This window comes from Neofelis nebulosa, chromosome 17 (assembly GCF_028018385.1).
Source record: "Neofelis nebulosa isolate mNeoNeb1 chromosome 17, mNeoNeb1.pri, whole genome shotgun sequence".
Classification (NCBI taxonomy): Eukaryota; Metazoa; Chordata; class Mammalia; order Carnivora; family Felidae; genus Neofelis; species Neofelis nebulosa.
The window spans coordinates 23,347,671-23,418,322 of NC_080798.1; the positions used below are offsets into that span (position 1 = coordinate 23,347,671).

At 50.6% G+C, this 70,652-nt stretch overlaps 1 protein-coding gene and 1 long non-coding RNA gene across 3 annotated transcripts; both read right to left on the minus strand.

Annotated features, from left to right (window-relative positions):
- Positions 1-27,192: 27,192 nt before the first annotated feature.
- VSTM2B (V-set and transmembrane domain containing 2B) lies at positions 27,193-53,718 on the minus strand. 2 transcript variants are annotated; one of them, XM_058707170.1, is made up of 5 exons: positions 53,096-53,718; positions 52,357-52,541; positions 51,416-51,445; positions 49,585-50,065; positions 27,193-27,901 (listed from the first exon to the last, which is right to left on the minus strand). In XM_058707170.1, the coding sequence occupies exons 1-5, from the start codon at positions 53,175-53,177 to the stop codon at positions 27,813-27,815; spliced, it is 867 nt and encodes a 288-aa protein (XP_058563153.1). In that variant the 5' UTR covers positions 53,178-53,718; the 3' UTR covers positions 27,193-27,812. The 2 variants fall into 2 exon arrangements, with proteins under 2 accessions (XP_058563153.1, XP_058563154.1); XM_058707171.1 differs by lacking the exon at positions 51,416-51,445 and having other exon boundaries at positions 53,096-53,458.
- Positions 53,719-67,277: 13,559 nt separating this feature from the next.
- LOC131499651 (uncharacterized) lies at positions 67,278-67,936 on the minus strand. Its single transcript, XR_009255995.1, has 2 exons — positions 67,734-67,936; positions 67,278-67,367 (listed from the first exon to the last, which is right to left on the minus strand). It is a non-coding gene; the product is annotated as an uncharacterized LOC131499651 (long non-coding RNA).
- Positions 67,937-70,652: the final 2,716 nt, after the last annotated feature.

Consider the following 70,652-nt stretch of genomic DNA (forward strand, 5'->3'; position numbering starts at 1 on the left):
GTGGAGGTGGTCTGATGGGCCAATGACAGGGCATACTTCAGATTTTTGACAAAGGTTGAGTCAGCTGTGAAATCTGTTTTCCTATATAATGAGGCTCCTTGATGCCTGAAGATGAACTGGCTTTAATATTAATTCAGCCATTTGGGCTATGTCAGGTTATATTGACATTTATTATTTATTGGTTTACATTGGAGGTGTGTGGGGGGGGAAGGTTTTAGGCTGTTAGACATAAAAGCTGTCTTCGGCCCTCAGCTGGATATCCCAGGGTGTCACAAGATGGCAGCCTAACACAAGGATTGAATCCATGTCTGGCAGCCTCCTCCCACGTCTTGGAGTTATTTTTCCTCGCAGCCTGTCAAAAACCTGGTTTACCATCTACTTCAAAGAATTGCAGCCCTGGGTACTAAAAACCACGACCATCCAGGAGATGGGGTTATTTCTCTCTAAACAATGTAACTTGATCAACACTTTCCCTGCCAGAACGGATGGTTACCGAGTTAAGTGGTTTCAACAAGATAGAGGTTAAAAGGAGAGAGAAATGATGAGACCCTGGGGAAGGAGGCGTGATCGTGGCTGACATTCAGAAATTGATGGCGCATCAATGAGGTGGAGGGAGAGGAGGCGAGGAGCAGAGCTGCCGGCTGGATTGTGGCTAGATTGCCGCCGGTTCCGGATGGGGCTGCTTGGAGGAAGGTGAGGGAATTTCCACTGCGGTGGGGTTTGTTTTTGGAGGTGCCCTTTTTCCCTTTTGCTATGAAATGATTTTCTGTCCAGTGACTTTGTTATTACCAGGGAGAGACACTCATAGTCACAGAGTAAATAATACAACATTGGGCAGTGATGGATAGACATGAGCTATGAATTTCATGTAACAAGTGTCCTTTTCTGTGTTTATGGAGGTAGAAATCAAGACAAAGGGAGCTGAGGCTACTTAGCAAAATTGCTACCAATTAAGCTTTATTTATTTTTTGACATTGGACTCTCTCTGGTGACATTTATTTGTGACATCTGGGTGAGGAAGCTCTTGATGGTAGTTTTCCCTCCTCCTTATCAAGGGACAGCAAGTGCTTGTGGAGAGAGGAGGGAGGCGGAGAGGGCAGTGGAACCAGGCACTACTCCTTATTACAGGCTGCATGTGGGAATCGCTCGCACCCACTGCGCGGGGGGCACTTGTGTAGAGAGCATCTGTGAAGGGATGCCCGAGTGACTGAGTGTCTGCAATTGACTGAAAAGCACAGAGAGGGGCTGCCTCAGCAGCAGAAGAGGTGGCTTCCTGAACAGTGCGAGTCCAGGGGCACCATAAAATAACCCTGTCCTCCACCCCCAAAGGTATAGTAACAGGCATGCTCCTGCTCAGGGAACCACGGTGCTTGCAATTCCAATGGAGAATCATTCTTTCATGGGGAGTGTTGCTGTCTCCGGAGTTTTATTTTGAAATACAAATACTAATTGAGGGTGATAAATAAACTCTGCCATGTGAAAAGTAAGCCCCTCACCAGGCCCGCTGAGCCACAACTGAGTCAAGACAGGGGTGGGGGATGGGGACAAGGGGAGGTGATAAAAAGCGACTTGGCTCATTCAACCCTTTTGCCTCTGCAATGAAAACCGGGACGTAGAATTTCATTTGACAGGGACAGAGTCCTGAGAGCTTGACTTATCTTGGTTGGGTGTAACTGGGGAGAAGTGAAATGTTTTCCTTCTTTATTATTTTCTAGCCTTCCTTCCACTGAAGATGTTGATAAAACTGTATGCAAAGACCACTAGAGGGGCAGGTGTGGGGAGCACTCCTGTGTCTGCCTCTTGTGTAAAGTGGGCCACTTTGCTTCACCCAGCTATGGCAGGCAGTAAATTCTGCTTGCCCTGAGGCTGATGGCTTTACCAGGCAATTGCCCCTCCCTCCTGGAGCTACATACACATGCTTTCCTTGAAAGCACAGAGCACAGATTTCTCATTGTGCTTGAAAGGTTATCTGTTATTAATGCAGAATCCCAAACAGAGAACTAGTCCTGAGGTATATGTGTGCTGCATTGGAGGCATATATATTCATTCGGATGCCAAGGTGGACCTTCCTTTATTTTTCTTTCATTAGGTAACTGATCACTAGCATCGATCAGAAAAAAATTATGCCTTGTTGACCATATTCTCATATAAAGATCAATGAAGTTAATTTTCAGTACATCAATTTCCACACCAGGCACTAATTGGAAGGGATAAAGCTGTGTGATGTGTCACTGGGTGTGACCCAGGACAGCCACACCCTCAAAGGGGGTCCAGGAAATTTGATTTTACCAACCTATAATAAAATGGGGAAATTGCACCTGGCAGATGGAGGTTTCAAGCTGTTCCAATCTTATAACATGAATACTATTTGATGCTCCCTGGGCATCCTTTCTGAGAAGGAAAAATGACAGAGCTGGTAGCAGTCCCTGTTCCTTGTACTGCAGATCTGAACCTCTTCCTCCTTCCCCTCCAGCATACATCCCCCCCCCCAAGCCCATATCTTGTCACCCTTGTGGGAAAACTTTCTTTTGAGAGATGACAATTAACAATTGTGTCAAATGTATAGAAAGCCAGAAATCATCTACCAGCAAAGGCTTCTAGGGTCAGAGTATAACATATTGCCTTTTTGTAAATTGCCTTTTTAAAATGACATGGTTTTTTTGGTGTGTTTTGGTCTTCTGAAGGTGGGCCTGATTAATTGTCACCTTCATGGGAAATGTGGATGGTGTGAGAGAAGGTGCAGAGGTTTTGGACAGCTGGTCAGGAAGTGGGTCAGAGAAGCATTGGCTCCAGGGTTCTGGGAATCTGGAGTGTCAGAGCCCCTGCTGCAGATGCCTGCATTGGCCTGTGATGGAGGAGGCAATGCAGAGGAGGAGCTGCCACAGAGGAAGGCCCAGTTGAGTCACAGACTCTAGTCTAGTCTGGATTCTTATGCACTAAGCAGGAGAGGTTCCTTACCTACAGCATCTCCTTACCTGTGGCTTCTTTACAGCACTTGCCTGATGTTGATTTGTAATGGCAGAGTGTCTTATGACTCCTGGGCATGGGGCACCTGAACGTTTCCTTTTTCCAACTGCCCATTTGACTTTCAAACAATTCAGGTGGTTTTCAGCACAAATTATTGTTAAAATAACCAAGTGCCATTTTTAGTGGGACCAAAAGGTCAAGAAATTAGGTTTAAATGAAATACAAGGAGAGGTGCCTGGGTGGCTCAGTGAGTTAAGCATCCAAGTTCAGCTCAGGTCATGATCTCACAGTTCGTGAGTTCAAGCCCTGCATTGGGCTCTGTGCTCACAGCTCAGAGCCTGGAGCCTGCTTTGGAATCTGTCTTCCAAATCTCTCTGCCCCTCTCCCCTTCTCTCTCTCTCAAAAATAAATAAATATTTTTAAAAATCTTTAATGAAATGCAAAGAGAATATAGTCAGATGAGTTGACTGATTTGACCATCAGAGTACATTGGGTTGTTGAGAGGAGTAAGGAGGGTATCTGCTTCCGTAAGATTTTAAAAATGGAATAACCAGCCACCTACTCTATCTAGATAATGTTGCTATTCCTCACCCAGTGTCAAGAGGATGAACTAGTTGGTGTTCAAGGTTCTCTTGGCTTGAGGACTTGAGGAGTCCATGAGTGTTGTATGATAAATTAGTAGGTGCATATATGTCTTGGGAGCTTTGGGGGGGCAGGGCCCCAGAGATCCTGCTATGGGCTAAATTATGTGCCCTCCCCCTGCCCCGATTCATATGTTGAAGCTATAATCCTCAATGTAATAATATATAGAAATGGCACTATAGTCATCAGGTTTGGGTGAGATCATAAGTGTGAAGCTCTCGTGATGGGATTAGCACCTTATAAGAAGAGACACAAGAGAGCTTGCTCCCTTTCTTTTCACCATGTGATGACACAGTGAAAAGGCAGACATGGTCAAGTCAGGAAGAAGGTCCTCAACAGAATCCACAATTCTGGCCCCCTGATCTTGGACTTCCAGCCTCCAGACTGTGAGAGGATGAATTTTGTTTGTATAAGCTGCCAAGTCTGTGGTAATTTATTATGGCAGCTAGAGCAGACTAAAACACTGACCAAGGAGGTTCAGACTGCTGTGTCTGGAGAGAGGCCTGATGATATGCATTAGTAGGCTCTTTGTTACAGGTGGTGGGAAGTTTGTCTGCCCCCTCTGGGCAGTGGTCCTGAAGACTTCAGTGGACTGGCAGTCATAGGCTCTTCTCTAATTTTGGTGGGATGCTCCCAGTTTCTTCCCCCTTCTACTCTGTAGACTCTTACTTAACTCCTGCTAAGAAAAAAAAAAAGATCAGAGGAGTTTAACTTTTTCCTTAAGAGATTTCTGTGTAACTTGAAAAAAACCCCCACAAAACAACCCAATAAATGACCCTTTATCAAAACACCCTCCTATGCTCCCAGGAACATTCTTCTATGTCTAAAGACATACGTCATTTTACTGTGCAAAAACAAGCAGGACAAAACCTGGAATTCAAGAGCCTCCCGTCAGGAGCTGTACCCCATTTGTCAGTTCACAAGTTGGCCTGCCAGTGTCATAGATGCTGGGTCAGATGCCAAGGGCTCCATTCTCACAAGCAGTCATGGTAGCCCATAATCAGCATTTTCCTGTGCTGGTTCAACTCAGTGGGTTGTGTTACAGGAGGCGAATCTTTAGGGTCTCTGAATTTTTGCATTGGGAAGTCAGCATTCCTGCCCTTCACTACAGAGGGAGAGCAAATCTATCTCTGTCTTTCAAGGCTATTCACTATATAAACATCCTTGAAAAGTAGTTCAGAACAAAGGCCACTGGTGTCTCTCTTCACAAGGTATGCAGAAATGTGAGACATCCATGAGGAACTGTCCCCCAACATCTCCATGACCCATGTCTGTCCTCACCCCTGTCTCACAATGCATGTCCAGTCATGACAAACTGCTTATCTCCTTGCCTCATGGGATGCTTGTTTGCAATGCTTTCTTCCTCCCCAGATGCTTCTTGCTCGTCCTTTAAGGCATGAATGCACTGTCCCTAGGCTCAGTTAGAAGGCCCACCCTGGCAAGCTTTGCATTCCAGACCATTAATTCCTTGACAAAGAGTATAGAGTGTGGCATGCTCTTCCAGAGTGAAGAGCCCTTCCTTGGTTTCCTAAGACCATCTACAGTCATTGCCACTCTAATGGATCCTGAGAAAATTCAGATGTGAGTGTGGCTCATCCTTGCATGTGAATCTTTCCTACCCTAGTTATCTGCAAGTCCCCTGAAGACAGAGCTCTTTGTTGGACACCTTGGCAGAGTAGCAGGCAGGTTTTTGGTACATGTTAAGTCCTCACTGATAAGTGGGCTCAGCAGGTGCAGTACTGGCCAAACACATGTGCTGCTGATCTGTGCTGCAGTGAGGTCCTTTTTGGGATACTGAGGTTGCCTGCTGGACACAATTCTCTGAAATTGTATTGACCTGCACACACTTTTGCAAGTAGCTATAGTCTTTGCAAGAAGCAGCCCTAAATCATACCAGATTTGTTGAGATCTGGGTTCAGATGTTTTCTGTTAATTAAAAGCTGCACTTTCTCATTTTGAACTATGGTAGAGAATTTCTTGGGGAAGGAAACATCTCTGTGTTCATGAGATTTCTCCCCTACAGAAGACAGAATCAAGTTAATCTTGATTTGCAAGTTAATGCAAATATTTATTGAGCGTTTACAGTTTGTGGGGAAATTAGGAACATAGGAAGAGGGTGTTCATGACAATCTGGTCCATACTTTCTGGAAGTTTCTATCCAGCAGGATGAGATCAAGGCATTGAATGAGAGCAAGTCTTGCAAATTTTAGACAAATAACCAGGAGACAAGGCTTATTTGCCTACATCTAGAAGTAGATCAATATTATTTATTTTATTGTATAACACATGACCCCAAAACTGATTGTCTTAAAAGAATATTTATTACTTCAGTGTCTGTGGGTCAGGAATTTGGGAGTGGGTTCACTGAGTTATGTCTTGGGGTTCCTCATCTTGCAGCCCGGATACCAGCCACAGATTCAGTCATCTGAAGGCCTGACTTGGGCTGGAGGGTCTGCTCCCAAGAATGGCTCATCCACATGGATGTGGGCAGGGGACCTTGGGTGTCTTTCCATTGGGTTGTTTGACTATCTTCACAAAATGGCAGCTGGCTTCCCCAGAGTCAATGACAAAGCAAGTGAGAAGCTGCAGTATCTTTTATGATCTACCCTCCAAAGACATCACCATGTCTGCAATATGCAATTAGTTGCACAGGACATTCCCCCTCAATGTGGGAGAGACAATACCAGGAGACAGGGGACCATTTTGGAGTCTGGCTACCAGGGTTGTCTCCTGCTAGCAAAGGGACCCAGGCGTAGACAGCAAAGTGCCCAAATGTCTCTGTGTCTGTTCTTACTCCTGAACAAACTGATAGCCTCTGTGGGGACTACTTTTGGAACCTCTGCCTCAGGCCCCAGGCAGCAGTGGTAGCTCTGAGTCTGCCCTGGGGATGTTGCTAGTGACTGCTTGTGATCATGGATGCCTTTGTTTCAGAGAATTTTCCTGGCAGGGCAGTGGGGAAGGAGCAGGTGGCTGTGCACCGTCTCTGCCCTCTGAACTGGCCCCCATGCGATTGCTCTTTTTTCTCCACTTTGCACCTTCAGTACAGAAGCTTTCTCAGTCCTTCATCCAAGGGATGGTGGTTTACCTATCTCAAAAAGAAGCTTTCGCACTGCTGACCTAGATTGGTCTCAGCAAGAGTAAGATGCATTTTCTCCCAGGACCCAGGCAGTCAGCCCCCAAATGAGGTTTATTTAATAAAGGAATTAGTTCCAGTTGAGTTCTTGAGATGAAATTATGGGTTCATTTGAAGCAAAATTGAAGGGGCAGCAAACTCAAAGGTCGAGGAGAAGCTAATGAACACTGTTTTCTAAGCATATTGTGACACACCATCTGAAAGATGCAGTTTCCAGAATGACATTTTCATTTTCCAGGCTTGTGGCTTACTGTCTTTCTCCTTCTCATACATACTTTATGTAGGACTAAATTCTATCACAAATGCACACATAGGCCATGGCTCTTTGTGTCCTGTTTCCATTCCTGGAGCAGGGCCCCCAGAGCTGATGTCTTGGAATGAACCCCTTCAGATTTCCTGTAGGGAACACTAGCTGTTTGTGTCTACTGGCACGAGTCCCACCCCCCGCCCTCCCATTCCCGAATAATTTGACTTCTTCATTTTTAACCCATGTGCATTCAGTGAAGGTGAGGCCATCCTGGGCTCAAACAGTCAGCACATTGAGTTCCCTTGGCCCTGGAGATTGGTTCCAAATGAGCATATGATCCAGGCCAGGTGAGTCAGAACCAATACTCAACTCTGGAACTTTTGTAGAGCTGGTGACAAAATGGTGCTGCCATTAGCTAACAACCATATGTAGCTACCCATATGTCAGGAAAACTGGGAGTGTTCTGGAATGTGTCAGGAAACCTGGGAGTGTTCTGGAATGAGCTGCATCCAAATCCAGCTCCATAAATTCTGTTTTGGCTTCAACCAGTTTGGATTACCATGTTCTGTCAATATGATATACTTCTGCTTTGTGGAAATCAGGTAGTTGTACCTCTCCTATGTGGAATTTAATACTTCAGTACAGATACTATGGAGAGTGGATTTCCTTAGTGTCTTGTATATGTCACACAATTTGGGTGACCCGAAAGAGTCCTAAACTGCGTTTGTGAGCACTATGTACAGATGCCCACTACCTCATTGCATTTATGAGACTTTCTGCCATCACTCTGGGAGATAAGTCTCAGAGTTGCAGGCTTGGGCTGGTAGAAACAAATCTGAGGCTTGCTTTCCAGCTGTCATAGGTTGGCATGTGACCTGCCCATGTGTTGTCAATCTTTGGAGAGCAGTACATGGATTGCAGACTTTCTTTCTAATCTGCAGTCTTCATGCTTTGGCACCCATTCTTCCCTCCTTGTGGGGCTAAACTCTTCCCACTCCTTTTTAAAAATTTTTTTTTAATTTTTATTTATTTTTGAGAGAGAGACAGAGACAGAGAGTGAGCAAAGAAGGGGCAGAGAGAGAGAGAGTGAGCCACAGAATCTGAAGCAGGCTCCAGGCCCTGAGCTGTCAGCACAGAGCCTGATGTGGAGCTTGAACTTATGAACCATGAAATCATGACCTGAGCTGAAGTTGGATGCTTAACTGACTGAGCCACCCAGGCGCCCCTACATCCTTCCCTCTGCTCATCTCCTAGGATCTTGCTCCATCAATTATTCTCCTTCCACATCTCAGCCTTTACCTGTCAACTGCCTTTTCTTCCTTAGACTATGCGCAGATTGAAGACTTGGACACTGAGCAGAAAGTGTCCCCTCCACACTCAACACCTTGGTCTTGCCTTTCCTAGCTACTAATCTCCTTCCCTTCTCAGCCAAGCTTCTTGAAAGTATGGCCTGTACCACTTCCGCCCATCTCATTCACTTACTCCCAATTCAATTTTCTCTGGTAAAGGGGACCAGTTTTCTATATTGGCAAAACCAGTGAAACAAGCACATGCAAAGCCACTGCACAGGATGTACTCATAGCAGGGGTGGCATTGTGCCTGCATATGCCCTTCTGACATTGATGCCCAGGGCCTCTGGGACAAGGACACTTAGAGTCCTGCAGTTTCTTGAAACTCTACAAGCCCTGGGTTTTACAACTTAATTCTCTGATGAGCTTTCTTCCATTTATGTCTTTCTTCTACTCCTCTATCATGGTCTCTTTTGTATGTACCCCACCCCATGGGTTTTATATTTAGGATACTGTCCTTACTCCATTACAAGTTTCCTCCAGTTGCACTTATGGTTTTAGTTACTAGCTCTATGTATTGTGCCTAAATATTTACCTCTGGTCCTAACCTCTCCCATGAGTCGAGTGAGTTTCCAGGGAGAGGGAAGTCCATACAGAACCCAGTGGTTTCCTTAAGATAAGGACTCTGCATGGAGGATCCAGGGAGGCCAAAGTAGCTAAAATTTGCAGGCAGATATCAGGGCAGAGGGTGAAGAGAAAAGGATAGGAAGGGAGGGAGGGAGAGGGAAATGGAGAGGAGAGGAGAAGAGAGGAGAAGAGAGGAGAGGAGAGGAGAGGAGAGGAGAGGAGAGGAGAGAGGACTTTGGAGTTCTTCAGGTTCCACTCAAGTCTTCAGCTGAGTACCAATCAGTGCATGCCTGTAAGGAAACCATTTGGGGCAATTGAAAGGGACCACGGGAAAGACGTAGGTAGAACAATCCCTGGAACTCACACACGGCTGGGATAAATCTTGTTCTCAATAGCAAAAGTGGAAAAATTTTGTAATACCCAGGGCCCCAGGAAATATACTCTGTACTCCACAGTTTACATGAAATGGACAAATTTCTTGAAAGACACAAATTACTAAAGCTTACTCAAGAAAAAAGTAGATAATCCAAATAGCCCAATATCTATTAAAGAAATTAATACCTTCCTGGGGCACCTGGGTGGCTCAGTCTGTTAAGTGTCTGACTTCAGCTCAAATCTTGATCTCCTGGTTCATGGGTTCAAGGCCCGTGTTGGGCTCTGTGCTGACAGCTCTGAACCTGGAGCCTGCTTTGGATTCTGTGTTTCTTTCTCTCATTGCCTCTTCCCTGCTCATGTTCTGTCTCTCTCTCTCTCTTTCTCAAAAATAAAAATAAATAAAAATAAATACCTTCACAAAGGGGCACCAGGTTGGTTCATCAATAGAGCATGTGACTCTGATCTTGGGGTCATGAGTTCAAGCCCCACAATGGGTGGGGAGCATACTAAAACAAAAACAACAACAAAAAACAAACCAGCAAAAAACTTTCCTTAAAGTAAACTCCGCTGGTGGCTTTAGTGTAGAATTTCACCACTCATTTAGAGAAGAAATAATACCAATTCAATCCAAACCCTTCTAGAAAATTGAAGATGAGGGAACACTTCCTAATTCATTCTATGAGGCCAGCATTATCTTCAATTTCAAAACCAGAAAAAGACATTACAAGAAAAGAGGACTGAAAATTAAGATTTCTCATGAACATAGATGTGAATATTCTTAACAAAATTTTAGCAGATTGGTTTCAACCAAACATAAAGAATAAATCACAACCAAGTAGAGTTTATCCTAGGAATGCAAGAGTAGTTTAACATTTGAAAATAAATCAGTGTAGTTCATTTTTAACAGACTAAAATGTAATATCATATGATCATCTCAATGGACATAGAAAATGATTTGACAAAATCCAACATTCAAGCATGGTAAAAATTGTTAAAAAATCATAAACCTGGTAAAAATACATGGTGAACAGGAATAGAACACAATTTTGTCAACCTGATAAAGGGTTTCTGTGGAAAATCTGCTAATGGTGCAAGACAAAGTACTTTTCCATAAGATCAATAACAAGACAGGTATGTCCATTCCTAGCTTTTCCATTCACTTGTATGCTGGAGATGGTAGTTAGTGCAATAAGGCATGAAAAGAAAAACAAAGCAAAACAGCATACAATTAGTAAAGGAAGAAGCTAAACCATGTTGTTTTAAAGTGTTTTTTTTGAGGTTTATTTATTTTTGAAGGAGAGAGAGGCAGAGCATGAGTGGGGTAAGTGCAGAGAGAGAGGGAGACACAGAATCTGAAGCAGGCTCCAGGCTCTGAGCTGTCAGCACAGAGCCCAATGCGGGGCCCTAACCCACAGACCGTGAGATCATGACCCAAGCTGAAGTCAGATGCCCAACCTACTGAGCCACCCAGGCGCCCCAGAAGCTAAACCATATTAACGTGCTGATAGCATCTACCTATGTAGAAAATTATAAGGAATTTACAAAAAACAGCTACAGAAATTATAAGTGAGTTTAGTAAGGTTGCAATAAAAAGATCAATATGAATAAGCACATTGCATTTCTTCATACTAGCAATAATGAGAAATTTAAATTTAAAATAATGCAATTTATGATAGCATTAAGAGTTTGAAATATATACAGATAAATTTGGCAAAATATGTGCAAGTCCTGTAGATTGGAATCGATAAGTCACTGCTGAGAGAAATTAGAGACTCACATAAATGAGGAGACATATACCATTTTCATGGATCACAAGACTCAATATTGTTAAGATGTCAATGCTCTTCAACTTTATTTATAAATTTAACATAATCCCAGTCAAAATCCCAGAAGTTTTTTGTAGAGACTGACATGCTAATTAAAAAATTTATATGTAGGGACACCTGGGTGGCTCAGTTAGTTAAGAACCTAACTCTTGATTTCAGCTCAGGTCATGATCTCATGATTCATGGGATCGAGCTCCACATTGGACTCTGCAGTGATAGCACATTGGGAATCTCTCTCTCCTCTCTCTGCTTCTCCCCAACTCATGTGCATGCTCCCTCTTTCTCTCAAAATAAATAAACATTAAAAAATTTATATATAAGTGCAATGGTCCTAGGTTAGCTAAAATAATTTTGAAAAAAAAAAAAGAACAAAGTTGGAAGACTTGCATTAACTGGACAGGGAGCAGGTAGGTGGCCAATTGTACTTGGGGTTTTATGGCCAGGCCTGATTTGGCAAATCTTACACTCACATCTCATTGCCAAGGTTGAGTCACTTTGTGTTACAGACTGGATGTTGGCCCACCCTGATCCTCTTGGGTCGCTTTCATTCATCACATGCACCTCTCCCCAAGCATCTGTGGGCTTTCGACTAATAGACCATACTTGCAGCCTTCTGAGGGATGTTCTTGAGCACCAGAGCCTCCTCTGAGCAGCCCATAAACATGACTGTCTGCTGTTAGGGAAGAAATGCCCAGAATCCTTGCTTTGAGGCAGGTCAGACTCTGAGGTGTAATTTATGTTTCAGAGCTTCCCAAGGGATCAGGTTGAATCTGGAACTTCACTGAGAATCACACTCCTGATTGCCTTTTCCCTTCTCTGTCTTGCTTCCCCCCTACTCCCTTACTAGCTTCTTCAGCAGCACTTTTTCAACAAATCAATAGCACCCAAGAGAAGCAAGTGCTGGTGAGCATCTAGCCAGTTTCACAGGTCCTTATTGGCCCAACTTTCTCTTTTAGAAACTTGGGTCTAGGCTTTCTTCTATGAAGAAAGCTCCCCCTTTTGTCTCCACCAATGAGTGGCTTTGTTGACATGTCTGCTTCCCTTCACTAGACTGACTCTCCTGTGGTCAGAAGCTAAGCCATGTTCATCTGTGCATCCCCGGTGCTCATGCAGCCTGATGGCAGGCATACAGCAACTGCTGGATGATGTACTCTTCCTGAACTTCATGCTTCATGAGCTTCAGCTGCAAGGGTAGCATGAGGTATCATCCAAAGGTCTTTTTTCTCTGCTGTCTCCCTGATGTGAAGACTTGAGATATCCAAGAAGGTAGCTAGAGAGGGAAGTTGGACCCTGGCTGCTATTCTCAGTCCAGTTTTCTGAACTCCGGGCTTTGCACAAAAGTTTATTTTTTTATTATTATTTTTTTTCAACGTTTTTTATTTATTTTTGGGACAGAGAGAGACAGAGCATGAACGGGGGAGGGGCAGAGAGAGAGGGAGACACAGAATCGGAAACAGGCTCCAGGCTCCGAGCCATCAGCCCAGAGCCTGACGTGGGGCTCGAACTCACGGACCGCGAGATCGTGACCTGGCTGAAGTCGGACGCTTAACCGACTGCGCCACCCAGGCGCCCCTGCACAAAAGTTTAAATCATCCCTGCCCCCCTACCCCCCAGGCATTACAGCTCCCAAATTACACACTCTATTGCTCTGAAATTAAGCAATAATGCAATTAGAACTAATGCAGCAAAGATGATGATCTGTGGGGCTCGTTCATAAAAATGCTTCATTTAAATATTGAGCTCATTGCAGAGAAAGAATAAACAGACATATTTCTTCTCTTCTTTTTCTTCTTTTTTACATAAAAAGGAATTGGTCTCAAAACAGTTGTGGATTTTATTAGTCATCATGTCTGTTCAGCCTGTAGCTTTCTGCCTTGAGATTCATCAGAGGGGTCTCTCCCTTGTGGTATCCACTTTGCTCATCTCTGCCATGCAGTGGGGGTGGCTCCGCAGACAGATCACGTCCTTGCAACTTGTGCGCCTCTCTGATGCTTTGCCATGTTGTTTCCTGGGGACCTGATGAGATGACAGTCACCTCTTACCTTCCACTCTTCCCTCTCCTGGGTCAGTGTGCAGTGTGGAGTGCAATGGAAGCAGGCCACCAAAGCAGAGCTCTATCCTTGGAGCACAGGATTTCCATGGCAGTGGTCCCAGGATGGGCTTCCCTGACATTTCTTTGCAATATGGGGACCGTCAGCCCTTGGAAACTCCAGAGTGACCTGGCTTCCTGGCTCCCAAAGCAGGTGCAGTGATCATAATACAGACAGCACAGTAAATGCTTCACAAAGCACAATGTCTCACATGGTGAGATGGTGACCTTCCCACCTTTTTGATTAAAAGAGTCTTTCCTATTTGAGATGGTAATAATAATGGTTTTCCTGATATTCTTGCTCACTAGAATTAGGTTCCCAAATTATTGTATTAGGTTGAACCACATGAAATTGAGAATATTCAGTTTTGATCTCTTTGACCTATAAAAATGGCACATTTTCTGTAATTTGATCATTTTAACCAATAAAAATGGCCATTTCAGATGGCTTAATCTAATAATTTTACTAATGCACAAGGAACCAACCATCTGGGACCCAGTGGTATGGTGGAAAGACCTTCATGCTAGAGTCTAGAGTTGAGGTTGGTTTCTACCTTTTCCAGCAACCTTGGTACTTGATCTCACCTAGATGAAGTTCAGCCCATCTGCAGAGTGGATCTTATAGTCAATGTCCTCCTGGTCTCCAGAGTCATGTGGAATTATCGGTATTAAATTCCCTCTTAAAGGGGTAAAGTGCCCTGCATGTGTCAGGTTAATGGCCTGCAGTTGGGATGATTCTTAAGTATAATGATCAAACCTTTGGCTTGGGCTTTCTGGGAACAAACTGTTCCTTCTAGGGACCATCTCTGGAGACTGGAAAAGGTAATTTGTGAGATACTAAATGCTGTATGTGCCATAGTGGCACCTCATCAACAGAACAATTGGGTTAAAAGTGCAAAAATCAGTCTGTCAGTTACTTTGTCTCCAGGAGGTTATGCAACCAGTTTGGATCTTTTAAAAAAAAGAAAATGACTTTAAGAAAAAAAACCTTGAAACTCAGTTTTCTTTTCTCAGTGTGACTTAGAGACCATGTTATATTATAAAATGTTTTGAAATTCTGAGTAAGAATAATATCAAAAAGGAAAAAAGTATCATTCTTTTTTTTTTTTTTTTAATTTATTTTTGGGACAGAGAGAGACAGAGCATGAACGGGGGAGGGGCAGAGAGAGAGGGAGACACAGAATCGGAAACAGGCTCCAGGCTCCGAGCCATCAGCCCAGAGCCTGACGCGGGGCTCGAACTCACGGACCGCGAGATCGTGACCTGGCTGAAGTCGGACGCTTAACCGACTGCGCCACCCAGGCGCCCCAAAGTATCATTCTTTAAGAAGACATTTCTAACTTTTAAATCTCTTAAAGTGATTTTATTTAATATTCTACCTACAAAAATCTCTACTAACCATATTCTTGTAAAGGACTTGATACAGTAGTAAATGATATTCCTATTGTAGACCTAGAGGAATCACAAGATTCTCAAATGACCCTGGGACCTCCAAGACCATGTGGTTCAGTCCTAGTCACTCTTTGGAAATTGTGGATGTTGTTGGCTCTCTACCTATATCTGGTCACCCTTCTTACCTTAGTGTATGCCACCTCCACTTCCAGCAGCCAGTACCTGCATCTCTCTGCCTCAGGACTCCTTTGCCACTGGTTACAGCAAGCCAAAATCTCCTGGGAACCATCAGGCAGAGTTGGTGTATAAATGTCCCAGCTTCCTCACCCCTGGTTGGGATGGCTCAGGTGTGACTTGCCATCTCCCAGAGTTCCCTGATGGGATGGTTTTCAATTACTTATGGTGGTAATGAGCCTGACAACATACACTTTATGAGCTATCTCACTTTCCCCTTCCCCTATAGATATCTCATGACCTCCCAAACAAACTACTTTTGCTCAAATCTTCATCTCAGGATCTGCATCTGGGGCAATCCATGACATTCAGTGATCTGGGTATGATCTTTGAGTGATCTCATCATGTTAACCTGAAATATAGGCTTATCCAGAACATGCTATTCCTTGGGCATATTGAATAAGTGGTTGGTGTGATATTATATATAATAATTGAAATTATAAGACCTTACACATGGTCCCCAGAGATTTAGTTGTTTTAGACAAATTGAAATTTGCTTCTTCTCTTAGCAACCCTCAACTTCCCCTTGGAAAGCAAGGTTGTCCCACCCTCAGTTTTTAGCTCTAGGGAGAGGTTATGACTCATACCCAGCCAATGAGAGTGCCACACCTGGCCACTGTGACTGGGTCTCAGGTTGGCACATAACCTAAGACAGACCACCGATAGGCAACCCCAGGACCTTTATGGAGAGAGGTAGTCTCCTTCCACTGGTTGCTGAACTAGAGGACATAAACCAAGAGCCATGGGAGTCACCACGGAGAGAGGGGCCTGTCCAGGACCCACATCAGCCAGAAGGAAAGCAGATTTGGGAGATGGAGGGAGTTGATACCTGGTAATGATGTTTGTACACTTGATCCAGCCATGCTTGCACTTTTCATCACATGAGCTATTTTTCCTATTACTTGTTACAGTTGTGACCACACTGCTGAACTGGGGAGGAGGTTTCTTTGGAGGTGTACACAGTTTCCTTCCCAGAAATTGCTTTCCAAATGGGGACTGTGGGCTTTTCTCAAGTGTGGGAATTGACAAGAGAACTCCTGGTTCCAGGGTCAGGCACACGAGTAAGGGTAAACTCCATCAGGTCTGCAAGATCATTGTGGATCCCAATTCTGGATTTGGCTGTATTGGGAAACTTCCCTGAGTGGCCCTTTCCAGAAGAGAGGTGTGCAGGGTTTGGACAGAAAGGCAGGGGATCACAGTGATATGAGATACTGAGTAACAGGTGTTAAGGCTGTGCTGCCCCTGCGGTGCCATCCCTGAATCACAGTGCCATGTGACTCTCCCTGGTCATTTCGGAGCCTCACAGCATCCAGTTGGTAGGGTCTCCACTGAGGTTTAGTTGCTGCCCCAGGTGGACATGGCCCCACACCTCATGGTGTTTCTGCCTGAGACCGTGGTGATCTCCTGACTGGCTAGTAAGAAGTTAGGGCTATGAAGGACAACATGGCCACAACCATGAAAAGCGGTTGAAATAGAAGTGTCTGCTACTGGTGGCTGCTAAGTCCATGGACAGGGAAGGGTAGAACAGACACAGATGGAGACTAGAGGCTGGGAGTGGGAGCATAAGGCACAAGTGTGGTACTCTGTGGGCTGGGAGCCCTTCCAAGTGAGGGAAGAAGACACTGTAGCTGTAAGGAAATGAAATTTACAAGAGGAAGGGCACCCAGGAACACTCCAGGGACTGAGTAAAGGGGGCAGAAGAAGCAGACCACTTTGACTTAGCCAGTTGATACCTCTGTGTCAAAATTTCTGTGATGAAATGTACAATCACTGTTTTTAATTAATCAGTGATGTCCCCATCACAATCACTGACAGATGATGGGAGGGTGAGGCTCAGGCCTGGGGTCTGATTTGATCTGATTTGATCATTACTTGGTGAAAGTAATTACTTGGCTGAAAGTTTAATGGCTTGGTTTGTAGGCTGTGCTAAATGTCCCTGTGTAAAAAAAAGCCCATCAAAATGTCATTGACAACTCACTCCTTATCATATCCCAACCAGCAAGAAGGCTTCCTTGTAATCTTTGCTGTGTAGCAAAGTGGTTTCTCTTGTTGGTTGTGGGGAGGGATGGGCACTTACTTAGTGAGACTGAAGAGGGTCCTCCTTTGTTGATACTGTAGTATCTGCTCCTCAAAGTATGGAGTGTGCACAGCAATGTCAACACCGCCTTGTTAGAAATACAGACTATCGGGCTTTACCCCGGATAGGCACTTTAACAAGATCCTCCAGGGATTTGTATGCACAGAGAAGTGTGAGCAGCACTGATATCATGGACATCCATTATAGTATCTTCCCAGATCACAGTGGCACCCTCTTCCCTCACCAGCAGGAGGAGGTGGTGCTGGAAGCTATATTGGATAACATAACCCCAGCTCCTTGTCACATTTGATTGGATTAGGGCTAATCATCTGACCCAAGCTGGGCCAATCACAGCCTTTCCCTGGGAATTTGGATTAGGACTAGTTTGTGTGTGTGTGTGTGTGTGTGTGAGAGAGAGAGAGAGAGAGAGAGAGACAGAGAGACAGAGAGACATTGAGACAGAGAGATACACACGGTCTCCCTGGGCAGCCATGTGTATAACTATATACTTGAGAGTGGGTCATCTTTTACCAGCTGCAGGGCCCTGAGCAAGGGGATGTGTTAGGCAATGGATAGCGATGGCTTTTATAGTCTTGTTTCAGCCTCATTCTGAAGCACAAGCTCAAATTCCACCCTTGGGTTCCATGAGGCTACATCCTGATAAATTCCCCTGGTCAGCCTAGCCTGGCTTGAGTTGGCTAACCATGTCAGCTGGGATTTATGGTGGCAGCAATGGAACGCTGACTCTGGCTATTTTCCATTGGAGAGAATCTCTTGGTTGTTGAAGGCTGTCAGGAGCTCATTGGAGGCTGGTGGTAACAAAGGAACTGGGTGGGTGGGTAGCAGAAGACACAGTCAAGGCTATGCAGCAAAGACAGTCCAGTAAACATAAGCAACTGTCACCAGGGAATGGCCTCAAGCTGTTCTCACCCTATGTGTCTCCCTCCAGGGGGCTCAGTGGCCCTCAGGCTGCCATGGGGGTGGGAAAGGGGCAGATTTGGCTGCTTTGGCTCTCTCATGGGTCTCTCATGGATCCATCTCCCACAGATCTGCACACACCCAGAGCATGGTAATTCCTCAATGAAACACCCAGTTTATGCCCTTATAAAGGAAGAATGGTTGCTGGACAGCCCCACACTGCAAATCTCTGAGTCATAATCAAAGCCTGGGACGAGGACTTGAGTGGAGGCAATTTATTTGGGAGTGAGTCCAGAAAGAGAAATGGAGGGATCAGAAAATGAGCCTGGAAGAAGGAAAAGACAATAAAGGATGGAATAAAGGTCACTTCCATGGTCAATGGGGGCTAGGCTGTACGCTACGAAGAAGCAGGCAGAATGCCTTTGAGAACCATCCACCAGAGAATGGAGAGGAGGGTATTCACCCATGGGATCCTTTGGGCACCACCCAACCCCACTGTGCTTCTACTGTGCCTGCTCCAGACTGAACAGTGGCTTAGTGGAAGCCCTGGGTGGAAAAGCAGAGGCCTCAGAGGGATCCTCGGCCAGCATCTGGAAGCATCCATCACAGCTGGCTAAAGTCAGAGAAGGGTGAGGGAAGGTCCTGCATGGCATAAAAAGCATCTGCTCCAGTCACAACACACTGACAGGTCATGTTTAAGATGTGGGGACATACTAGATGCTCCAAAATTGGAATGATGGAATAATTACCTCAAAAAGGCATTTGTCAATGATCTGGTGGAAGTTTCCCTTTCAACCTTGACCAATGGCATGAACTGGGAAGTTGGGAACTTTATAGGCAAGGACAAAATCCCTGATCTTTTTCTCTGGTTTTACGGACTTGTTTCTACGACTTCTATTTTACATAAAATGTACATGGTAGCATGCCAAATGTCATACATCTCTTTAATAAATAAAAACCAATTGCTGAAATATTTCCTGCTTGATAGATCATTTTCTTAGCCCCTGCCTCATAAAATTTAGGGGGAGATGGCAAATTTCTCATTTATTTGACTGATTTCAGTTTTCTACATGGTCAACAAACACATCTTTTTGACCTGGGCCTGCCTATTCATTTGCAAAATCTCCACCGGGCCCATTTTCTGCTGTCCCGGGTAGTCTGTGCTCACGGAAGGCCAGGCTCAGGTGAAGGTAGGAGTGGAAGAGCTGGCATTTCTTTAGTTTTATTTGACTGGGGTTTTCCTTGTTATTTTTGATTTGTGGTCTGCCTGGCTTCCCCCCACATCTGTCTCCGTTGTAACAGGTGTCCTCTGATGCATGCAGCACAGCACTGTCTCCCCGGCTGTGCCAGCCTGGAATGGCTCAGAACACGCCACTGCCTGCGTTTGACTCAACTCTTGGCATGTGCTGAGCTTCACGGCCCTGTCCAGAGATCTATCCGTGTTGTGAGTGGGCTCTGGGACTCCCTCGTGGGCTGCCTTTGGCTCAGCTGCCCCGAGACCCACTAGTTCTTGTTTCCACATCTCAACACATCTCAGAAAGAGGTGCAGTGAGGCCTCCACTTCTGGTGACAGCCGCTGCGAAGAAGCGCTGAGTTTTGCTCAAATGACAGCAGCTTCGGTCATAAGGGAAATCCTGCTGTGTCTGTGTCTAATAGGAGTCTCTGAGCATCAGGGCGAGGGAGGGAGGGCTCTTAAGGCCCAGCTTAAATGCCGCTTCAATTCAATTCCATGAATGTTTGATGAGCCCCTGCTTCCCTCCCCCACACCCTGTCACAATTAATTATTTCTCCCCCTGGGTCCCTTTCTACCCCATTACTGTGCTTATCTTGGTCCAACTGGAATTCCAGTTAACCATGGATGGGTTTCCCCCTCCTGCTGGACCACCAGCTCCTGTAATGAAGTGGGGGAACCCTCCCTTACTCAGCTCTTTCTCCTATGCAGAGCTGTGGATGGAATAAACAACCAATGTGTGTTTGAATGAATAATAGTAGCTGATGTCCAGGCTCTGCAGACCTCATGGGTCCCTGGCCCCCAGGACACCCCATATCCCTAGCTTCCCCTTCCTCTGATCCCTGATTGCCACGTCTCCTGTGCTTGGACCAAGCAGATTTCTCTTGTGGGGTGGTGGAGTGTGGTAGATCACCCACCTCAGACGAATCTCAAACTCTCACCCACGTGACCTGTTACACGTTCGGCCGCGAGGGAGCCAGATGTGCAAAGCACCATGTTCCCGGGGAGCCTCTTCATAGAGTAAATGTTCTTCTGAAAACCATTGGGAAGTTACATTTTTATACACTGAATCTTCCTTATTGTGTGTGAGAATTGTCTTTAATTAAAAATATTTTATTGCTTTTATTTTATTACAGAAGCAATGTTCATCACAGAAAAGTTGAACCTTATAGTCAGTCATTAAAGTACACACAGTCCCACCTGCCAGGGAGACATAAACTTTTAACACCATGGTGTGTAACCTTCCAAATCTGTGTGTGTGTGTGTGTGTGTGTGTGTGTGCGTGCACTTCTGTTTTCTGTGTAATAAAATTAGGATTCAAACCTTATTTTAAACATGCTGTAGGAGCTTGCTTTTGAAGGAATTCTAAAGTAATTCCTTTTGGGAAATGAATAATTCCTCTGGGATTTATTGGTGCTACTGGCTCAGGTAAAGCCTAGAAGTCATAAACTGTTTATGGTTGGGGGTGTGTATGTCTGACAATCTTTGGAAATTTCTATTTCTGTCTTTGCCTCCATATCCATCCATCCATCCATCCATCCATCCATCCATCCTCTATTAGCCTATCATATATTTTTTAATTGAGTGTTGAGAGATTGACATAAAGAGACAGGCAGGGAAGCCAGGGCTGGGTTGATTGAGTGCCCTCCACAGGGAGCCTCACATACTCAGTGCCACATATTTATGGCGTTCCCCAAAGACTGGATTACACCAGGAAAGATTAACATCCTTGCTGCACAAATTAAAAATACTCTATTATTTGCAGCGTGGAGTGGACTAGTTGAAGATCAGCATCTTCTCTTTGAACAACATAATTGAATGTCTCTCAGCCTGAACCCCTTGCTGTATTGATTTGAATTAATTATTTGTGCATTTGTAATCTGGTTTCCCCAGCCCAGGAGTGCACCACATCACAACACTGCATGGCTACCTCCTCCTCAGCTGTCACCGCTAGTCTGGAAGCCTTTGACAGTTCTAAGGACAATTAATCAGTCAAATGGAATCAGTTTTTGCTGATAAAGGAGAGCCCTCCCTGTAAAACTGACATTCCATTTTATGGGAATTAACGTTCTGAAAAGTGACTGTGGTCTGCTTTAGTTAAAAGCACCGGTTCATTAGGACACTGTTTGGAGAAGCTGTGGGAGGTGGTGGTTGGTGGGATCAAATTTTTAGCATTGAGGGGCTTAGAGCTGGGTCATTGGAGAGGAGCTCGAACAATAACAAGCTTTTAGGTATTTAGGGAGCAGGAATATGTTCAGCTGCAAACAGGGCATTAGTCAGTTATGTAGATAAGAGTACGTTAGTAGATTGTGCTATAGACATACTGCAGACCTCCAAAACAAAATGGAAAATTTTGTATATAATAATTTACTACAAAAAAAAGCACAGAAAAAAATCAACATTTGCAAGGGAAAGAAAACTCAGGTTATCTGCAATCCAATTTAACTTCACTGTGTTCTTAAATCGAAAACTGGATACATGTTACACAAAAACATCAACCTGCTTTGGGAATGGAATTCTGGTTAACCCTAAAACTTCTTTTGCTTCAGCCCCCTTTGGGGATCATTCTGAATGGCTGCAGTCCCTTCTGGCGCTGCAAGGCTAGGAGAGTGAGCACATCTGTCAGAGGCTGCTGAGGGCAGAGGAAGGATGGAGACAGGAACAGGGCCTCCTGAGGGCACCTCATTTGTCCACCATGCTCACAGACCGGGCACCTGCATGAGGCAGGCTGGGTGAGGTGACAGAGAGTGGTAGGGATTGTTGGGAAGTGAGGAGCCTGTGCTCTTTCTCAGGTGACAGCTGCTTGACAATCATCAATTGTCACCACACAGGAACGTGAGCCCCATATTATGATTTTTTTTCAAGAGAAGCCAGAAATTCGGATTTTTACATGAGAGTCCCTGATATTGTAAAGTAATAATAAAAATCTTTGTGCAGGCCAAACAAAATATGTCTGTGAGCCAGATTAGCTCATGAGCCTTCAGTCTGCAACCTCTGGGTGGGAGATTGAGTTAGATGTGAATTTGTCTTGAAGGCTGGAGAAAGGGAAAGTTGAATTTTCCTTTTCTGACTTTGATATAAATCCCTGATGGGACTCAGTCTTTTCTTCTTTTGGTTTGAACCTCACCTGCACTGAATTGATTAATCGTTGTCCTTGTTTATGGTAAGCACTCATCATTGATTCGAGTATAGCATCATTCATTCATTCATTCAAAATAGTGCAGTAAGTACCTGAACTCACCACTCCGTTTGAAAACTAAGCTCTTGATAATCCCCTACATCCACCTGCCAGCTCCTCCTTTACTCCATCTCTCTCTGCCTCTGACCAAAGTCACCATGGTTCTGTATCCATATTCATCACTCTCTTGCTTTCCTTTTTAGATAGTTTTATCTCATCTATAGGCTTTTTAAAAGAGTCTGTCCAGGGGCGCCTGGGTGGCTCAGTCGGTTAAGCCGCCGACTTCGGCTCAGGTCACGATCTCGCACTCTGTGAGTTCGAGCCCCGCGTCGGGCTGTGTGCTGACAGCTCAGAGCCTGGAGCCTGTTTCAGATTCTGTGTCTCCCTCTCTCTCTGACCCTCCCCCGTTCATGCTCTGTCTCTCCCTGTCTCAAAAATAAATAAACGTTAAAAAAAAAATTAAAAAAAAAAAAAAGAGTCTGTCCATCCATCCATCCTCTATCTATTAGTTTTAGTTGGGTTTTAGCTTTATAAAGAATATTATACTGTACACAATCTTTTGGGACTTAATTATTTCAACTAATTGATGCTAAGATGTAGTTCATTTGTTTTGACTTGTGTAGTATTCCATCCCGAGAATATTCTACAGTATATTCACCCATTCTCCTATCTATATGAACTTGCTTCCAGGTTATGTGAATGGAGGTGCCATTAACTTTTGTTTACATGTTCCCTGGGGCACATAAGCAAGGCTTTTGCCATGTAGGAGTGGAGTTGCTGGGCCACAGGTTATATGCACGTTCAATCTTGGGAGTCAGTGGCAAAGTGTTTCCAATGAAGACGCTCCCACAGTCAGTGCATGAGATGTCATGTGACCCACATCCTAACACTTGGTATTGTCAGACTTTCAAATTGTTGTTAATTGAGTGGACATATTTATTGTGGACTTGATTTCCATTTCCGTTACCACTATTGAGGCTGAGCACCTTTTATATACTTACTGGCCATATTTTTTTGTGGTTCATGTCTTCTGTCCATTTTCCCATTGTATCATTTGTGCTTTTCTTACTGATTCTGGGAGTTCTTCATACATGCTTGATATTAATCTTTTTTTGGTTGCATTTTGTTAAGTCTCTTTTCACTTTTTTTTTTTTAGAGAGATAGAGAGTGCAAGCAGGGGAGAGGGGCAGAGGGAGAGAGAGAGAGAGAGAGAAGGAGAATCTTAAGCAGACTCCACGCTCAGTGTGGAGCCCGACACTAGGCCTGATCCCATGACCCTGGGATCATGACCTGACCCAAAGGATGGATGCTCAACTGACTGAGCCACCCAGGTGCCCCACTTTTAACTTTATTTATGGTGGCTTAAAATTTTTTTTAATGTTTATTTACTTTTGAGAGAGAGAGAGAGAGAGAGAGAGAGAGAGGTGTGAATAGGCAGAGAGAGGGGGGCACAGAATCCAAAGCAGACTCCAGGATCTGAGCTGTCAGCACAGAGCCTGACACGGGGCTTGAACTCACAGACCTCTGAGATCATGACCTGAGCTGAAGTCAGACACTTAACTGACTGAGCCACCCAGGTGCCCCTATGGTGGCTTTTGATAAACAAGTACTTTTCATTATCCTTGGTCAAAATCATCCATCTGATCTCTTATAGTTACCCCTTTATGGGGCTTATTTAAGAAATACTCAACCTCAAAATCTAAAAGATATTATCCATATATTCTAAGACTACCACTTATTGACAACAGTATTACTTATCACTTGCCCTCTAAAAAATCAAGTTCAGGGAACAAATCTGATTTTTGTTGGGTGTCTGTTAGTTGGTAGCAATTTAGGCTTGGAGTGAAGTCATGTTTTCTGACTTGATATATATATTTAAAGATCCATGGCTCCCTGTCGTTTAAAAGGGGTCACTGATGGTGTTGTTTTCAGACTTTGCCTCATGTTGTGTCTGCAGACACAAAAAGGGATGGGTCCTTCATAAGTCATGGGTTTTCCATGTGTTTGAGGGCTCCTGGTAAGGGTTCTTCTTGACTGATGAAGGCAGAGATCTCTAAGGGGCAGCACCAATGAGCGCCCAGGGTGGCTGGAGTTCCCCCAAGTGCTGGGCCACTCCCCCTGCCTCACCACTTACTAGAAAGAAAGCAAAGCCCTTCTGAAGCAGTTGGCTGCTAAACACACTTGTGCACACAGGGGAGAGATGCACCAGGCCTCTTGCCACATGTTATCCAGTAACAGCAGGGGGTGCACCCTCCCAGCCACTGGCAACATGGATGCTTGGTGTCATCCAACTGGGGGGTGAGCTTGCATGGGGGAAGCGGTGCAGAGATGTGCGGGGGTTATACCCCTGCCTGCCCGCATCATAAGCCCCTTAGCTACGAGCTCAGCTCACACATGGCTCACTTTGTTATATTCCAACCACAGCCCCGTCTTGATCAGTCAGAGCTCTTTTTTTTCTTGGTGAGAGGCGTAGCTAGGCATGTGGGGTTGACCGGGAACTGAACTCAGAATGCCATGGCCTCTGGTCACATCGCCTCCTGTCAGTTCTCTGAGGATTCCTGTCCTTCCCCCAAGGCCTCACCTGGAAGAGCTGCTTGCTGCCTGGAGGAGAAATGTGGGACAGCACTACGAGGCGCTACCAGCGAGGGGCAGCGCTTATCACCACTGCAGAGTGCAGGCCACTCCCCTGGGTCTGGGGGGTGGGTGGCCCAGTCTCTCCAACGGGCCTGTTCCCCTTGCCCCCTCACGGCCCCTCCACCCCCTCACTCAGTCTCCCCCTGGGGTGGAGCTTTGCCTTGCTGTCACTTCCTTCCTCTCCCTTCTTGCCTCCTCACCCTTATTTTGGTGTTATTTGCACTGATGATCCACACTTCTGCAACCCCTTCTAGCCAAGGGGCTGGTCTTCACAGCCTGGGGCCAGAGTTCCTGAATCCCCCACAGTCTCTTCTTCTCAAGTTAAAATATTCGTCTTTGTCTTCATACCCGAGCCCCTGTCTGCCGTGGACTGGGACCGAAATCCTGAGGAAAAGGTGGTTTGGGTGGTGAGTCCACTGTCTCAGTGTCCGTTTTTTGTGGGAGCTGTTCCTCCTGGCTTGTAGATATCCCCTAAAACTCAGTGCAGCCTGCCCATTCTTTGTCCCCGTGTTGGGACATGACATGAAGGACCTCAGAGGGCATGTGCAAGTGTCCCCATCTATCTGCTTTGTGGGTGCACAGGTGCACACTCCACTTCTCCTTGCTTTGAGTCCAGGGCACCGAGCCAGCTGGGATATGGTCCAAGGGAGTCCACTGTCAGAGTGATTTGCTTTTGCCCCTCATGGACCCCAGTTCCTCCTTGGCTTTGGTGTGACTTCCACGCCTCTGTTGGGGGGTGTTAAGCCCAGCCTCACCTGTGACTTCCTTCCTGGAAATCGTCGGTCCTGAGGAGGAGACATAAGGGTTTGTTTCTCTGAGTGTGAGCTGCTGCCTCTCTGTGCAGGGTCAGGGTGGCCCAGTTCCCCAAAGCACCTCTGTTCCTCTTTCCCATATGTCTCACACCAGGGCCAGTTGCTTCTGGGCAGAAACCTGGCTGCTGGCATCTGTGCTTGCAGAGGGTCTGGTTCTGGGGATGGGAGATGGCTCCCAGCTGCTGGTCCCCGGAGTGATCTGGCACAATGTTAGCCGGTCACTGACACACCGTTTCCATTCAACCTGGCGTCCGGCAGGTGCCTGTTTCTTTGCAAGCACACGGGGCCTGTATTTAACATTACATTAGCCTGCTGCAGTATTGAGTTAACTATAAAAGAGATGATCCTCTGGACAGAATCACTATCCACCAGACAAAATGATTACATTTACAGCTCAATTGGTGCCGATCAATATAAATGAAATGTGAACAACTTAATGTATCCACCAGAAACAGCAGGCCAGAGGTGGTCTCCTCACGTGCATTGTGCTCCACACTGGGGGGTGGGGGGTGGAGGAGTGTCTCTGCACTCGAGTGGTCATCCAAAGCACTTTTGCTTTCTCTCACACCTCAAGTAAGCAGGCAGTACTTTGCCGAATCAGTCGAGGTAGGCTGGATGATGCTGCACTAATGAGCCAAAGCTCAGGGGCTTGAAACAGCACAGGTTGGTTCGCCTTTGTGCTGCATTTCCAGTGCTGGCCAGCAGAGGGAGCTCTGTCTACTACAGAAGCTCAGGACCTAGGCTGGTACTTTCGTCTTGAAAATTGCAGATGGTCCTATCAGAGGTAGAGAGGGCTTTGAAGGGTCTTGCGCTAGCAGTCAGATGCCTGGGTCTGGAAGTCAGGCACACCCCTTCTGCTCATCACTCACTGGCCAGAGCTGGGTACACGGCTCCACCTGCCACAGAATGCGGGAAGATGAGCAACATCAAGGACAAACACACTTGTGTAAAAACTGGCTGGATGAACAAATCCAATGGGTCCTGGCAGTTTAATGCGATCCTATCATGGAAGGAATAACAGCCCCCGAGTCACGTCTATTTCTTTAAGATCTGTGTCGCCTGCCCATACACATGTATTTCAGAGGTTCAAAGCCATCTCTTCATGCATGAAGAGAGGGTGTGAGCTGTTTCACCTCCCCAAATTTCCTCCTCAAACTAGCAGTGAATCCAGTAACCGTGAGTATACCTGGCTGTGTCATTGTCATCTCCACGTGGGCAAATGCATTGCACAATTACTTTAAACCAAGAGGGAAAAAGTGGTTCTTGATTTATATCACACCCCTTCCCAGCGACCTTCTTTCCTTCCAAACCCAGGCTGGAGGTTCCTCTGACTTCTGGCTTCATGAGGTCCCCTGTCCCTAGTGGAGGCTGGGAAAGCATTCCCGTCTGCTCTGTGCGGCCTTGGCCAGGTGCCCGGGGCTGTCCTCCAGCCTGGGCTGTATCCAGCCAAGGGTGCAGCTGGCGTCAAAGAACAGGAGGTCATGGCATCCGGGCTTAACATTCATACATGCCTGCAGAGAGGTTATTTCAAAGTTGTTTTTTATTCAACTGTTATTCAGCAATATACAATACAGTTTATAAACAAGTGTCTGACCTTGTTTCCAATCTTTATTTAAAAATAAATATTATTGACAGTGAATTTTAATTATGATAAGATGTATCTTTTTTTAATCAAAATGTCTCAAAAGAAATAATTTACTTTAATAAAAAAAAGGAAAGCCCCTAAAGAAAAAAGTAAATAAAAAAATCCCTAAACACAATAATCTACTAAAAATATTTTGCTTTGTCAGAAAGGCTTTGACCCAACATTTTTACATAGTATCCTAAAGATAACTGCTCAACAGTTCGTGCAAAATGAACACTTGGAGGAAAAGTTTAGAAAAGAAAAATACATTGAAGTAGCGAAATCACTGATCCCATGCATACCGCATGGTCCAAATTCCATCTTATTTGGAAACTAGATGCATTATTTTAGGTGTTCTACATTTGTGTAACTTCCCCAAAAATAGGATTTATTTATTTTCCACATGGACTTGGTCATGCTTCTCAGTCTCTCTGTGTCCATCTGGTGACGCGAGCCTCACGCCGGGTCTGGGCAGGCCGTGTGGGCGGGCTGAGGTGCGGGGGGATGGCTGTGTGTGTCAGTGCCCCACCAGCAGGCGAAGGAGCTTATGCAGAGCCAGCAGGAGCAGGGACAAGAGTGGGTCTGTGGCGGAGCTACGGCCAGTGCCTGCAGGGGGCGAGAAAATGGGCACGGTCAATGCCGGATTCACGAGAACCTAGTGGCCATGGGCAAACCCGGGAGAATGAGACTTCCTCCAACTTGGACATCTTGACCTCAGTACTCAGCTGGTGCCTAGTGGCACTTCTGCACAACGATGAAGCATTTTGCTGTTTGTTATTTACAGACCACACGTTTTAGGAGCCTACTGTGGTTAGACACCAGGTACCCCTAGCCTAAAGCCATGTGTGCTAGATCACAATTGCAATTCTAAAGTCCCAGTTGTTATTTGAGCTGAATAAGAAGGCAATATGCCAATCACCAACCCCCTACTCTCCCCAGAACTATACTGGAAAGTGCCTTCCGCATCAAAGGCCCAGCTTCCCCTCTCCTCCAAGGATACTCCGTGATTGCACACAACTCCAAACCTTCCAACCCCTGCCTGAACTACACAGCTTAGTATTCACAGATGCCGTCTTAGGCATCCTGATATTTCTGTGAGTCTTGTTTTCATGCCCTGTTGGTCTATCCTACCTTAGGGTCAAAGTGGGGAACTCAGAAATCATTGGTTGATGGAGGTGAGGGGTTCCTGGTTCCTAGGTTCCTGGAGGAGTGACCCTTGCACTGTTCTAGTGAGGTCACTTCCATTTGCTTAACTTGGGCCCCTGGCCCACCACTGGAACTGTAACGTGTGCCTTCATCCTGCCTCCCCTGGGCTGCCTGCCTGGTTTCTTGCCCATCTGTCATTGGGGTCTGCGTCTAGTGGAAGACCTTCGGTGCAACTGGAGGAAAGCCTACCCGTGAATCACAGGCTTTTCCCTGGAAGGTGGGATGCTCCAGGGGTCCTGAGAGGAGCCAGGGAAGAAGTGCTACCCAAACCGTGGGGATGACGTCACTGCCACTGCCACCCTGCTTAGGGTCAGACTGCATTAATGTAAACAGTTTCTAGCCCTACCCTGCTCACTTGTACCATCTGGAGGCCTCTCTCCTCCCTTCACTTCAGCCAGCCAGCTGGGCTGGAGCTCTGTGCCTGGATGGAGAGAGGCAGGAGGCCCTTCCCTGTGCCAAGCAGATGGTACAGAGGCCGTGGCTGCCTCTGCTTATCTGCCCACGGGCGCTGCAGCCAGGCAGGCCGGGTTTCTGGCTTTCCTGACCAGGCTGGGCCTGAACCCATGACCTCCCCCTCTCTCCAGTTGGAAGAGCCATTAATCTTCTATCTAAGGTGTTTCCCCCAATCCCAAATCCATCTTGTTCTGGCAATAACTGTGTCCTGGGCCTTAGTGTCCCTTTGTGAAAGGACAGGGTAGGATAATGATCCAGGGGCCATTCCTGCTGGAGACTCCGAGATTCTATGTGCCCAATTTGGGAAACACAGGCTGGGTTCAAACATCTGAATGAAAAGGGGGTGGGAGCTGTCTACAGTGCACATCTCGCCCACCATTACTTGTTTCCATGCATGGTCTGAGACCCCGTGGAGAAGCACAAGGACAGGACAAATCCAGGTGTGCTAACCTTCCTCTTCAGACACTAATTTTTTACACGGTTGTCCCTCCTGGCCCTGCTTGCAGCCTGGCAGGAACTGACATTCTGCCCCTTGCCATCCATCCGTGGAAAGGACCAGGGTGTGGTCATCACTCCCAAGACTCAGGTCCTCCTCCTCTGCTGCTTTCACTGCCACCCATCACTGGGAAGAATGAGGGTGGACGTGGTGACGGGTGTGTTGATGGATGGCCAGGTGCCTGGGCTCAGGTACACGGAAACCAGCGGTGCTGCTGGCAGAACGCTGCCTCCTGGCCACACAGGGCTTGTGTGCCCAGACTGGGCCCATTGGCCTTCAGATCTCCTGGCTCAGAACTTCACGCTCCTGCAAACCCAACACGCAGGCAGGTGCAGGCAGGATAGAAACAGCCACACGAGGCCCTGGAAAGCAGATGTCCGTGTGCAGTAAAACACGGAGCCTCAAGACACGCGGGGGCAGGACGAACGGCAATTGGGCTCTCGAGCTGGGCAAGGGAAGTGTTGCCTGTGGAACTGGGGACAGAGGAGATGTGAGGAGACATTTTAATTTGCCTCCAGAGACTGCTGACTGGCCTTTCCCGCTGTCACAATGTCACCTACTCACATTGAAAAGTTTTAAAATTGCACAAGACTTTCCAAAGACCCCGGGTTAAAACAAGCAGCCTGCCACTCTGTTTTGGGCCAGAGTGGGAGCAGCAGGGGCCAGCGGCTGAAGTGGTGGCTCCTGGAGACCAGAGCCTGTGGAGGGCAGACACCAGAGTCTGTGGTGTCTCTGCTGGTGGATGTCTGTGGGGGCTCAGCCAGGGTTTGGCTCCTGGGTGGCACCTCATCTACTCCCTGGCCCAGCGTCACCACAAAGGGGGCCAAGAGAGGTGGTCAGGGGCAGCAGGCTGGCACCTGGGAGAGAAGCTTTCAAGCAAGCCAGCTGTGTGACCTGGGGCAACACCCTTTACCTCTCTGGGCATTGGGCCACCCACTCTATAGAATGGGGATGCGCATATGCATGGCTCTGTAAAATTAACATGTGCTTGGCATGTCTTTCCAGGTTGGGGTCCAGATCAAGCAAGATCACAGTGGTAGATTGCAAAAATGGCCACAATCTCCTTCCCCCCTCACCTCTTAGATCCCAGCATCCACACCCTGTGATAGTGCGTCCCCCCCACCCCTCCGAGATGCTGGGCTTGGTCACATGACTTGCTTTGGCCAATGAATATTATCAAATGTGAAGTAAGCAAAGCCTTAAAAAAGTGCTTGTCTAGGGGTGCCTAGGTGGCTTAGTCGGTGAGCGTCTGACTTTGCTCAGGTCATGATCTCACAGTTGGTGAGTTCAAGCCCTGCGATGGGCTCTGTGCTGACAGCTCGGAGCCTGGAGCCCCCTTCGGATTCTGTGTCTCCCTCTCTCTGCCCCTTCCCCGCTTATGCTCTGTCTCTGTCTCTCAGAAATGAATAAACGTTAAAAAAAAATTTTTTTTAAGTGCTTGTCCACTGAGGCTTGCCCTTCCTCTGTGCCTCTTGTAACCCACTGCCTATGAACAAGACTGGGCCAGCCTGCTGCAGGATAAAAGCCATGACACGTCCCAGCTGGACTCCCTCTAGCCCAATCAGTCCTCAGCTGAAAGGGCAGCTGTCCATGTGAGCAGGAATGAGTCCACAAGAGACTGGCAGAGGAGTTTCCCGACTGATCCACAGGATCATGAGCTAAATAAATTGTTCTCGTGTCATACCAAAGCCACCGAATTTGAGCGTCTTCTGTTACACAATTACATAAACAGAGTCAGCTGCTCTGAAAATAGATACAATTGAGAAGGGTAACATAACTACCTCTCTGAAAAGCGTTGGAGAAAATATAATATGGGGGGTTGTCCTTCCCTCAAGAGGAAAGTTTTCCAAGATCGACAACTGTTTAGGACATGGCTGCCGGTCTCCCTTCACCGCCCCCAGCGTCTGCTGCCTCAGTCCCTGTCTTTGCTTTCCTGGAGTGGAGTGAGGCAGGACTTCCCGCTATTGTCTGGGGCTCACCTGGACCCTCCAGGGCCAGGAGGATGCCTTTGGCTCAGCTGAGGTAGGAGCTCCTATCTTGGCCTCTGCAGTGTGGGGATGGCTCTGTTCCTATGAGGCTGCTGTGTCTGGATGCTAACAGTCTCTGTATCTATTTCCTCCCTTCCTAAGAGCACCAGGAATAGCACTGGAACACGCAGAAGTTTATTTGTCATGATTAAGCTGGAAAATCAGGCTGCTTGAAATCAGGCTGGAAAATCAGAGGTGAGGGAAGCCCTCTGATGGAATAGTGGCTGATTCATTCTTTGATTTAACAAGGATCATCATTTTGCTAATCATTCTTAAAGAAATCAAAGCTGCTTTGGCTCTGCGAATATTAGCTTTTATCATTGAAATGGTGAACAGGATAAGACACCTGCTGGAGCCATTTAAGAGGCTCCCAAAGAAAACAGTGGGGGCACTCAGCCCCCATGGGCACCGCAAAGGCACCAGCCAAGCTGCTTCTGACTGGGAAATCCCACTTTTCCATTTACACGGCAATGGCAGAATGCCAAAAGCCCTGTCAGAGAACAACACAGAAGCTTTGAGGCCTGGTGATAAAAGTGAAGGAGGAGGTTTTGCTTGGGTCATCCTCTGGGACCCTTGCCTGCACTGGCTGGAGGCTAAGCCCATGAGTCAGGTTCCTGGTGGGGCAGTGCCTGCAGGGGAAGCAGCTGCCCACTCCCACTCTGTCTCAGACTCCCACAGGCGTGGGTGCACTGAGGGGACCGCCCTGCTCCGTGGGCATCAGGAGCATGGTGAGCTGCTCCCCAGCTGACCAGTGGGGACACTAGCCAGGGAAGCCACTGTCTTCCCTCCATGTGCCCTGCTTGTCCTTCCCAGGGTCACAGATGGTTCCCTGGCTTCGGGGGTGACGTCTGCCCTGCTGTGGTCTGTAGCCCCTGTCATGCTGGCCGCGGGCAGGAGGGAGCTAGGGGCCTGCTGACGATCTGCTTGCTGTATTGGAGGGGTTGCCTGGGTCAGAGCTTTGTAAACAGTGCCCCTCGGAGTCCAGGGTTGTTCAGGGGCTGTTTTTGTGTTTGTTTATGCTATAGCTTGAAAACTAAAATTTGGTTCAAGTTTGTAAAGAGTAAATAAAATTCAGATACATTGGAGGCCTAGCTCTACCTACAGAAACAGATCCTGGGCTAAGTTGGAGGTTCACTCTGGCCACAGCGTGATGCCTGGCCTTTCCCTGTCCAGAATTGCACTAGAACATTCAGAAGCTGACTACAGCAGCCAGAGAACTAGTCCAGTCTCTGTGGACAGAGCCATCCCACCAGTAAGCATGGGTATCCTGACATAAAGACTGTGATGGGGATCTTGGGGACAGTCCCCTCCATGTCACACAGAGCAAGGCCACATGAATATTCTGCATTTCATGCTGTCACAACACATCTCTTAAATATAGGCTTCTAGGCTAGAAAAGGTAGGGTCAAGTGAGTGCCCTGGATAAGACCCCTGTCAAGGCCAATGCTCAGTGCTGGGCCTTTGCCCTTTTGCTCTGCCTCAAAGTGAGAGAAGACGGCTGGCCCCCAAGAGGCAGCAACCTTCATGGGCTGGCCTCGGACATGCGCTTAGACATGGGATGGAGGCGTGTCTGGACTGGTCCTCGCTCCCATTCCCATCAGTGCCCTGCCCATCCTGGACCCACAGCAGAGGGCCAGCCCCCAGTTGAAGGAGAGGACACCCTCTTAGAGCAACCCAGTGCCAGGGTGCAAGAGGCTTCTCTCTGGGTTTAGAGGGGTTTGTGGAGTCAAGCAGAGAGGGCATGTAGGAGTCACCCTGGCCATGGTGGAGATGCCCGTGATCTGGAAGCACCAGGCCAGAGCTGAGGGCAGGGTCGGGGGCACTTCTGGGGGCTGGCCTCTCCCTCTTCTTCACCCTACCCCCTTCTCCAGCCCTGCCTCACTGGCTACAAATCACCATCTCCTGCAGAGCCCAGGGGCAACAGCAAGGAAAAGGGGAGGAAAGGAAAATGGCCACTGGAGGCTCAGTCTTGTCTGCAGAGGGGTCTGACTTGGTACACACAGTTTCAAACATTACAAATTGGGGCGCTTGGGTGGCTCAATCGGTTAAGCGTCAGACTTCGGCTCAGATCATGATCTCATGGGCTCAGATCTCCCTTCATGGGCTCAAGCCCCGCATTGGGTTCTGTGCTGACAGCTCGGAGCCTGGAGCCTGCTTTGGATTCTGTCTCCATCTCTCTCTGCCCCTCCCCTGCTCACGCTCTGTCTCTCTCTCTCTTTCAAAAATAATAGACATTAAAATTTTTTTAAAATAAAAATTATGAATTATAGGGGCACCTGGGTGGCTCAGTGGGTTAAGTGTCTGACTCTTGATTTCAGCTCAGGTCATGATCTCACGGTTTGTGAGTTTGATCCCCGCATCAGGCTCTGCGCTGAACAGTGTGGAGCCTGCTTGGGATTCTCTCTCTCCCTATCTTTCTGCCCCTAGCCTCTTTCTCTCTCTCTCTCAAAATAAATAAACAAAAACTTAAAAAATTATAAATTATAATCCAACATGTAAAACTCAGAGACTTTTACCTGAAAGCACAGATTCAGGTAACCCTGGGCACGGTTTCCTCCAAGATACATGACCAGTAGCGGGCTCCTCTTCTGGCAGGAATCTGCTGCTCCTTGCTTGCTCCTGACCCCCAAATGGGCCCAGGGTGGCTGCTAGTTCCCTTCTTGGCCCTCAAACAGTTGGGGCTTCCTTTGTCCAGCCAGTCTCATTCCTCTCCACCACCCTGCCTGGCGCTCGGTGGGGCCTGAGTTTGCAGCCTCTGAGCCTCTGCTGTAGCATCCAGGAGGCCTGGCCAGGGTCCCGTCTTGGTTCGTACAGCACTGTGTGAAGCTGGCTCTCCCTGCTCTGACGCTCCAGGTTTCCCCCTGGCCGCTGCGCCCACCTCCCCATGGCTCTCTACCTCCCCTGGATGCCGTGGCGAGCAGGCCGGGCAGCCCGGCCACAGCTGAGCGGGAAGATGCTGCCTTGCAAGGAGGCTGCTTCCCTTGTTGACGTTTTAATTAAAGCCTCTTCATGGATATTTATTCAAAGGGAGTCAGCAAGGAATAACCGGGCACTAACAGAATTGGACAGAATTAATTTCTGCCATAAAATTAACGTGTGCTGGTAACTAGGGCAAAAACTAGGCGCAACCAGTGCCGTTGGGCTTTAAAGGAAACAGAGACGTTTGGAAGGAAAGCTGAGTGTGGATGAAGAGATGTAGGAGAGCAGATGGGACGTGGGTCCGTTGGTCCCGTGTTGATCCACCCTGCTGTCCTGGCCTGCCCAGGTCCTGGGTTCAAACACAAGCTGTCCTCCGGTAGCCTCAGTGTCTAGGCAGTGAGGGGAGCCTGGGCACTCCCTGGGGTGAAGGGGGGCAGGGGCAGGTGTGGGACACTCATTTTAGCCTTGCTTGCTGTGCCTTCTCTTCCTTGCCATGGCCCGAGTGACCTCCTAAAGCATCTTCTTGTCTCCACAACACCCACTGCTCACCCCCCTCCTTCAGACACACCCAAGAACTCTCCCTGAGGTGCATAACCTCGATGTGGCCCCTCTACCCACAGGAGAAAGAGCCTCCGGCTCAGTGCCACAGCTAGGACTTCTCTGTGACACTCCCAAACAACCTCGCCTTTGCTGTGCCCGGCCAGCTGACCTGCACTCCAGTCCACTGTTCCTGGTGAGTGCCTACAGCAGACTCTGGGCTCACCTGCAGAACCTCCTTGTCCTTTGTCTAGTTCTGACCTCTGCCTCAAGCCTGGCACAAGCACTACCTCCTCCAGGAAGCCCTCCCTGAGCACCTAGGCACAGAGGGTTTGGGACAAATGTCTGTGCTGTTCATGTGGCCCTTTGTCTTCTCCCCTTCTCCCCCCACTTCCATAAATGCCTTTCTTACAACATGTCCTACCCCACCACCTTTCTGGAAGCCCAAGCACCAGAGGGCTGGCCTCAGACCTCCTCCTCTCCTCTGCCCCCAGCAAGCAGCCCCACCCCCAGCAGGGAATGGATCTGATGCTGGAGCAGATGACCAGCAGTGGGGAGTGCATGGCAGGGGGCAGACCCAGCCAGGCTCAAGCAGGTAGAGGTGATCAGCTTCAGGATGACTACAGCGAAGCTGGCTAGCTCTTGTTCACACAGGCACTGTCACAGGTATATTACATCAAATACAATCCTCATAACTGTAGGAGTCACTCTTTTATTCCTACTCTACAGGTGAGAAAACTGAGGTCCAGAGATGTGAAGCAAAATACTCAAGGCCTAGGGTTGCCAGAGAAAATACAGGACACCAGTTCAATTTGAATTTCAGGTAAACCATGGATAATTTTAAGTACATGTATATCTCAAATACTGCACGGGTCCTACTTAACCTAAAATGCTACCTCTTGTTTATCTGAAATGCAAATTGAACTGGGGGTCCTATATTTTTATTTGCTAAACCTGGCCCTACCAAGGCCACACTAAGAGAAATGGCAGAGCCCGGACTTGAACTCAGACAGTGTGTCTGCCGTCCACACACCTACCCACCACATACGCCACCTCTCGGGACCAAAGAGCCAGACCCTTTCCCCGATGCCTTGGCTTGACCCCAGCTCTAGGCTGCTTCCAAGGGAGACCTCATGGGGGATGAGATGTTTTTCTGTATTTTAACCTTCGTAATAGCTTTTTAATGCAGCCAACTTTGTTGTGAATGCCTTTCCAGCTTCTATTTCTTTTGAAATTAGATCTTGCCTCAAATTATCCTTTAATGGTGTCGCTTAATGAAAATGGTAAACAGGTCTTTCTGTGTGGTCAGGAGGCTGGCATTGGTAGGGCTAGGGGTAGCCCAGACCACAGTAAGCATCAGGGTTCTCCCCATGCGGGGGTGGTGGGGGGCCTCTCTCAGTGCTGGGTCCAGGTCTCAGCGGGATCCCCCACTGCCCATCCAGATTCTCTGAGCTCTGAGACTGTAGGATGCTAACAGGCACATGATTCTGGGTTCTCAGTGCCAAGAAAATTCTCTCCCTTCACCCTCTCAGTGGACTTAGGAGGTAGAAGCCACTCCCTTCTCACAGGCGAGACCCAGAGAAGTTAAGTGGCTTCCCTAAAGTTGCACAGCTAGTAGGCAGTACAGATACAGAAGTTAATCTGCAGTGACTCCCTGGTACCTGTGAATCGAACCTAGATTCCTTAGCCTGCTCGAGGCTCTTCCTGACCCCAACCCAGGGTCATTTCTGCCTCCCCTGCTTCCACGATGCTTCAGATGCCCTCAGCCCCAGTACACTGGGATGCTGCATGGAAGCCACTCATGCTGTCCACTTCACTAGTCAGCCCTATCCTGTCTCCTCTGGCTGCCCACAGCCAACCCACCCTTCCCTGCCAGCCCAGCCCAGAGCCACTTACAAGGTGGCTTCCAAAACAGTTCTCACTCTGTGCACTTCTCCGCCCTGGCCCACCTTTTCTGGTCCTTTTACCCTCCCTTCACATCAGCTCTCTCATGACAGGGCCACGTTCTTGACCCACATCCACTAGCTCTAAGCAGACAGGTCCCTACCCAGAAAGAGGCCACAGTGCCCTTTGCAAACACAAAAACACATCATGTGCAAACACATGATGCCCCCCAATCCTCCAGGGGCTCCATCCCAGGTTGAAGACCTAACTCCTGGCCCCACCCCAGACCACCTTGCAACTTCACCCCTCCCTTACAGCCCCACCATCATCCGTGCTGCTCACCCCGTGTCACCTGTCTGCCTCCTCTGCACCCCCAGGCCTCCCTCAGACACTGCATCCCCCAGACTCCAGCTGGAGGCTCCCTGCATCCTATGGGCTTTACAGCAAGTTCTGATCCTTCCCAGCTGTGTTTGGTGGCCATGGAAGGTCTACCTTTTGACTCCTCTCTCCCACCACCTTGTGCGCGTCCCACACATAAAATATTCATCAAATGAATGAATGGGAGTCCTTCTTAGGTGTCCCCAGCTAGTCTAAGCAGCCACGATGCACCAGACATCCACCAGATGCTTCATGCTTGGAATCTCATTTTTCATCTTCAAATACAAGGTGGTGCTGGAGGCCCATCGCTATCACCCTGATCTGACCTTTCAACTGCCCGAGACTGTGTGCACACATCTCTTTGTCCAACTTTTCCTCAAACTAGTTTCACCATTTCACATTCATTTTCCCTGTATTCCGATTTCTTCATTAAAAAAATTCTGTTCTATTAGGTCACATGCAGCTTTGAAAGCCACTTCAAATTCTTTTCTTAGAAGGTGGCATACACACACACATACACACACATAAACATATTTGTATACTCTATATAATTTATATACTTACATATATATGTGTATATATATATATATATATATATATATATATATGGACTATATCAGTTGCTTTCAAATCTTCTAAAACAGTGGAACCTCCATTTTAAGCTAATTGCTGCATGGAAGCCTGATATTTCAAATCATTAGAAAAACAGAACAGCTCTGTTTGAAGCTGGGGGTAGGGCGAACCATTCACCAGAGGCTCAGGTCTGAAACTCACAGACCTGTGGATGCTGGGGTACTAGTGTGCCCATTACACAGATAGGGAATGGGCTTCAAATGAGTGGACCTGCCCCTCTTTGGGGGCATCCTGGCCTTTTTAAATCCCTCATGTCCCCTCCATAGCCTTCATGTCCCTTGACACAGAGTCTGCCTCACATCCCCTGGCTCACGCAAATGTTGGGCACTCACTCAATGCTGGTTCAGTGAAGGCTGTTCAGTGTGTGGGTCCTTGCCTCAGCCTTCTCGCCCTGCTCCATGGAGGTGGGCCTGGCCAAGATGAGGAGGAGTGATAGACAGGAGGCCTGAGGGCCAGGGAGGAAGGCCTGGAGGCCCCTGAGTCTGGCACGGCTGGGACACAATAGCAATCCTTTCCTCTAGGCTCTGCCTCCATGGTGCCTAGATATTTCTTTCTGTTTCATGCTGAGGACTTTTCTTTAGAACACGATTTAACTGAAAAGGTTAACACATTTTAATTGCCCAGGGATAGTGCTCTGAAAATTCTAGAACATGTGCTCATTAAATAAAATTAGCACAGAGGAGCTGCCCAGGATATGTCACGCATTAAAATATGACTCTGTAGACTAGCATGCATTATGAATTATTGCCTTGTGTATTTTTTGTTACATTAGTCTTTAATGCGAATACAGTTATTCATCTGCCCACCTGGAGATTTGATTTTTTAGATGCTTGAAAAAATGTATCCACGGTAACTTTTACATGGACAATATTCAGCAAGTCTTGGTCAGGCTGCATTCACCAGAGAAACCAGAGTTCAGCATATGGAAAGGCCCCTGCTCATGTCCTTCACTGGGAGTGATGCTGGTGCCTTGTAAAGGCTGAGGTGTTGGGGGAGCTGGAGCAGGCTGGGGACTAGCTGTGTCTACTCACCCCACCCATCTTACTATGGTCTGGGGACTGCAGAGAGAAGCAAGGGCTGGCATGGAATTCTGGGCCTAGTCAGTTTGTGCCATGCCACCACCTGGGACCTTTCTCCCCGTGGCCTCTATCCTAGAAGATATGGACTGAGTATGCAGTGTAACATGTGGGGAATGCCAACACTGGGCATGTCTGCAGCCCCAAGCCCATTCATCCTGCAATACCCAACTTGTCTCCCACATGGACCCATCTTCCCATTCCTGTTTCAACCACGTATCCACTCTTCCTTCCATCCCCCCACTCACCCATTCACTCACCCATTCACATTCTTCCTTCCACCCATCCACACCTCATTCACCCTTCCATCTACCCATCCACCCACTCATCCACCTACCCATCCATCCATCCATCCACCCACTGATCCCTCCATCCACACTTCCACTCATCCACCCATCCTTCCATCCTTCCATCGACCCACCCATCCACTCATCCTTCCATCCATCCATCCATCCATCCACCCACCCACCCACCTATCCATTCATCCATCCACTGATCCCTCCATCCACCCACACCTTCACTCATCCTTACATCCAATCTTACATCCGGTCATCCTTCCATCCACCCACCCAAACCTCCACTCATCCTTCCATCCATCCATATATCCACTCATCCTTCTATCCATCCCATCTACTCATTCTTCTATCCATTCTCACATCCATAAATCCTTCTATCCATTCATCCACATGTCCACGTGTCCTTCCCTCCATCCACCCATCCACACGTTCACTCATCCTTCCTTCCACTCATCCCCTACACTCTCATCCATCCATTCACATCTTTCCCTTAACTCAGACACCAGCTACTTGTTTATCTACCTATCTGCCTATCTATCCAAACAGGTAGTCCAAAACCTGTCATCTCTTAGCAGGATCACTGCCTCTACAGTGGTTTCTTCACATCCACTCTGTCCCCACTTCTCTAATCTTCACACTGCAGCCAGAATATCAGTTCCAAAAACATCATGCCCCGCCACCCACTTGTTCCCCATGCTGTTGCCTTAGGACAAAGCCAAAGCTCCCATCTCTATCATAAGGCCTTATGGAGTTTGAGCTCTGAACTACTCTTTACTTAAATTTCCCAACCCTCTTGCACTGTTGGTGGGAATGCAAACTGGTGCAGCCGCTCTGGAAAACAGTGTGGAGGTTTCTCAAAAAAATTAAAAATAGATCTACCCTATGACCCAGCAATAGCACTGCTAAGAATTTACCCAAGGAATACAGAAATGCTGATGCATAGGGGCAGTTGTACCCCAATGTTTATAGCAGCACTTCCAACAATAGCCAAATTATGGAAAGAACCTAAGTGTCCATCAACTGATGAATGGATAAAGATGTGGTTTATATATACAATGGAATACTACTTGGCAATGAGAAAGAATGAAATATGGCCTTTTGTAGCAACGTGGATGGAACTGGAGAGTGTTATGCTAAGTGAAATAAGTCAGGCAGAGAAAGACAGATACCATATGTTTTCACTCATATGTGGATCCTGAGAAACCCAACAGAAGACCAGGGGGGAGGGGAAGGGAGAAAAAAAAAGTTACAGAGAGGGAAGGAGGCAAACCACAAGAGACTCTTAAATGCTGAGATTAAACTGAGGGTCAATGGGGGGTGGGGGGAGGGGAAAGTGGGTGATGGGCATTGAGAAAGGCACCTGTTGGGATGAGTACTGGGTGTTGTATCTTGCTTAAGGCATTAAAAAAATAAATTTCCCTCTGTTCCTTTTCTTGCTTTGCTGCCCCAACCATAGTAACTTTTTGTCAGGCCTTTGTACTCCCCTGCTCCCTCCTGCCACAGGATCTTTGCACATGCCACCCCCTCTTCCTGGAAGGCTCTACCCACTCCCTTTACACTCTCTCTTTACTCTTAACCATCTTTCAGATTATGGCTCAAGTGTCACTCCCTCAAGGACCCTTCCCTGAGTCAAGTCCCCCTATTCTTAGCTCCTTAGAGACCCATGGGTCTCTCCTTTAGAGTAACCAGCCATGGGTATAAATTTCCACTTGCCATGTGACTATTTGATCAATGTCTGTTTCTCCTTCTATCAGACTCTGAGGACCTTGTAGGTCTTATTCACATTGTGTCATCCATGCCTAGTTCCTGCACATAAAAGATGCCCAATTTGACATTTGTTGAATGAATGAATGAATGAATGAATGAACTAGTGCCAGGCCCAATGAACATGGAGTAGGGAGGATACAGATATGAGAAGGAACTGGGCCTGTCTCCCCGGGGCATCAGTCTGGATGGGGTAATCAGCTAGGCACTGACTCCATGACAGGGAAGGAAATGTTGGGGGCCCTGAGACAGAAGTGGATCCCTTCTGGGTACTCAGGGTGGATGAGACCCCTTTGGCTGCAGGGTCAGCAAAGCTTTCCTCCCTTCTGTGAAGTGATCTCCACTGGTGCCACCTTTTCTGAGTCCTTCTTGTGCCCCAGCTAAGCCCTGAATTCATTCTCAGAGCACTTCTTGCTTATTCTGACTGCCATGGTGAGACTGTGAGCTTCTTCCTGAGGTGGGGGCTGAGTCTACCTAATGCTCTGGGAAGACCTCTGCCCCTTGGCTCTGGCCATACCAGATATAGTTGGCCAAGAACCCCCACCCTAGCTCAGAATGAGCCATGACATGATATCAGCTCTCCCTCCCCGGGTTTATAAAAGATCCTTCATCTGGGCCAAGTGGCATTTGTATGAGAATCAATTGTAATAAAAGTTGCTATAAGGGGACTAATGTTGCAGCTGGGCTTTCCTGGCTTAAGGAAAACTGACATCCTCCTGAGGAGAGCTGATGGCAGGGGGCCAGGGATCAGCAGAGTAAGGGGCTCTCTGTCTCTGGCGACAGCCAGTAAGAGTGAGTGGGCCTCCTTTCTGGTGAACCTGTGTAGGCTCCCTGTGCTGGTGGGAGGCAGGCTCACGTGGGGCAGGCCAGGAGCGGTCCTGGTCTTCTGGCCCTGCAAGCAGCCTACTATGCTCCCAGCACCTCCTTCTGGTGGTCTTTGTCCTACCTTCTCCTCACTGATCCTTGAGTACCCCTTTGTTGGCAGGCAGCAGGCACTGTGAGCCACAGGGAGGGCATTTGGGTAGGGCATGAATAGGAAAAACAAATGCAAGCCCTCGCATGGAAGAGCCCGGGCATGCCCAAGCCTATGACAGTGGCCCCAATCCCCATCACTTCATAGGCCCATCCCTGTGAGGCACTGGGCTTGCCCACAAAACCTCCTCTACCTCTACTGGTAAGAGTCCCAGTGAGGAGGACATGGGGCACCTCCTCTCCAGCCCAGGCCTGCTTTGGAGGCTCTTTGGCTAGTTGACTGCCACTGAGGGGGTTGTTCCTTCTGTTCCCTTCTCCTGTGGAGAGGCTCTCGTCCTGTGATACAAACACCAGCCTCTCCTCAGAACTTGGCTTTCTAGCCACTAAAGGGCCCCCCTCTTCCCATCACAATGGCCTCCCTGCTGCCAACAACCTATAGAACAGTGAAGCAAGACCAGGCATAACACAGGTGCACAATGAGGCCTACAGGCAGGTGTGCAAATGTGGTGGTGTAACTTCGGGGCTGGACGTGAGAAGCCATGATGAACCTGTCCTTGCTCACCAAGGAGCTCCAAACTCATGGAAAATAGCCACAGCCAGGCAAGGACGAGGACGTGGCATCCTCCCCATTTCCTACCCTCCCCCCTCGAAGTGGCACAGAGAGAGAAGGACAAAAATAGCAACCTGCTGAGCCATTTGCAATCTGAAGGCACTCTCTGTTCTGAAGCTAGTTCATCAGCTTCCTTCCATCACCTTTAGCTCCATGATGTTCACAGAATGTGCAGAGGGAGAAATGTCTCGGAGTGAGGTCTCAGATAGGAGCACCATGAAATGATCCCGGACAGTCAATTCCATTCTTGCAAATAATGCAGAGAACAAGAAGCAACATCTATTGAGCATTTTCTAGGTGCTAGGTCTCCTGAAGCTCAACTCTTTCTGTGGATTATCTCCTCTGATGCTGTCACTTGTTCTCTGGCATGGGTATGGGTGCCATCCAGATGAGAACAGATACAGAAATCACATGTGGGGTGCGTGGATCAGGATTTGAATGCAAGTGGTTGGACTCATGCAGAGAATGGGAAGCACAGGACTTACAAAGGTTAAGAAGGATAAGGCACATACTTTGATATCTGGGCAGTCAGAGCTCTATAGGGCCCAGAAGTAGGGAGAATGTTATGTCACCCAACCCTGGCTTAATTATGAACCAGGTAGCTGAACAGTGAGGAGCATTTGAAATGTCAGGAGGAAGAAAGAAATGTCTGGAAAAGGTGGTGAGGATAACTTCCTCCTGAATTGTTCTCAACCTCTTTCTGGTTTATACTTTGTCTCTTCCACCATAACCTGTCTCTCAGGTTGCTCCTGAAAGAACTGACCTCACCCAGGCCCTTCCCCTTGGGCTCATCCCTTAATGGGCACTGGGTGTCCAGCAGGTGCACTCAGGAGGTGCCCTGTGTACAGGTGGCCTCCACAGACACCAGTGGTCTGTTCCCCATGGCAGCCCTTCTGGCAAGGTGGTCACTTCTGAGCTGGACAGAACAGAGCCCCCAGGGGTAGCTAAGTGTGGGTGGATTATAAGTGGGGAGAAAGCTTTTGTAATGTCCACTTTGGCTCTATTTTGTATAGACAGAGCTCCCCCCTCCCCTCAACATTCCACTTGAACCATAAACACCAGAAGCCAGTCCAAAGTAGCTTTGATGTTTCAGCCCAGGGGGGTGGTAATGCAGAACAGAACAACCAATAATTTCTAGAAACGGCCTCCCCTGGGATTGCCAACACAGGACTTCACAAGACCTGCATCTCAAGGGCCATCTCATGGAGGGTACAGGTCTCACCGGCTACTGAGGGGCTGCTGCTGAGCCCCTCCAGCGGCCGCTTCCATGACTCACTGCACAATAGCAGCTAGCCTGAGCCCAGAGCAGGACAAATTGGATAAGTTATCTTAGTATTTATAGTACACCTTCCCCAAGAGCACCAAAGCCACTGACAAGCAGGTTAATTTCCCCAGAAGCCCCACCCCAGGGAAGGAGTTTGTCACCCTTTAAGAACAGGTAGGGATCAGCAGTTACAGGCGCTGGGCCTGTTTGCTGGTCGTCTTAAACTTTCCTGCAGCCCTTACATAAGACAAAGGGAAGCTTCTCACGCTTCGGGTGTGAGTTTCTGAGAGATGCCTGGTGATAGTCAGCAAAGCATGGGGGAATAGAAAAGATAATACTTTTTTTTCTCCTGTGCTGCAAAGATGTGCTAAAACCAAGCTGCCTTCTCCCATAAAGCTCAGGGGTTTAGACCACAGCCAAGCCCTTGCCTTGGTCCACATGGGGCAGAACTAATCAATATCGTATTACAAAAGCACTTGACCTCATTTATCCCCACAGATGCTTGGGGAATCCTTAATATTCAGAGCTCTAAAAATGTGCGCCTGGCGTATTTAATGAGAAGCTCCGTGGTGGGTTTGGCTCCCAGTGACATTTAGAAAGGCCGGCTCTCGGCTTTTCTCATGGGGGCTGCCACTCCAGCTGGGGAAAGGGTCTGGGCCCTGGGGACGGACTGTGAGATGAAGTGAGGCAGGTGGAGATATGGAGAATGGCAAAAAGGAGGGAAATCTGTGATATGTGCGTGTGGCACATAATCAGTGCTCAGTAAAAGGTAAGTATTATTTATCACCATTAAATCCACAGTGTAGCCATTTTACCCTCAATTTGGGGTCTCTCTTCTGAGGAGAGAATGGCCACGCAGTGAGCTGGCTAACGACTGGACAAATGACATTCCATTTGGTGTGACTTTCTCTATTTGTGTGGTACAGGACAGGGAGGGAGGTGAGGCCTCCAGAAGCTTCCGCAGGGCTTACCTAAGCAGGAGGACAAAGCCCCAGGTGCCCCTTCAAGTCAGAAATCGCACACTGTCTACAGGAGCCTCCTCTGATTGCCTTAGCTGGAGTAGGGCTAGCCCCTCCTGGGACTCCCACTGACACAGACAGCTTTATCCTGGACATACATGGGCGCCCTTGCCACTCTTGAGCTGGGCCCATGGCTGGCCTTGCCAGTTCCCACTCATGGCAATCACATGACAGGCTGATGAGGGAGAGGACGCCATGCAGCCAATAATCACACACATTTGCTGCTGTCAGGGATGATGCAGGCATCTCTCGCCAGCTGTGAGGCTCAGCCATTTTCTTTGTGAAATCCTTTAATTTTCTCTTTCAGGATACCCAGGGAGCCTCTCCCTCTCTTCTCTGGGACAAATTGTGCCAGATTTATTTTCTCTTTAATTATGATCCTCGTGTCACATCGGAGCTTGGGGGAAGAGTGGATTGTTTATTTAAGCCAATTGTTTTTGGGTCCTCGTGGGTCCAGGGAGATGGGAACACTGGGTGACTGCCGCCTGGCCCTGCTGGCCTAGTTGGAGACTTTCCCAGCTCTGTGGAGATTGTCCCAGGTCATGCTGGCACCATTTCCGCCAGCTTTGTCAGCCACGGGGGCATGGGTTGAGAGTGAATGCCTTCACCTTGTCCACAGCCCCCTTCAGTCATGGTTTACGGTTGCCATGGAGACACCCAAGGATGCTCCCCTTGATGGCTCCCAGCAGTAAGAGCCTCTTTAAAGCCAGCACACCCATGGCCTTGGCTGTCTTTCTCTCATTAGGAAATGAAATATTGAGAGCCAGTTCTCCGTGTGGGCACCAGGCAGGAGTTTGCCACATCAGCCGGTTCTCTGTAGGGGCCAGGGCACCTCTCCTTGGAGCTGGAGCCTTGAGGCTAATTAGAGGTTCACATACCACAAGATCTGAGCCCCAGGTCCTTGCAGAGGGGATCCTCTTGCCAACATGCAAGCCATTCAGTTGCTAACTGTATTCTTCTGAGGCCACACTTAGCTTCACTGTGGTGCCTTTCCGGATTAGAAGGGTTTGTCTGGAAGGTACTCTGTTTTGTTTTCTCTCTTTCTCTTGCCCTCTCTTTTTTTCTAGAAATGGCAATCAGCAACAAAGTGTTCATATAAAATAGGTCAGTGTTCAGATTAATCAGGAGCCAGATTTATGAGAACGTGGCTAGGAAGGGGCCTGGTCTCCTGTGCCAGCTCTGCTGTGCTAATCCAGCCCATGTTATTTTTAAGCACAAATATCAAAACGTCTCTTGACAAATGGGACGTGAAATGAATGAGTTTTTGCACATAAACTTTTAGTACAAATATGTATTTGGCTGTGTTGGGTGCAAGTGGGGCACAGGAAGGGTTTCCTGGCCTGGCTGTGCAGAAGCTGAAGGCTGAGGGATTCAGGTCAGTACCCACCCCCCCGACCCCACCCCTTCTCTGTCATCACCAAAGTAGCTTGCTTGAATAACAGAGTACCACAGTACTGTCTGGGACTTCTTCTGACTTTCTTCCAGGAGTAATCACTTAACTGGTGACCGTCTGGGGAGGTGGATTGGGACCACCACTGAGGCTGCCATTCTGAAACAGCCAGAGTGAGCACTTGACCCGGCCTGGGATGACCTTTGGGTTTGTCTTGGAGCTAGGGTGGAACCTATCTTCCGCTCTCTGAGAGTCAGGTTATTCCCTCTGTTCCTCACCCCCCCCCCCACCCCAGTCCACCTTTTTCCACTCTGCTCTGAGCCTCTGGGCACTGGTCCGTATAGGCTGCATCAGCCAGCACCCTTGCCTCTGCTTTAGGGGGGTTTGGCCAGTAGGAGGCCCTGACGGGAACTGGAGGGCAGGAGGAAGTTGAGGTCCTTGCTGGGCCATCGTACCAAGGCCACAGCTCCTGTCAGGCAGGTCACTCCATCTGGTGCGCCCCTCTGGGTTATACTAATCACTCCCGCTTTGCCATTAGAGGTGCTAATGGCTCCCACTGCCACTAGCCCTGGGGACTGGCACTCACCCTTCTCTGGCTGCCCTAACCCTGTCCACACCTTCAAACACTACTCTCATCGCCTCTCCCCCGTGACCCTGTTTGAATGTGCCATTTGCTTAGCCAAGCACCCTGACTGATAGACTCTGTCAACAGAGTCTATCACCTTGCTTGTGAACCAGGTGGCAGCGGTCCTGCCTGGTCCCCTGCCCTCTAGGCTGCTAAGAACTGAGCAGGGAAGGCCAAGCCTGAGGTTGCTGTCTCAGGCTCCCTCTCCGGCTCATGCTGCTGGCAGCTCTGGGTGATTGGCTGGCCTGCTGCACCCCAGGGAGGCTCAGCAGGACTACACACGGCTCAACAACACAGCCTTGCAGAAAGGTTATTAATGCCTGCCACCAAAAGGTAGTCTTCAGACTTTGCCCCATCGACAGCCCCAGCCTGGGTGGCTTCGGGTGGTGGGCAGGATGGGACATTTAAGACAGCATGGGTCCCTCCTTGGGATCAAAGTAATTCAGGTATGTTTGTGGGTTAGAAGTCAGCTAACCCATTTCTCCATGCGCATATCTCCAGAGGTGCCCACTGCATCGCGATTCTCCCAAGACCTTCACCTGGAGACAGGAAGATGTAGGCTTTCTGGTCTTTTGGCAGAAGGCCCACCTTCTGGCTTTCTGAATGGGAGTTGGAAAGAAACCTGGGGTTCCTTCTGAGATGTGTCTACATGGTTCCTGGCCTATTCAGGAGCTGGCAACAGTTTTGGGGTGACAGAGACATTAGGGGCCACCATACCCCCAACCTGGTGGCACTTCCCTGCCAGGGCCTGATGGGAGCCTTCCCTGCCTTGATGGGAGCCCAACTGGCTGTGCTTTTTGGAGGGAAATGCACACTACAAGCCACTCCATGGGAGGGCAGAGGAACCCCAGCCTGGGCTGCTGCCCTGATCTGTGTGGGCATTAAAATACTGCCCTGTGACTGGCAGATGCCCAAGGCCCCACCTGCTGGGAGGTCCTGGACACTGTGCCATCAGAACTGAACTGATGTGAGGACCCCCAGATCTCCCAGAAAGAAGGGTACTTACTATCTGTGCCACCCTCCACAGACAGGTTCCCTGTTGGGATGAGTTGCCCTAGAGCCCCCTTGTGGCCAGCCCAGAGACTGAATATCTGACTAGCAATGCGGGGCATAGTCCGATCAGCCTTGGTTCTGCTCAAGGTGTCAAGGTTCTGGCCAGGCGGACAGGGAGATTCAAGCAGGAATGAGCCCATAGCCTTGGTCTCATTAACACCTTTTGTGAGCACTACCAAGTTTATTCTCAAAGATCTCTTTCATATAATACTTCCTTGACCAAAGCCTTGACCAAAGTCTCTGTTGGATCTGCTGGGCATTCAAGGCCCTCAGCAGCTTGGTCTCCAACTGCCAACTACTCAGCCTTATCTCCCCCATCCCCTCCTCTCTGGCCAGAGCAGGTAATGACCAAGGTGATGACAACAAACATTTACATAGAAATCTCCATACTGAGCTCCCTCTGAGATCAGGGAATACCATTCTATTTTACAGATGAAGAAATATGTTCAGACATGTTAAGCCACTTGCTTAAGTCATACAGCTAGTAAGCCGTGGAAGCACAACTCACATCTGGGCTTCTGCTTTCCAAATCCTTTGCTTTGCCACTCCACTCATGGTCTGTAGAACATCCCATAAGAGTGAAGCAGAGGTGATTTTTTTTTTTTTAAATCATGCAACTAAGCCAATTGTAAGTCAGTAACTACTTTTCCAGCACACCTACTGTGTGCTAAAGAGAGATGGCTAAGTCCCCCCAGGATTTATGCTCTCCTTCTACCCAGAAGAGAGGAGGTCAAAAACAGCTCCTAAGCTAACCTTGCATCTATGGGGCACCAAGTGGCTTAGTTCTGGCCAAAAGGTGAGGGTGAAGGTAATATATACCACTTCTAGTCCTGGGCCTTAAAAACCTGCCTTGCCAGTCTCTACAGCAGATTTTCTCTGAGAGAATTAACCCTTACCAAAGTGATTTCAGTGGCTATTTTCTCAATCTTCCAAGAATGATACGTACTCTGCCCCAGAGCTGCCTGCCCTGGCAGTCAGTATGTTTTCCTGCTCTCTGACTCCCCTCTGCCTGCCCACCTTCCATCTCCCCCAGCCCTTTTGGCTCCCTAGGAAAGCAGGCCTTAACATGTGGGTGCTCTCCTAGCAATGACAAAGCTCTATCCTTACTTCCCCATCCCCCAAGAGGGCCCAAAGGGGACTATTTATAGCACAGCCTGTGCCTAGGACCATTCCGGACTTAACCAAAGAGAGCAGAGGCTACTCAGCCAGGCCCAACCACACAGCCTTGGACAAATTCTGTCTGTTCCATCAGTCAATCAGCATCCAGACTCACGATGCCTGAGTGGTAACCACCTCCTTCCACTCTGGATGCTAGTGCCCCACCCTCTAGACTCTAAGGACCCCAGGAGAAAAAGGTCCAGTTCTCCAAACTCATCATGAGAGGGGTCCTCACACTGGAGCCGCTTGCCTACTCTTACCCAGAATTTGGGGCAAGGCCGCCCCTCCCCCCTTCCTAAATACAAGTCTTGAAAGCTTCGAAGCAACCAGCAATAAACAGGAAACAACAAGAAGAGAACCCAAGCAAGGCTGCAGAAAACTTGCCCCAGGCGCACGCACCCACGTGAACTACCACCACTAGGCAAACGCCAAGTGCCAGAGCAGGGCTGCCTCTCTGGCCAGAGCCACTCAGGACCCTGTCCCCGCAGCCCCCGTTCGAGCGCGCCCCCCTCTCTGCACACGCTCTTACCTGAGCCGTGCCTCTGGCGCAGAAGGACCGCCTGGCCCAGTGGCGGTGACGCTGACGAAGCAGCGGCCGCAGCCGCGACAGTGGTGGCGGCTGCGTGGGCCGCAGAGGCAGCGGCCGCCTCTGGGACTCCGGGACCTGGGGCGGCAGGAGGACTCCCCGGAGGCGGGCTTTTGTCGCCGTGGCCGGGGTCGGAGGTGGCTCGGCCTGCGGCGCCGGTGGCACCCAAGTTGTTGGCGTTGGCAGCGCTGGCGGGGCCGTGGCGACGCGGACCGCTGCTCTGAATGTGGGACACGGCCTCGGCGGCCTGCATGTTGGGCGGCGCGAAGCGCGAGAGCACGCGCAGCAGCGCCTGGGCCTTGTGCTCCTGCGTGTCGTCGTCGCTGTAGTCGGACACGCGGCATTCGTACACGCCCTCGTCCTGCCGCCGCACAGCTGACAACCGCAGCCTGTGCGAGATGTCATTGCCCTGGACGCGCACGGTCTGCAAGACAGCAGGGGCTGGGGTCAGAAGGCCGGGATGGACAGGTCCGCGACGCGCTCTCCCTGCCGGCGAAGGGCACCTGCGCCCAGCTCTGCCATTGCGCCCCCATGCCACAGCACCCCAACACCTCTGGACGCAGGTTTGCCTGTCGCGACCCGGTTTTCCTTTCATTCCGTGGCTCCCCAGTGGCCTGGGGCTCCCAATCCTGATTGGATCTTGGATGGTCCTACCCATTGCATCGTGTCCCCATCATCTTAACCGAATTCATCACGTTGCATCCTCCTGCCAAACTATGCTTCTGACCTTCAGAGCTGCAGAACCTACCCGTCCTTCCTCCCTCCTGCATCTTGGAGAAGTCTCAGGCTCGGCCTCCTGTGGCTAACCACCCTCTTTGCTGCAGGGCCTTAAGCCCAGCCCTCCACATCTACTCACACCAATGTTCCTTTACTCTGGATTTCGGAGGGCCTGGGTAGTGCCGGAAGGACAGCCACTCTGCTCTCAGTACACATAAAAACTTGCCCCCCCCCCAGCCCTTTACAGCTAACCCTCCACCCTCCCAAGGAGGCGACGCTGAGGTTGCTGTTGGGCCCCCAGAGCTTTGCTACTTCGCAGTCTGCTTTTCAGCGCGGCAGCCTGAAGCTCCCGACCAAGCTCTCCTCCCCAGCGTCCTGGAGGAGACATGGGCAAGCAACCGCTCTGGGGCCCTCACCTCGGAACCTAGAGCTCTATGAGGCCCTGGTGGTCTCCAGACCCCGATACTTCCATGCTCCAGCTGGGGAAGCGTAGACGCGTCTCCTCCCAAGCCCCACGACCCCAGCGCCTCTCAGCTTCGCCAACCCCCGCCCCACACCTTCTTCCACAAGGAGCCCACTGCGCCGGGCACGGGACCCGGACCCCAGGCAGAGGAGAGGGCTGCGGCGGAAGGCGCCACCTGGGCGCCGGGTGTGTGTATGTGTGTGGAGGAGGGGTGGGCCCACAGTCGGAGCACAGGTCGCTGCTAGCGCAAGGAGCAGCGCGCTCCAGTTGCTGGGAGACATGCCAGCAGAACAGAGGCAAGCGGATGCGCAGGGGCCTGAACGCGCCGGCCGGCCGAAGGAGAGTTTTACAGGTGAGCACCGAACGGAGAAAGGAGATTCAGGCCTGGGACCCTTGATTTACACAAAAGCGAACCCGATTCCTCTAGCGGCGACAGATGGCCCCCCGACCTGCCAAGCAGCCGACTGTGCAGGGCTGCGAGTAAGGCCCTACACCGCGGCGGCGGCCGCTGAGCCTTTCTAAAAGGGAGGAAGATGTGGGGCGCGAAGCGGCCAGAAGGGGTCTCCCGCGGCCCGCGCTGGGCTCCACACTTACGCTGATTTTAGTTGCATCCTTATTTGTTACCTAAAATGCAAAGAGGGAGAGAGACACATTAGGCTCTCGGCCTTCAGGCTCCGGGGAACTCAGATACGCCTCCGGCAAGGGGACTCTCTGCGGGCGGGCTAGGATTCGAAACCGCTCGGGAAGTGGCCGGGGCTGAGGGCACGAAGGACATCAGGATCTCCTGGAGTTTTACCCTGAAGGAAGCATGGTGCCTGACCCAGGAGGGGCTGCCCTAGCACACCTGCTGGCCAAAGAGGAAAGGCTGGATTGCCAGCAGGGTAGGAAGAAAGGCTCATCACCCTCCCTGGAGCATCTTCATTCCCTGCAGTGTTTCCCTAAACCCCGTGGAAAGCTGGATGGAGGGGCCGGTGTATCTGGACGGGACAGACGTGAGCAGTAACTCTGGGTGGGACCTTGGGTAGAGGGCAGCTGTGTGTATGTGTGTGTGTGTTCGAGTGTACGTAAGAGACTGGTTTAAGAGGCCTACTGACAGTGGGAGCCTTCCCTCCGATCCTGAGGTGCACTGCGGGACTCTGGAACCCAGCCAAGAGGAGCTTAACTCCTTGGCCCTGTGCCCCGGGGACCTCGGAGTAGCAGAGGGCCGGGAAAGCCTGGCCCTACCAAGTGGTCTTCCTTCAGGACCCAGCAGCACCCATCTGACTCCGGTGCCCGCAGCCAGCAAGCAAGAGCAGTCGAACTGGATGAGGTGTTGCTTTTTAGCGGCAGGCTGCAGTTCAGGAGGTTTTAAGGGAAAGGAGAAGGATTACCAGGATTTGTGGGTAACGATTGCTGCTGTTGAAGATACTGTGGGGATGGGGAAGGTGGGAGATGGGCTGCTCCACCAGTGCGCGCCCTGCCTTTTCTGCCAGGATTACCCCAGCCGCCCCGGCCTGAGCCGAGAGAACGCCGGCGCCGCGTGGGCGGCGGGTTACCTTGCTCCGGGCGCCGGGCACGCTGAGCGCCAGCTCGTGCAGCAGCTCCCGGGGCGGCTCCTTGAGGTACCACCACTGAATCTCCAGCGAATACGAGGTGGCTCCGCTAGCCCGGAACGCGCAGGGCATTTCGATGTCGTCTCCCTCCCGTACTGTCACATCTTTGGGGACTTCGGTAAATGTAGCTGGGGGCGGGGGAAGAGAGAGGCGTGACCAGCTGTGGGGCGGGGGCCTGGGGCAACCCTAAGCGAGACGGTGCGTCCCCGGCTCGCCGGCCTTGTGCTTGCCACCCCCAAGCCACAAGCGTGGCCCAGGCTCTAGCAAAGTTCGGTCGAGCAGCTGCCGGGCCCTAGCAGAGACCAGCTACCGCTGCAGGCTGCTTCCCTCAGGATCGGGCGGGGCAGCAGGGGCGGCTTACGCTTCTACCCGGCGCCCAGCCGCACTGCCGGAGCCAGGCTGGGGCGCGCCGACTCCCGCTCCCCACGAGCCGCCTCTCCGCAGCCCGAGCACGGGTCCGGCTCCGAATGACCCCGGCTCGAGCGCCGCAGCTGCGGCGACCCTTCGCCGCTCTCCTCCCCCTGCCCCTCTGGGCCCGGGCTGAACACCGGGATTGTTGGAGACCGTGAAGCCGTCCCCTTCTCTTCTTCCTCCTGCTCCTTGGCGACCGGGACAGGCTGGCTCTGGCGGCCCCAGCAAGGATCCCCTGAGCCCCCCGCGGCAGCAAAGTTCCCGCGCTCACCGTCGGCCACGAAGAGCAGCAGGGCGTGCAGCAGCAGCGGCGGCAGGTATCCGAGGGCGCCGAGCCGGTTCCGCTGTTCCATCTCCCGCGGGGGGCGCGGCGGCGGCGGGGGCCCGGGCGCGGAGAGGCGGCGGTGGTGGCAGCGTGGGCTCGGATCCGGCTCCAGCTCGGGCTAGGACGCCTCCGAGCCTGCCATGGCCCCGCGCGGCGCCCCCTCCCCCGGCCGCCGGCGGCCGCCAATCAGCCCAGCTCCCTCGCCGGCTTGCCCGGCGCGGCTCCGGCGGGGGGCGCTGCGCGGGGGGCTCAGGACGCGAGGTCCCGCCGGGAGGCTACTGGTGATCTGTCCGTGCCTCCTTCTACCCCGCTGTCCACAGGACGATGGGGAACCGCAATTCAGTCTCTGCCCGGCGGGCCGGACAGAGGCTGGGCCGCCCCGGGACCCATCCCTTGCCAAGGGAGTGCGCGCCTCAGAGCTGCGAGCTTCTGCTTCCCAGTCTCCTTATGGTTTGGCTCCCGACTGCCACCTCCTCTGGCTCCCGCCGAGCTCTCCCGCCGCCGCCCCCGCTGGTCCCTCCGCGGCTCTTTCCGCAAGGCGAGTGGGCGCTCAGCCGCGGCGCGCAGACCTGGCGTCCGACCCAGTGCAGCGCGGGGAGAGCGGGTCCGGCGTGGCGGACCCAGAGCCGAAGAGAGGCGGGGAGAGGGGGAAGGGAAGGGGAAAGGGAGGAGGCGGTCAGTGGCTGGGCGCGGAGCCGCCTCCACCGCTGCATCACCCCCGCCCTTCTCTCCCCTTCCACAGCCGGCACCGCCCCCGGACCAGAGCGCGCCCCCCCTCCAGGGGGTCGCTTGGAGGGCCCACAGTCTCTGTGGTTGGAGCGCAGCCCCGCCCAGCACCCGCTTTGGCTGGGGGTCCTCCCACCCAAACTCTCCCTGGCTTCTTCCCAATCTCCCTCTCCCGAGACGGCCGCTTATCCTGCGTGCCCCGCGGCCCTCTCCGCAGACCCCCGCCCTCAACTGCTTACCCCAGTTTGGGCAAAGAGCTGCACCGCTCTTTGTCCCAGGCCCAGGCCATGGCTGGTGGGTGGGCGCCAGGGGCCGGGGAGAAGGGCGGAGCGCTGTGCTGGGCTGGGGACGAGGCCGGGTGACGGAGGCGACGCCAGGAGTCTGCAGTGTGCGAGCGAGAAGTGAGCGCAGAGCGCCCGGCGAGCAGGTGCCTGTGGCGCGGAGAGCGCACGAGCAAGCCAGCGAGCAGCGGCCGTGAGTGACGGCAGAGGCGGCGGGGGTGGGGTGGGGTGGGGAGCGCCCAGCACGACTCAGGGCCCCGGAGGTTTCCAAGCGGGGGTGGGGTTCCTGCACCTCAGTCGTTGGCCCCTGCGTCCCCACTCGTTCCTCGCCGGTCGCAGCTCTCGCTTTACCGGGTGCAAGGAGGGGGGGATCCCCAGGCAGCTAGAGGCAAAGGTCGGGTCCATCGCTGCTTTCCGGAACCCATCCCCCGCCCCTGCGTCCCTGGCATCCCTGTACTTCTCCCGGCCCTCACCAGGAGCCTGCCCCTCCCCAGCTCTCTGCGGGAGTGCAGTCTGGCCCCTAAAGGGAAACGTGGGGCGGGCTTGTGGCTCTGATGGACACACAGTTGTAGGGGCAAGTTCCGCAGCTCGGCTCAGGTCTCTCTTGCTTCCTTTCTCATGGGAAACCCAAATGGTCGATTTCAGTGTATCTCCCTACCCTCCTGGCCCTAACCTCTCAGCTCTGTCCTGCTGTTGGGGTGAGAGAGCACCCCCGCGCCCCTGCCGTTCAGGCGTCTGCTTTCCCTGCTCACTGGCTTCCTGGAGGCACCACCAGAGGGTTCTCCCAGAGCCAGGGAGAAGGAAACCCAGAGAGCAGACACATCACAGCATCAGAGCTGGTCCATGCTGCCCAGGGGCACGCCCTCAGTAGAGAAGTAGCTTTAGGCCCTTCCTGAGCTTTGCTCTTACCTGTACGATGCCCTGGAGAGCGTCCCTTTGCCCTTCCTGGGCCTGTGTGTCAGTATCCTCATCTGTGACCAAGGAGTCATTTCCACATCCTCAGGCTACTGCTGCTCAGCTATGGAGCCCTTGTTTGCCAAGGTCTGTGGCTGGGAAGGGAAGAATGTCTAAGGCCTTCCTCTTCTTTCTATAGTTTCTTTCTGGGGAACTCAACCCAAAGAGGCAGTTGCCAGGTGCTGTCTCCATTTTTTTCCCCCGTAGGACCAGGAACTTTTCCTTAGCAACCTCACCTTCCTTTACACACTGCTTTGGGTTGCTGAATGTGAGACCCTGCAGACCCCACTGCTGTCCTCAGCATCTGAAGGGAGGGGGCAGACTTGCACTGTGCTATACAGATTCAGGACCTTGATGGGATTCTAGGAAAGCAGATTCTTTTGGGGACTGATACCAAGCAGAGTTCTGATGGCAAGAGAACTGATGGCCCACTGTGCAGTGGCTTGCCTGGAGGGGCAATCTCCTGGCCTGATACCAGGTGCAAGCAGAGATGGATGGCCAGTATCAGGGATATACAGGGGAGAATTTCTGCAGCTAGAGGGAGTCACACCTATGTTATCAGTAAGATTTGCGAGTCTTCTGAACCTGCACCACCACGTGGGGTAACGTGTATCTTGCCTATTGTGTGAGTTGGTGTTATTATTAACAAGAATAATAGCTATACTCCTTCATACGCTTTTCATGTATCGGGCACTGAGTATATACTTTCCACACATTAGTTCTCAACCTGACAGTCAAGCCATCCTCCTCAAACAGAAATCAGATCACTCTTTCTCTGCTCAAAACCCTACAGTGGCTCCTTTTTCATTCAGGATAAACACCAGCGGCATTGTAATGGCCGGCAAGGTCAAACCGGCTGCCTTCCCCTTCTGCCCTGCCACGATGTCCTCATCTTACGTTTTCTGTCCTTTCCCTGATGATGCTCCCTAGCCACACTGGCTTCCTTCCTACAGCACAACATACTTCTACAGTGCAACGGTGCTTCTACCCCGGGGCCTTTGCACTAGCTATATCATTTGACTGGGATGCTCCTTCCCCGGACACCTGGCTCACACACTGTGTCATGTTCTGGTTTTTGTTAAGAAGCCGCCTTCTCAATGAGGCTCCCTGGGACCACCATATTTCGAGTGCAATCTGCACACCCCTTTCCCCAGCACTCTGCTTACCCTGCTCTCCTTTTTTTCTCCTTTCCTTTGTACTAACCGCCTTCCAGCATATGGTACAGCATCCTTATTTACTGTATTTCTTGTTTGTGGCCTGTAGCCTCTACTCGGATGGGGGCTCTTTGACTGCTTTGTTCACTGATGCATCTGTGGCATCTAGACAGGGTCTGGCATAGAATAGAAACTCAGTAAAAAACTGTGGAGTGAGTGAATGAGCTCATTTAATCCCTGTAACAACCCTATGAGGTAGGCACTGTGATTTAGCCGCATTTTAGAGATACTGTAGCTGAAACTCAGAGAGCTTAAAGAACTAGCTCCAGGTCACACAGTTAGTAAGTGGCAGAGTAAAGCTTCAGCTCAGATCTCTCTTAGTCTGGGGTCCTAATTCTTAATCAAAACACTGAAATTTCCCCTATTCCAGGTGAGACTCTGGTCTCTCAGTACCTGGAGTTGGTACAGAGAGCGGGGACCCTCTGCCCTTGATTAATGGCAGCCTGAACTTGTCTCACAGCTTCTTCCCTGCTTGTTACAAGGTGCACAGCAGTCCCGTGTCCGGAGAGACTGTTTGCTCTCCCGTCCCCACTGGCAGACTGCGAGGGCAGCAGCTGTGCCCTTCTTTTCTGGGTCTCTAACTCCCAGTGGGGCCAGCCCTTGCTTAGGCTCAGTAAATGTTGCAACTAAGAGTGCTGTTGGTTGTGGTGGGAAGGTTGTTGTTTGCATCTTTCCCCCCTTCTGCAGGGGAGTCGGCTCCTTCTCGCCACATCTGCAGTGACCTGTGGGATGTGGTCTCAGTCGGAGGCTCTAAAGAAGGCATCTGTGACGGGGCATGTGTGTTGCTCCTCTTGCTCCCTTCTCAAAAGGAAACTTCTCTCTGGGGACACAGTCACTCACCCCACTCACCCCTGCCAACTGCCAGTCCCTTGGGCTCCCACAAAGATGCCCTGTTTGGAGGAAATGTTGGTCATATGAAATGAGGCTGGTTTCCCACTGATGGACTTTTGAGAGACTTTTCAGAACTGTTGTGTCTCTGAAACTGTTGTTGTCTACTCATCAACAGCTCATCAGTAGGTAGTGACAGGCACCCTTTAGGCTGCAAGGTTTTTCTTTCCCTTTCTCCCTCCACAGGCTCCAAAATGCCTGCAGGATCATTGTGTAGAGGGGCCTGGAGGTGAACCCTCCTGTAACGTGACCAGTAGGCCCTCAGTGTACCTGATCCACCGATGGGGCTGTGCATGGGCGCTTGCCCGTGTCTGCCTCGCTCTGTCCTGCCCGTTGTCATTTCGTGCTGCTGTGATCCGGCTGCCAGTTGGGGTATGCTGTGCTTGTCAATACCATTTTGTGGATGGATTCACTAGACTCTCAAAGGCACTTCAAAAAGTGTTATTTAAAAAGACTGCCCAGCCTTTCGTGAAAGTACCCTTAAATTACAGCCCTTAAGTGAATGTGTTTCCTGCAACTCACTTTCAAAATTTATTTATTTTAATGCTCAGGTCCTCTTGGAGTTTTGGTTTCGATATTCTTGTCTCGGTTGACCTTTCCTGTCCTCCCCGTGCCTCGTACAGCAACATTGATTTTGGGTAATGTATTTTGATTTTAAGATGCAACCCATCCATAAACTTTTCTATCAATAATCCCGGCACACTCTGTGTACCCGACAGTTTAAAGGAAAATACCAGATTTATGGGGGCTTTTTTTTGGCCAGTTTAGTCATTCACTGGCCTCACTGTCAGGGGATAAGGGCCTGAAGTCCAGCCCCAGGAATGCTGCCATCCAAGGGCAAATGTCAGGTCAGCTGCTCCAGATGGTGGAGGATGGCCCTCTCTGCCTGGATGATGGGGAGGAACTGATGACTGAGTGCCCCTAAGACACGGGGAAGGCAAGCAGAAAAGCTCACAGTCTGGGTTTCTGTTGTCGTCTTCTACCCCCACATGGAGATAAGAGAGCATCCTCTGCTCACACCGGGCCTTGGGGCCATCAGTGAGGTGGGTCCGCCCTTGCCCTGTCCCTGCCCATGCGCGCTCTGAGAAGCAGGCCTGGCTTGCAGTCCCAGGTCTGGGCTGTCATTGCTGTGTCGGTGTCACTGCTCAGGGTCCCCTGTGCCTGGGGCTGTTTGTTTGTTTGTCAGAAACAGGATTGATTGGGCTTGTGGATTGCCTGGAGAGATGGAATGAGAGGAGAAACTCCAGGCAGAGCCTGCCTGCTTCACCTCAGACATTTATCCAGCCATCATGTCCTGAGAGCCCAGTATTCATTTATCCAGCACATACCTGTGGGTATGGACTTTACAGTTTGCAGGGTGCTGGGGACCCCACGGCATCCTGCCTGCACGGAACCTGCATTTCAGCCCAGAAGGGGGTAGAGGCACACCTGCGAAGAAGAAACAAAACCGAAGCCTGATCATCTCAGTGGAGTGTAACACGTAACCTGCAGCCCACTTGCGCACACACGGACATACCTAGTGGGAGTCTTGGTGGACACAGGAAGACCTGAAGTGGACAGACAGGCAGAGACCTGGGAGAGGCAGAGTGCTTCAGGCAGAATGACGTGGCAAGGGTGAAGGCCAAGAGCAGGGCAAAGTGGGGAGTTGGAGAATAGAAGGTGGCAGAGCCTCATAAGTGAAGGGTGCACAGTTGGGACAGGGAGGCAGGTGAGGGCACATGTGGCCTTCCAGGCACAGGAAGTATTTCTGTGCCTAGAACAATGGGGCTCAGAGATTAACAGGACATGGCTCTGGTCATGGGCTTAGAGCCTAACGGGGAAGCAAATAGTGGGAGCTGGGTCCCCTCTGGCAAGACTTCATGGATGTGTGGACTTTTTGTTCAGGAATGTGCACAGAGAGGAGTTTGACTGGCTTCAGTGGGGGTGTGGGTAGGGTGTGTCAGCATCCCAGATGAGTAGCAGCCTCTGCAGGGGTGTGGAGGCGGGAGATCTGGGGAGTTGGTGCGGCAATGAGAAGAGTCCTGTGTGACGAGACCATTGACTAGCATTGAAGGTAGCAAGGAGGAGGTCTGACTGAGGGCAGCGTGAGGTAGTGGTGGGAGCAGAGAAGCTGGCAATCTGGGGAAAGGATAGGATGGGGCATCTGGGTGGGGGCAGGAGCTAGGCGTTGTCACAGACCTCTCCTTATTTGGATCTAGCTCCAAGCAGTGGCCTTGTGATGAGACCTCACCTCCCTCTCTTTTGTCATCTCCCCACTTTCTTTGCACTTGAGAGCTGGCTCTGACAAACAGCACACTTGGCATGAGGAAGGTGTGAAAGTTTTAGGGTGAGCCCCACAGTGTTTGAGTCTCGGGGGAAAAATGCCTTGTCCCACCCTTCCTGGCCTGTCTGAGGTGCCTTGGACACTGGGGTTTGGTTGGGAAAGCCCCCAAACCTCAGTTTCCCCAACTGCAAAATGTGATTTTAATTCCCACCCTACCTCCTTTCTCTTCTGCACCGCCCATGAACATGCCCAAAGGTGCTGGGCCAGGCTTGGCAGGAACAGCAGCTGGGCAGGCTCTGGGGGCTTCAGACGCCGTCTCTGATGAGCAAGATCCTGCCTCCTGGCCTAGGTTATTGATGGCTCAATGAAAAATTAAGTCAAAAGCAGATTAGAACAAAGCAGAGCAAGGTGGGGTCCGGGGTTATGGAATCAGATGGGCTTCGGTTCAGATCCTGGTCTTGCCTTGGCCTCTTGGAACCTCACTTTTCTTATCTGTAAAGAGGGTATCCCAGCCATGCTGACAGCAGGGCGGGGGGAAGCAGGAGCATTGATTTTTGAGATAAAGTGTTTGCAGCAGCCAGCTTAGCACCTGAGGTGTAGCACCACCACCAGCAGAGATCCACACGCTAAAGTGCACGTCTTGCTGGCTTTTGTGTTGTGAGGAATGTAGGGCGGGGGACTTCAGGGAACTGCCTGGCCATCCTTGAGCCCGGGTGCTTGGGCAGGGTGGTACAGACAGGGCGGGGGGAGGTGACCAGTGGAGCTGAGTGTCCACTAATGGATCTTATTACAGCCTGTCTCTGTGTTATTTATTTAATCATTTGCCAAAGTAAATCTTACAGACCCATGAAGAGTTTATTTTTTTTTAATTTTTAATATTCCCAATGCACTTGGGGTTTTATTTCCCACTAGATCTATTAGTTTAATTTAGTAGAGGACAGACTGTATACTTAACCAAAAATTGCTTTGACATTATGGAGAATTAAGAGGCCGGGGCCAGACGGATCTGAGCAGATCGATCTGTTTGAGATAAAACCCTGTTAGTTCCCTATGTGCTTTCTTCACCTTAATGGTGAGGATGTTGATTAGAAAACACAGAGCTGGCTAATAATGGCCAGGGGTCGGACAGAGGGTCGGGGCTCCGGCTCCGATGCTTTCTCCAGACCCACAGTAAGGTCTCCCCTGTGGCGAGATGTTGTTTGATGGTTCCAGTGGAGATGTTTTTGGGGACCAGGGGCGCCTATGGCAGCCCCCCTGTGTCTGTGATTGACCAGCCTTCTGAGGAGTTGGCCTCATGGTCAGGGAATGAAGGCCCTGGGGTGGTGCTGTTGGGGCAGCGATGGAGTGGTTGAAGCCTGGTGTGTCGTAGTTGAGTCTCCCTGCCACGCTGAGCTGAGTCTCACCTCCCCATCAGAGGGCACCGCGATCCTTACCTCCCAGGGCTCTTGTGGGGTTCAAAAGAGCTGGTGCCCACCAAGTAGCTTTGTGAGTTGTCATGGGCATCACTCATGCTGATGATTGTGGTCCTGTGTCCTCTGCATTTCTGGGCCCCAGGAGCAGCTCAGGAAATTCCTGTCAGGCTGACCAACGGCTCTATTTCCAGGGCCCTAAGGTTTTGGCATCTTTCCAGGCTACCACCTAGAAACTTCTGAGCAAAGCATCCCCGTGGGGGACTTGGGGTCATCAGGAGGTGCTGCAGTCCTCAGGCAGCTACCCCCATGCCCAGGTGGTGCCTGACATGTGGATGGCTCTGAAGGGTGAGGAAGCAGAATGGGCGCTCTGTCCCTACCACCATCCTGAGCCACAGTGGGACCTACAGGTCTGGGGAAGGCTCACCTCCCGCCCCTTCTGGGAGCCCCAGGGCTGGACTGAGGCTGCTTCCTGCAATCCCACTTTGGAGCCCTGTGGTCTTGGTACACCAGCCCTGCTCCAGCCCAGGGTCTGCCCACCTGCCTGCCCACCTGCTCTTCTGACTGATTCCAGCTGCCAGACTTTTCCTCCAGGAAGCCTTCCTCATGATGTCCTTCACCTGCCTACGCTCAGAGCACCCCTTATGACCGGGTTAAGCTCTCACTTCAGGAAGGCTCAGCCCTGCTGTCACCTCACAGGCCAACTCCTGTGAGGTACTGGAGGCTACTGGGGCTCTGTGTTGAGAAGTACTCTGAGGCCACATCTGGGCTCCTCAGGAAAGCTTGCTGTCATGGATAAGTGACATCTGCCATTGCCATGGGTGAGGGAGGAGGAGATGGCAGGATTTGCCACCTCTGGAGGGGCTTCCTGGGCTCCCTGAGCTCTGGACAGGGCCTCCTTGTCCCTCCTGCTTTCCCTGTGAGGCCGGCACACATAGGTCTGTGCTTAGAGTTGGCAGAGTTTGGGAGCAAACATGAGGGCCCTCGGGTCCCCCCCTCCTTGTCCACACATAGTGGCAGACACAGGTGCCTGCTTCTGGTAGCACCTTGTTTCAGCCTGCCTCCCTGCTCCTGCGCCAGTTGGGTTACCTGCAGGAAAAGAACACTGGCCTGTATCTTCCTGGACTTTGCCCGGCATGTGGCAGGTGCTCAATGTGCGCTGGATGGCAGAGGGATGAGGCACAGCTCCTGGCAGATTTCTCAAAGGAATGTCTGTCTTTCCTGGTTTCATCCTGGACAGCAGCCCCTCCTCACTGTTAGGCTCCAGTAGGTACAGGACCAGGGTCAGGGGAACAGGCTCAAGCTCCGAGTTTAACATCATCTTTGGCTTCAGAGCCACAGAGCATCTGGTCTGGATGGCCCTGGAGGTCAGCCGTCCCTTGCTGGGGTGCACCTGGGCAAATGTGTGGGTCCAGAAGAGATGGGACCACCAGGCAGGGGCCCCCACCCTGGCCTGAGCATACTGGACCCTGGCCTTCTAGGCTCCTGGTCCCTCGGTGCTGATGCCTGGGTCTGGGAGAGTCTCTTCTGCACCGCCGTGACCTTCACGCCTGACTTGCCCCTTTAGAGTTCCTCCCGCCCGTAGACTGGCAGCTGCCAGAGCTGCTCGGTTTGTGAAATGTCAGTGGTTTAATATCAATTCTGGAGATTTTATTGCCTTTCCCCCCTGTTTTCCAATGGGATTTTGATCCAATCAAGGCCGATCCAGAGTGACGGCAGATTTGTGTTCCCGTCCGAAGTTGACAAAAGGTCACTCTGCCTGGGGAGCCAGGGGCTGCCTTGGCTTTGCATGCATGTGATTGCTCTCTCGTCCTCTGGGCTCTGGAGTCAGACCACGGCTTTCCTCCAGGAGAGCTGTTTCAGGTGGGTATGGTTCCTGCTCCCCCCAGGGCCTGTTGACTGGACCCAGGCACCTGGGGATTTAAACTCGGGCAGTAGCCAGCCACAAAATGCCTTCGTTTTGTTTACAAAACGTCTTTGATGCTTCAGACCTAAATTAATTTTTCACAGTAATGTTTCGAAATGTCATTTTTCCCTTTCCAAGGGCGGAAAAATGCTGTTGAATAAGTTTCTCTGTTTGGGAAGAGGTGTGAGGCTGGGGAGAGACCAGGCCCCCAGCCACACTGGCCTGTGCCCTGTTCCTCCTCTCTCTGCTAAACTCCCTGCTGTCCCCAGAGAACAGGACACCAGTCCTGCTCATTTCAGGTCAGGGAGCTGGCAAGGGTGCAGAACGGGTGTGAATTTTTGTCAAGTTCTGATCTTGCTCTGTGGCACTTTAGAGAAGTGGCAGAGTTTCAACCCAGCCTGGCAAGCCTTTTGAGAGTGCCTGGTGGGTGTGTGGCTCACAGTGGGCTCTGCAGGTGGGTCAGGAAGGGCAAGCCTGGACAAGGAAGAGGAGACTCTGGTGGGCTCCGTGCTTGTGGAGCTCCCGGTGGGGGTCCTTGAGAGCACTGGCCCCACAGGATGGCAGCACTGCGGCCTGTGCCCAGGCATGGCTCCTGGAACCCCCAGCTGGGGACAGGTGGGAGGAGACCATGGTGGCCAAGTTGAGGGGAAGGAGGGGCAGTGGGCGGTACATTTGTGCAAGGTGACAGAGCTTAGGGTGACAGCTGGGGTGCTTCATGGTGAGAGTGGCAGAGTGCATGTGGAGTAAACCAAAGGGGCATGGCTCTCCACACTCCTGCATCCCCATCTCTGGACAGGGGAGGGGCTGGGAGGGTGGCACCCTTGGGGCCTGCCGTCAGGCATTGCCATCCTCTGTCACTGTGTGGTTTGCACACACGTCCTGCAGCAAGCAGCCTGTCCCCTCAAAGACTATCTGGTGTAGGCACACTCTCCAAATGAGCCCAGCCTTCTACCGAATCCCTTTTTCCAGGACCTGGGGTCCCAGGGGTGTGACCTCAGGGCAAAGGAGGTGGGCACCTGCAGTGTTTATGTGCACTGACAACACATTTGCAGGGAGGATGTGTGTGTGTGTGTGTGTGTGTGTGTGTGTGTGCGGAGACAGCATTTGCTTGCAGGGACAACTGGTGTGGCAGACAGCATAGATGTGTGTAAATGGTGTGCATATGCCCAGTGTGTGCACAAATGGTGTGTATGCATGTGGAGTGTGTGCGTGCAGGCTGGTGTGTCACACACAAAGGCTGGGTGGCAAGTTGCAGCCAGGTGGCTGTCTGGGCCTCCTGCTTGCCTCCTGTGGGCATGAAATGGGAAGCAGGAGACCCAGATTTTCCCACCCTCTTCAATGTCTCCTTCTCCCCTTTCCTCTCCCCCTCCTCCTCTCCTCCTCCATCCTCCTTCGTCCTCCTCCCTCCCCCTTCCTCCTTCCTCTCCCCCATCCCTCCGTCCTCCTCCCTCTCCCCATCCCTCCCTCCACTCCTCCTCCCTCCTCCTCCCTCTCCCCATCCCTCCTTCTACTCCTCCTCCCTCCTCTTCCCTCTCCCCCACCCTTCCCTTCTCCTGCCTGGCTGCTCTCGGTGGGCGAGTGGATGGGGACTCTGGGCAGGCTGCAGTCCAATACCTCTCTTCAAGGTGCGAGGTCTGAGGCTATCCGGGGCCCAGGCAGAACTGCAAAGGGCAAAGGGACTGGTGGGGATCACTGGGGAGGGGGGAGGACTGGGGCAACTGGTGCTCTCATGCCCCACTTAGAGGTGGCCCGATGCTCCAGTGTTTCTAGTGAAGGTGGAAATCCAGGTTTCTATGCAGGATCTAATTTTTAAATGTTGGTTCTACCACAAAAATAAACCTCCGGGATCTGCAGCCTACACTCTAGCCCAGGGGTCCTGTTTGCCTCGTGGGTTTAGCATGCTGGGGCCTCCGGGCCTCACCTCTTACCAGCCCCAGCCCAGCTGCAGCTGTCCTGGCAGGAGTCTGGTGGAGCCCTCTCCCTCTCCCAGCCAAGCCTTATCTGAAGCCAGTGGAGACATGGACAGAGGATTGGGCAGCTCCCTTGTGCACCCTTTAGGGATACTTGTGAGACTAGAGCTTCCTATGAGATATGGCCCTGTGGAGTTTTCAGACTCACCTGAGTTTTCCATCCATTTCAAGTTTGGGTGAGGATGCTGTTCCTGAATCTGGCTCCTCCACCCCCACCCCCACCCCCACCCCAGTCCTAGATCTCTCACCTGCACTGGCTTTGGAGGGCTGGGGCCTGGTGCTGGTGCCAGCCAGGATCCACACCCTGTCACCCTCACAGCCTCCTTGTGTCTAGAGTTCCTCTCCCTTTTACAGGTGAGGAGGCTGGGCTCACACACAGGAAGAAGGTGCTGGGCCATAGGTCCTGCCTTGCCTGCTTTGTCCCTCCCTTCTGGGCTTAAGAGCCCCAGGCTGGGGAGAATGAGGGCTTGTGTCATTCCAGGCCTTCTTGCAGAGGCTGACAGAGACCACCACCTACCTTTCTCTCCCCTTCCTCTGGGGCAGGTCTGTGTCTGTGTCCTCACTGTCCAGTCCTCCTCAGGCTGGACCAGCACTCCATGCCTTTACTGCAATGGCTCCCAGTGAGATACCTCAGTGCCTCAATGTTCTCAAGTGTAAGGGACACTTTTTAGTCCATATCTTGACCTTCTACACATTCTCTTCTTCCTGAAGCTCTAGCCTTGGCTTTTGTGACCGCAGCTCTTGGTTTCCCTCTTCCTGCACTGGCTGTCTTACCTGTCTACTGGCTGTGTTACCTGTCTTATAGGGGGCTGGCTGTCTTTGCCGAGCCACTGGGCATTGGAGGCCTGGCAGCTTGGGCCCAGGCCCTCTTCTCTGCTTCCACAGATGGAGGTGGTCCTCTGTGTGCACTTCCGCATACATGTCACAAGGGAACCTGGCCAGCCTGACTCTCTCCAAAGCCTGGTCCTCTATGAACCTGGTAGTTATCTCTGGCTTAGTAACTAGCCTGACCCTCCCTATAGCCTGGCAGGAGGGGTTTCAATACATTTCTCTCCGCTGCTCCCAGGGTGGGAGCAGCTTGTGATTTGACCTTTGGGATATCTCTCAGATTTATCCATTTCTCTTCATCTCATGAACCACCATCCCGACCTGGCCCCTGCCACCTCTTCCTGGATGATGCCGAGTTGTCCCATGGCCCCAGCACCTAGCACTTGCCTCCCACTTGGGAGAAGCCCTGTGAAAAGTTACTGGGGCTGTGTGCTGGAGGGCAGTCCTTCTGGTGCTCCCCTGGGGGTCTGTGGCTTCTGACCTCCGTCAGATGTGTCATCACTCAGGAACAAGAGTGACGTCCAGTGGGCTTTACTCTCTGCATAATCTTCATTGCCCTGCATTGTGTATCTACCCAGCGCCCAGCAGAGAGTAACCTGCAGTAAGCATTTCTTGAACAAACAAATGAGTGAAGGCATAAATGTGTTTACGCCCCAGGAGAGAGTTACTAGTGTCATTCCCATCTTGCAGATGAAAGTCTGAGCTCTGGAGCAGTTTAGTGACACAGTCAGAGGACACAGTCCTGGTTCTAGGTGGAGCCAGGGTGAAGCCTGTTCCACCAGCCAGCAGAGGCCACCAGGACTCGTCACTCGGTTGGGTGGGGGGGCCCTCAGTCCCTCCCACCTTCCTTCCCTGTCGGGGGATCTCCCTTTGTAGCATCTCAAATTGGGAGCTGTGTAGACACAGCTACTGGGTTAGTCAGTGCAGACTCTAGTGAGCAACTGGGTAATTATTTCCAAAAATATTGACTTGTAATGTGAAGCAAGCTCTTCTCCATGCCACCCGTCAGCAGAAAATTGCCTTTGGTATTAACATTTCAAGAACCGCATAATGTGAATTGATGTAAATGCATAATTAGATATAATAGCCTGGGAAAATTCACTCTTATTTATAAAATTGGGCTTGTTAAATTAAAATGGGAGCTAACGATTTCCATCTCACTCTTAAAACATGTCCGAGGCTTTGTCGCCTTGCTTTGCACAAGCCCTCTATCAGTAGGTGCCTGGGTATATCGACAGCTTTAGGGAGACTCTGGAGAGGGGACACCCTCTGAGGAGGCAGGGACACCACCTGTCCAAAAGGTGGCTCCCTAGTATCATAAACGGGCCTCTCAAAAACATTTTAATCAACATGCAACAAATGACAATCCCTGAGGAAAGATGGCTGGGTGACAATTTCCTCAGCCCTCATTCTTCTTGTAGAATGGGGAGCCAGCCCCCCTGCTGCACCCCAAATCTGAGGCTATTGTGAGGGGTGGGGACAATGCTGTGTGCAGGCACAGTGGAGTGCAGGAATGTGCTCTACAAATGCTAAGAATGTGCAGAGGGCAGCGAGGAAAGAAGACCTCATCATTGTCATCACTATCAATACTTTTTCATTCATTCAACAAGCACCCATTAAGCATTCTACCCATGCCAGATCCTGTGCTTGGTATGGGGTGTACAGAGTTGGAGAAGATATGATTTCTGATCTTTTGGAGCTCACCATTTATCTGGGAAGACAGGAATTTAAACATGTCTTCATTTTGGTTGCAAGTGACAGAAAAACAATTCACACTACCTGAAACAAACAAAAAAGAGGTCTGTTGATTCACAGAACTGGAATAGATTTCAGGCAGAGCTTCATCCAGGAACTCTTGTTCTGTTTCTCTCCCTAGGCTCTTTCTTTGCATGTTAGCCTCATTTTCTCTACTCTTTAAGTTTCCACCCCCAGTCCCCACATTGTGGAGGAAGGTGATACTGGCTTGCTGTTCACATTTATAGTTAATAATTTTTTCTAAAAGTTTATTTACTTATTTTGAGAGAGAGAGAGAGAGAGAGAGAGAGAGAGCAAGTGGTGGAGGGGAAGATAGAAAGGGAGTGAGAGAATCCAAAGCAGGCTCCCCACTGTTAGTGTTCAGAACCAGATGCAGGGCTCAAACTCTACCTTCTGAGCCAACAGGGCCATGAATAGCTGATCTTTAAGGGAAAAGCCTACAACTCTTTCCAAATGGAGATAACTCCTCCCCCCACACCCTATTCTTCTGGAGTGAGTGGGGCGACCATTCCCTGCTTCAGAGATGTAAATGTGACCCAGATCTTGCCAGTCAGAGCACTCTGAGCCCTGTCCATGGTAATAGACTCAGAGATCCACAGGGCCCTGGCTGGACGTCATGTCCATGTCATAATGAGGAGTCTGGCCACAGCCATCAGGAAGGCAGCACTCCCTGGTCACCACAGTGCTGGGCTGTGAGGATGGCCAGAGCCACCTTTGCATCCTTGGGGGAGAAGCCAGAGCTGACCCATAGAAAGATCATCTTATGATGTTATTGATGTCCCTGGTTCAGCCATGCCTGGAGAGAGGTGCACCCCCATAGTCCTCACTTCCCTAGCCAGTACCTTCCCATTTTGTTTTCATATCCAGGACCCCAGTGTCTGTCCATTAAGACTGGAAGAGTGCTGGGAGTATCTGTCCCGGTCTTTATCCCTGACTAAAAATCACTCCCTGAATAGTGGTCCATAGCTGGTTTTTATAAGGCTCAGCCCCCTTCTAGAAGCTCTCCCTGAAGTGCTCATGGTTTCTTCTTCCAACCCTGTTGGCACATTGTGTGTCCCTCTTCTGTGACACGGACTGTGACCTCCTGGGAGGGTAGGTCCCAGTGCTCTGCCACTGAGCCTTGGAGGACCTGGAACTCATGAAGGTCATCCAGACTGTCTACATCCAGACCTGGAACCTGCAGTGAAATCCAGGGGAACAGGCCCCTCCCTGGGCTGCCCTGGGGAGTGTGTGTGTGTGTGTGTGTGTGTGTGTGTGTGGAGACTGGTGTCAAAATATTCCTTATTCCTAAAGAATGAAGTGTTTGATTAATAAAACCCAGGGAAGAGGAAACATAAAAAGAGACCTGACTTTGGATATTTTTAGTGAATTTTCACAACGAGGGCTCTGAAGGCCCTCATGTTCTGTGATGGAGCATTTGGGCTCTGGGGGCACGGTCTGTCTTAACCTTGCTATCAGCACCTCTTGGGTGCCTTCCTGGGGTCTTGGGTTTTGCACGTGTGAGTGATTGCCCATAACATTCCCTGGACCATGCTGGTCTACCTGCCAAGCAGATGCAGGGTCCTACAGCAGAGCCATTCAGACCCTTCATGTGTCCTGTGTCTTGCTTCCTCTCCAAGCAGAGAGACCAGCCTTCGTAGGAAATAGTCCTTCCCCTTCCTTGAATCTGCTCTTTTGCAAGGATCATGGGAGAAACACTCCAATTCCCTCTTTACAGTGAAGAAGCTGGGGCCAGAGTGGGAAGGGGCAGGCCCAGGGGCACATGGGGGTCAGGACCACAGGCCAGGCCTCGGGCTTCAGCCATGGCCAAACCTAGGAAGCTGATTTAGGACCTGATGCTGAGTTCCCCTTCCTGGCCCCACCTGGCCCACTCTGGGGCACAGTGGGGACCCTGAGGAGGGGTGTTTACAGCCCTGCCCAGGCATCCCCTGGCCCCTTTCCTCCTCTTCCTCCTTCCCCTCCCCCAGGGGACACAGGTTCCCTTTTCATGTGGGAAGAAAGCTGCCCGCTTGTCTCCAGGAACAGCTGGGCCTTGTCCCCTCAGCTGTGGCTCAGCGCCTGCCGCGGGCCACACAATCCCTGCTGTGTACTGGGGAATCAGGGGCCAACGGAAGCAGCTTGGCCCTGTCCCAGGAGCTGCAGGGGGCACTGGGTCTATGAGGCTGGAGGCGGGCCCGGGAGAGCATGGAGGCAGGCCCGGGGGAGCCTGGATCTCCAGGGCATCTGCCTTCTCCCACAGCCCCACCTAGGGGACCCGCATGGGCAGATGGGGAGGCTCTGGGCCTCCTGAAAGGGATGCTGAAGTCCTGTTCCTTTCTCACTGGCCTCCTTGCTCTCAGGGGATGTAAGCAGCCGATGAAAGCAGCTATGGATTTGCTCCCCTTTCTGTCCCCTCCTCTGAGCTCAAGGCCCCCGGTGGGCTGGGAGCTCCTCCGCAGGGCAGAAAGGAGAACAGTAAGAAACAGCTGAGTCAGGGGCAGGTTCCCAGCCTGGCCCTCAGGGGTGGCATTTATTTCTGCCCACTCCACCCTCAGCTCCAAGGGGCTGGGCAGCCCCTCACACTGTGCAGTAGTCAAGGACAGAAGCTTTCATATTTCCCACCACCCTGCCTGCCTCATCTCCCTCTGCAATGGGGGGCTCCTTGGGCGGCCCCAGCTCCGACCACAGCTTCCCCACTACTAACCATAGCCTCATGGATGGAGGGTTTGTCTCAGGACGCACCTTGCTCTTATACCAAGTGCTCTGCAAGCACCACCTCACTCACATCAAGGGGAAGCATGTGCTATATGGTCCTCCTTTTGCAGGTGCAGAAACCAAGAGTCAGGATGGTCAGGGAGCTTGCCCAAGGCCACACAGCTGGCCAACCTAGATCTTTCTCCATCCAAAGCCTGTGCTTAGAACCAACAGGCTCCATGGCTTCTCTAGTTCTTTGACTCTGGCTACTGTTTCTTTTGCTTGGAAAACTGTTCTTTCTTCAGATGACAACCATTTATTGAGTTCTTACTCTGCACTTGTTCATGGTCTTACATTCTAGAAGGCGAGTCAGATAACAAACACGTGACTAAGAAAGAAGAGAAATAGAGCAGGCAGTGCTCACTGCTCTGCAAAGAATTTAAAAAGAGGGGCATGCCTCGGCATGACAGGGTGTGCCCTTCAGCAGGGCAGTCAGTGAAGGCTGCTCCAAGGACCAGGGATTTGGAGGACAGATGGGGACAAGCCATGTAGAAGCCAGAGAAAAATCATGCTGTTCAGAGAGAAGAGCTGGCAAAGGCCCTGGGGTCGGGGAGGGTGTGGAGTGTCAGAGCAATG

What these genes read in the sequence shown, in the direction of transcription:
- VSTM2B (XM_058707170.1), bottom strand. Translation starts at nt 53,177, where the DNA reads ATGGAACAGCGGAACCGGCTCGGCGCCCTCGGATACCTGCCGCCGCTG. An exon ending in TGCCCGGCGCCCGGAGCAAG is followed by an intron (nt 51,446 to 52,356) that starts GTAACCCGCCGC and finishes TTTGCATTTTAG; the next exon opens with GTAACAAATAAGGATGCAAC. An exon ending in AGGATGCAACTAAAATCAGC is followed by an intron (nt 50,066 to 51,415) that starts GTAAGTGTGGAG and finishes GCTGTCTTGCAG; the next exon opens with ACCGTGCGCGTCCAGGGCAA.